This window comes from Nothobranchius furzeri, chromosome 8, assembly GCF_043380555.1.
Source record: "Nothobranchius furzeri strain GRZ-AD chromosome 8, NfurGRZ-RIMD1, whole genome shotgun sequence".
In the NCBI taxonomy this organism is placed as follows: domain Eukaryota; kingdom Metazoa; phylum Chordata; class Actinopteri; order Cyprinodontiformes; family Nothobranchiidae; genus Nothobranchius; species Nothobranchius furzeri.
The window spans coordinates 66,486,160-66,558,248 of NC_091748.1; the positions used below are offsets into that span (position 1 = coordinate 66,486,160).

The following is a 72,089-nucleotide window of genomic DNA, read 5'->3' on the forward strand; positions in this document are numbered from 1 at the left end:
TGAGTGAGTGAGATAATGGATAATGTCACAGATGGTTCGGGTTGAGTTCGGGTGCCAGTTAGTAATATCAGCGCTGATGCAGAGCAAGAGGGACACTGAGGAGTAGCTTCTCCTGCAGCTAAAAAGCTGACCCGGTGCTGAGTCTGGTTCTCATTAGAACATGTCTGATCTGATTTTAACCATCTCTCTTTCTTTACCTTCAAGTTTTAACATAATGTAATTATTTCAGCTTATTGTTACACACGTGTGTTACTGTTCTTTAAAACAACTATAAATATATTTACTGTTTCTTTATATTTCACATAGCCACCCAGCAGCAGTGTGTCTGACACTGGAACCATGATGGCAATTCCACTAGGGCTGCAACTAACGATTATTTTCATAATCGATTAATCTGTCGATTATTTTTTCGATTAATCGATTAATCGGTTTGTTATTGTTTAGCTATTTAACCTATACAAGTGATGGATGCATTTCAGTTAAGAACAAAAAAACATAAGAGAATTGTGCAGTTGACTGCAATCTATTTTATTGCACATGAACACAGTCAGCAGTATAAAATGAGCTAAACAGTGCAAAATATCAGTCCAGAATAATTTTTAGCATTAGCTGGAAGCCTGCTCCTTCCACCATGGATAGTGGCCTCATGTCTTTTACCAGCATGTTTAGAATAGAGTTTGTAAGTGGTATGAATTGCTGGGGGGTGAGTGTCTTCTTCCCCATGTAGTTGTCCATCGTTGCTTGTTTTTTTCTGCATAAGAAACACAAATAGACTGAAATAAGTACACATATAAAATAAAGCAGCACACACACTACAACACTAAATCAATATTATATTATTTGAATTAATTAACAATATACAGTGATCATTTATTTTGAGGGTTACGTTCTACAAAATAGCCCGCAACAGGAGATATTCAGAAAAAAAGTAAAACATTTTTACTATTAAAAAGCTCTAAGTAAGAAGCTCATGAGGTTTTTACTTTGAGTCGGGAGTGTTTAAATTAGCCAGAGAAATGTGAAAAATGTTTATTTTGTGTAATACTGTTTAAGAAACATGATAAAAATGTGTTGTGAGGCGTTTTACAGCGTTAGATAGTAAAACAGCCTTTTAATAGTAAAAAAATGACTTTTTCTGAATTTCTCCTGTATTTAAAAATTGAAAGTGTACAACTATGCCGCGTTATATTCACCTGGACACAGCTTGTCTGTATATTTTTCTCCGCGGAGTTGTCCTTTTTTGAATGAGGAACATAGTTATGGGTTTGTGCCGTTTTTCTCTTAACGAGAACATTCTTATAAACAGACGTGCTAAATTTGGCAAGCGCATGATACACAACACGGAGGAGATTCACGATTGCATCTAGTCAATCAGAAGTAGAACACCGTAGACTGACGCGGCAAAAAAACATGTTTAACATCCAGTATAACGAACTCAGCTAAAACACTAAGTCCAGCTTGTTTATTTTCTGTTACTTACCGGGCTGGCTCTTCCAAATGACGGCTCACTTGACCGCGGTGCTCTTCCTCTGCTGCATCAGCCCCCACATGCTTTCGTCTCAAATGTGCTCCCATACTCGTGAGGTTTTTGTCCGGGGTTTCTCTTCAGTTTTGTCGCTTCTATTTTTCTTCCGTATTTCCTCTTGTTCCGCCATTTTCTCACAGCAAGATGAGCGTCAGTAACGTGATACGTCATGAAAACCGAGGGCACCCATTGGCTCATTTCTTCTTCTACGGCTCCACTGGTAGATCAGTGGCTCATTACTGCCACACACTGGCGGCAAATTTAACAGCTTGTAACCGATGTCAGATTGTGGTAAAAAATAGACTTTATGCGGTAAAATATGATTATTAAACAACTAATCGATGACTAAAAAAGTTGTTAACTATTTTAATAATCGATTATAATCGATTAAATCGATTAGTTGTTTCAGCTCTAAATTCCACCCAGAGCAGCTTCTACACTCCTGAACAGACTCAGGTGTGGTGGAGAGCTTCTGAGCAGCTTCCATCTGAATGACAGTGCGAGGTCTACTGATACAGGTAAAAACATTATAAATAATAATACTGTACTCTGTATTCTGTTTTTTTTCCTTACATCTCAGCGTGGCTGGTCACCACTGGAGAGGAGTATCGTCCCAGACTCACACTAACATCCCATTTTACCTCAGGGCCTCCTGATCTAACAGAAAGACCTGTAGCTCCATCCTCACTCTGCTCTTCACATGTTTCTCATCATCTCTTGAATCTACCTCCCACAACACTGTGATGTTATACATCTTTTTTTCAGGCTAAATGAACCCAAGTTATCTGCTGTCAGACTGATTGTTGCAGCTACAAATGGTCCAGGCTAACATGAAGCCTTGCAGGTGTAGTAAGGGTGAGTTGTTTTTAATCATCATGTAATCTTCATTGCAGCCTTTGAGTTTTAACATCATCTATGTTTTTGTTTCATAGCTTATTGCTACACGTGGGTCGCTACTGCGAGCTTGAAGCTAGATTACATCATGATATCATGAAGGAGACTACTGATTCTGGCCCTGTGACACTTGGTGACGTGTGAGCTGATTCACCTGGTAAATAACTTTGCCTACAATTATTATAATAAATATTGTGTTTGACAAGTTCTTTGTGCTGCCGAATGTCTCTTTTTAATTCCAGTTTTTATATTTTAATGGATATTTATAAATTGCATTAACTAAATTATCACATTGTTGCACGTTTAACTAGCCCAATTGTGATAAATTAAACTAGCACCTCACTGTTAAAGGCTCGTTTTAAATTCAAGCGTGTTTAAATATTTATGGACATGAACAAAAACAGGAAATATATTAATTGAGATTTATTTAATTAATTAACCATGTAGGCGCGGTGACCCTTACCAGCTACCGTATCATCTGCTGAAGTTGCCGGCGGCACATGCGCGCTTTGTTTACAACCAAAACTTTCTTGAAGCTAAAGCTGAAGTAATGGCCAAAGGAGGAGATGGCAGAGTTCAGGACATTTTTTATCCCTCAAAGAAGACAAAGTCGGAAGAACGGGCATCTTTTGGATGTTTGAAGAATGCCGAGGGACAGTTTATAAATAGAAAACGGCTATCCTGTTTGCAGCACGTGCAGGAAAAGTGTGTGAAAGGCAGCAACGCTTCAAATCTCAGGACACATCTGCGTGACCATCACCCACAACTCTACAGTCAATGCAAGGAAAGCTAACGTTAGCGTTTTAGCTAAAATGCGTGATCCGAGGATTTGGGTTGAGGGAGAATGCGACGAGTCGCTATATAAAGCAGCCGCAGCGCCGCTACCTGCATATAAACCGTGTCGCGGACACCACCATGTTAAAATGACGCTATGCATTACGGGGCTCCCAGGGGCAGATAAGAGTTGGTCTCTCTCTGAGAATAATTATGAATTTAACAATGATTACTGCCTGATGACATTTTTCCAAATCTGCAAAGCTCACTGGAAGGACACAAACCGAGGAAAATATTGTCCTGATATAGGGTTTATTACTCAAGTAAGGGTAAAAAAAAGTATCTGATTAGAAGGCTACTTGAGTACTGAGTATCATCTGGTGTAATAGTTTTAAAATGATGGTGTCAAACAGACATAAAATAAGAAGTTATGGGCAAATATTGGTATTTTAAAGACTAAAGGGAAAAAATGTAAACAAATAAACAGCATAATTACAAAATAACACATTTTAGGCAAAATTTAGACACAAACTGAGGACAATATTTCCTGACATACAGGGTTCATTTAATTGTGTGAAAATCTAACATGTTTTTAAAAAAATACCACGATAATACCAAAAACCGTGGTAATTTTGGTCACAATAACCGTGAAGTAAAATTTTCACACCGTGACAACCTTAATACAGACCATTTTAGATTAGGTTACATTTCCTTTATTCCCAGATTATGTAGTTTGTAGCACTCATTATAATGTTGTAGAAAATGTCTGGTCAGTCCACGTGATCGGTATCGGTGATCGGTATCGGTGATCAGCATTCTTTGATATCGGCATCGGTGATCGGCAGCAAAAAACCTGATCGGTGCATCCCTATCTATCATTACCTTAAATCAAACATTATTGTAATTCTGTTCTCCGATTGGTAATAAAAATACAACCAACTACAAATACACAGTATCTGTTACTGATTTTCATGTCTCCAGGACACGTCAAGAAAAAGTCAAGATAGTCACAGACATCCAACTAGAGCTGAAACAACTAATCGATTTAATCGATTATAATCGATTATTAAAATAGTTAACAACTTTTTAGTCATCGATTAGTTGTTTAATAATCATATTTTACCGCATAAAGTCTATTTTTTACCCCAATCTGACATCGCTTACAATCTGTTAAATTTGCCGCCAGTGTGTGGCAGTAATGAGCCACTGATCTACCAGTGGAGCCGTAGGAGAAGAAATGAGCCAATAAGTGCCCTCGGTTTTCATGACGTATCACGTTACTGACGCTCATCTTGCTGTGAGAGATGGCGGAACAACAAGAAATACGGAAGAAAAATAGAAGCGACAAAACAAGAGAAACCCCGGACAAAATCCTCACGAGTATGGGAGCACTTCACTAGATGCCTTGAAAAGACCGGTGACCTGCAAAATATGCAAAAACCATGGCACGACGGAAGCACGACGTCCCTAAGTGAACATTTGAGACGAAAACGTGGGGGCTGATGCAGCAGAGGAATGTCCGGTAAGTAACAGAAAATAAACAAGCTAACGCAGATCACATTTGGGACTTAGTGTTAGCTGAGTTCGTTATAGTGGATGTTAAACATGTTTTTTTGCCGCGTCAGTTTACGGTGTTCTACTTCTGATTGACTAGATGCAATCGTGAATCTCCTCCGTGTTGTGAATCATGCGCTTGCCAAATTTAGCACGTCTGTTTATAAGAATGTTCTCGTTAAGAGAAAAACGGCACAAACACATAACTGTGTTCCTCATTCAATAAAGGACAACTCCGCGGTGAAAAATATACAGACGAGCTGTGTCCAGGTGAATATAACGCGGCATAGTTGTACGTTTTCAATTTTTAAATACAGGAGAAATTCAGAAAGTCATTTTTTAACTATTAAAAGGCTGTTTTACTATCTAACGCTGTAAAACGCCTCACAACACATTTTTGTCTAAATAAATGATCACTGTATATTGTTAATTAATTCAAATAATGTGATATTGATTTAGTGTTGTAGTGTGTGTGCTGCTTTATTTTATATGTGTACTTAATTCAGTTTATTTGTGTTTCTTATGCAGAAAAAAACAAGCAACGATGGACAACTACATGGGGAACAAGACACTCACCCCCAGCAATGCATACCACTTACAAACTCTATTCCAGATTCTACATTATGTTTTATGGAATTTACCTCTTATATTTTGATGCCAAAAAATTATTCTGGACTGATATTTTGCACTGTTTAGCTCATTTTACACCGCTGACTGTGTTCATGTGCAATAAAATAGATTGCAGTCAACTGCACAATTCTCTTATGTTTTTCTTTTTCTTAACTGAAATGTATTCATCACTTGTATAGGTTAAATAGCTAAACAATAACAAACCGATTAATCGATTAATCGAAAAAATAATCGACAGATTAATCGATTATGAAAATAATCGTTAGTTGCAGCCCTACATCCAACCCTAATGCAAACAAACTAATTAACAAATGAAGTTAAGTCAAGTGACTGAACATGGCCCTCACCACGTTAAGTAAGGAGCAAGGCACTCTGAAAGTTTACTGACTGATTATTATCATACCGTTGCACAAAGTTTAAGATACGTCCTTTATCTTGTTCAGAAGAAATGGCTAAAAATAGATTTATATGCTATGTGTAAAGAAGCTACTCTTGCAAAAAATCTGCTGGGGAAATGAAAGAGGAAGGCAGAGGACTTTAGCGATAAAAAGGAAGTGTGAGACCCGGGGGTTCTGTCTAGGAGTGGGCTGCCTCTAATGACCAATCAACACCCTCTGTGCTGCCATGGCATCTGCTACAACTCCAATGGCTGCCACGTCTGAGTGTGAGCCCACCGTGAACTTGACATAAAACCGTTGTCCAATCAACCTTTAGAGTCAACAATGCTCAGGTCAAAGGAGCACTGGCATTTTTGCAGGATGTCAACACTTTATAAACCTTTTTAAAAGTTATACTACTAAAGGGTTTTGCACAACGAATAAGAAGGGTGGAAAAAGGAAGGAGGGATAGCCAGAGGAAGAAACAACAACAACAACAACAACATGACTGTGCTGCTTACAGCAGAAGAGGGAGCTGGCTGATATTACACTAGCTGGTAGAAGGTGGCACGACGACCCTCTGGGTATCAGAGGAAATGATCCTGGACGATTTTTAATAATAAAGTAAAGATATGCGCACCTTTATTTGTTTATTGACACCTCGAACTGTAAATCTCCAAACTGCACTGAGATGCTGAAACACACAACCTGTCACTTGATAAAAAGGAGACATGTGCACAAAGATTTAGAGCTGATATCACACGTTTTAAGGAGTATCTCACATGACAAAACAAGAACACTCATTATTCATGAAAAACAGCTCATCTGGACAGATAATCTGAAAGTTGTTCAAATACAGAAAAAACTTACGTAGAACTTATAACAAGACTGAAATTAGACCTCCGTCCACAGAAGCATCAGTGTCGACCAGGCTGTAGTCGCTGACAAACATTTAAATACTTAATCATTCTCTTTACTGCAGCATAAATGTTGCTGTAAACCTGTTACGCTGATCTATTATGTTTTATTGCTTTGTTAGAGGGAACAATCTGGCTGGAGGGAGCAGGCAAGGACAGGTAGCATCTGTCCCCACCTACTGCCTTGGCAGCATTAGCGTCATCTGCTAGCTTTGGCAGCATCTTGGATGCACATCAATATGGCTTTATGTAGCCAGGGCCGCTAGTAGCTAGCATGCCAGTCACGCTCTCAGGCAACGCTTGCTCACAGCCTGAGCATCCACAAAGCGCTGAGCCAACAGAGCTAAGCAGAACTGAGCGGGGGCTGAACAGGGACGCCAGGTCTCCATGGACCTGCATGGGGGGGGGGGGGGGGGGGGGGGTATCTGTCATCTACTCACAGATCCGTGGATAGAAGTGTGGGGCCCAAGTCCAGGTATGAGCACTACCAGCACTGTAGCTGCAAACTATGTTCTCATTGTTGCTTTATTTCCCCCGAACGCCTGTGTTGTGGAATGCTGATGCTCGTAAAGAAGAAAAATGCTGGCAAATTTTACAAGAGAATCAAAGGAAAACTCCAACTGGAAAGGACTACTAAATGATTTTTTTCCCCTTTGCATACATAAAAATGTTCAAGGCAGTGGATTAACTATACTGCTGATGTTGCGCTGCGTTTGCCAAAAAAAAAAAAAGAAAGAACAGAAAAGTCTGATCTACCCATGGGACTAATGTTTGGGAGCTGGTCCAACACAAACATTTTCAGACCACTGGCAAAGTTAATCGTTGTGAAAAACATGCTTTTAGCTGCGTAGTTACAATTTACAGTATCCTCCTAAACCACAGCAGAACAAGACCAACGTCATTCAGAGACGGAATGATGGGCATCGCTGAGCCTTGTAATTATACACGTCCACTGTGTGAACACACAAGTGAAAGCAATGCACACTTGATACTAAGCTAAAACATTCAATTAACATGTTTGACAACATGATTTCCTCAACTCACTGTTGGGCATCAGAAAGACGGTTTTTTAACAACTTTTTTTTTAACACCTACAAAGGACACCTACATCCCACAAAACTATTAAAGGGGCCATATCATGGAAAATACACTTTTTTTAACTTTTACCAACTGATTTAGCTATTACCTTATGAAAAATGCCCTTAACCCTGTTTTTGGCTGCATTTATGCATTTTCCTGTCTCAGCAGCAAAATTTGAATTTTATTTTGAAAATCCTGAAACGCCTTGATGGACTTCAAATCATGACAGAAAACGCACTTTTATGACCTGGCTTTTACATATTGGCTTGTTTCTTGTTAAAGTATTACTTTTAGTTGTTATTATTCTTTTGTTTTCATTAAGTTTTATTCATTTTTAGAATAGCCATTTTGGCGGTTTTACTTGTTTTATCCTAAGCTGTGTTTTAGATGATTTTTTTTAGTACTTCTTTCGGTAAGGCACTTTGGTCAGCTTTCACACGGTGCTGAAAAGCACTTGATAAATAAAGTGGTATGGTAAACCATCAGGCACTGCTCCTCGACCTGAAGTTGGTCTCTGATCCGAAACCCACCTCCCATGGAAGTAGGTCACCAACGCTCACTTTCTAGTTGAAAGAATAGAGCGCTTGATTTTGCGCTGCAGTTGAGAATGTTTTAGTCTGACCTTCATGTCACAGATGACTGCTTTAAACTTCCACCGGTACCAGAGTGGATGTTCTGACACATTACTTCTGCATTGGGGACAAAACACTGCCATAAAAAATATGCATCCTGTCCACAAAGAGGAACGTAATTGCCATCTAAGGATACGTGTGTTAGGCGACTGATGTTTTGTAAGAGACTTGGTAGCCCAGTGGTTAGAGTGCCAGACAGGCATGCTGTTTTGTGCCGGTTCGAATCCCAGTCGCGGTAGTAACTTTTTTCTTCTTTGTTTTTAGCTACACTTGTCAATAGGGCTGCACAAAATATCGAAAAATTATTGTCATCGGGATAACAGGACGTGTGATGGGCCCATCGCAAAGCACGTCAAAAACGGCGATAAATGTTTGGTTCAAACATTTCCATCCATGTCATACATCAACTTTTTGTAAACCAGCTCTGTTTTTTACGCGGAAGTATTATTTGACCAATCAAATGTAGCCCTTCTGATATGCGGCCAATCAGACGGGTCCGTCTACGTAATACGCCCGCCCCCTACGTAGACCCTTTTGGAAAGCAACACCCGAACTGAGTTGGTGGTGCTGTTCCCTTGTTTGTCATGCTGGCTCAGAGCAACAAACGCACTTTGTGCTGAGGTTTCTGGAATCGGCGCTGCTTTCAAACGTGAACGTGAGTCCGCTCGGTGTCGTTAAGCAGCTGATAATAACCGGGCTGACTCCGACACGTGCCGGTGAACCAACCCGCCTTCATGTCGCTAGTGTTCCACCGGGTGGTGATGTTAGCCCCAGGCTCCGGTTAGCTTCCAGCTAAAAGGCTACAGCACTCTCCTCCCAGTCCCACCCTGCTAAAGAGGGCCTGGAAAAGTTCCCCCACACATCAAAGAGATTTTTCATTTATGAGCTTTTATAACCTCGTTAATCAGGATAGTTGATTTGCTGCTGCACATAAACTGTCAGTCAGAAGCTCTGCTAGCCGGTTATCTTAAGAGGAGCTAGTTCAATTTGTTAGCTTGTTATCAGAATCATATTTGCAGTTTCATCATCTTGAGCTGCTTTTTAAGATCTAGGTAAACTTGTTCAATTTGGGGTTAAAAACAAACGTTTTTACATGTTTTCCATGTAGTTTTTTTTTTGCCAGTTCCTCTTCTGAAAGGTAGACAATTGTTTTTCTCTTTCCCTCAGAAAATCTTTAATTTTCTCCTAGTTTGGCCCAGCACAGTTCACTTTCCAGTTGCAGCAACAGCCTTATATCATAACCACATAAGTGGAGAAAATGCTCAGTAGCAATGAGAGATTTTGCTGTTGCATTTAAGTGATGTTAACAATTATTTAACATTTAGACTTATTTTCAGATTTTTTATTTATTCAAAAAACCCTGGTAAGAGATGTTTTTCTGTATTTGGAGCGTCAGAAAAGGTTTTATGGTGGTGGTGATGTTTTAAAGTCCCTGAGAAACTGCATGCATGCAGTTAGCTGTTGTGCTGCTAATACAGTAGTAGGTGCAGCTGCATATTTTTGCAATAAAAATGTTATGTTGTAATGGAATTCATGCATTAGTTTTTGTTTGCTTTGAACCCAGAGCAGACGTCACATGCCAGACGACATCAACACTGCATACTTTAGTATTTGTTCATTTATCGTGAGTAATATCGATATCGCAATATTAAGCACTGTTATCGAATATCGCAGGTTTCCCTAATATCGTGCAACCCTACTTGTCAATATTATGTTTTAACTCTTTATTGGTAAACTGTTTCAAATAAAATGACTAATCCTTTTTATTTTTTATTTTTTTTTGGCTTTCTTTGTTTATTTAGCCAGTGGGAGTCCATGTGAGGTGAGCAGAGTAAATCAACTAAAATGCAGCTTAGAAATGACCACATTCCAAGATCTTTAGAGACACAAAATATTTTGCAGAAAATAATCAATACATAAAAAAAATGAATAAATTAAATCTGCTTCAGCTGGCTAAATAAATGACTGCCAAAACCAGGAGTCAAACCTGCATCAGCTAATGGCAAAACAAGATGAAAGGCAGTCGCCTTAACCACTGGACAACCAAGGCCAATACAACAGCAGACTTGCCAAAGATGCTCTTGTAGGTGTGTTCTGTCAGAGCTGGCGTGGGTGGAGCTTCGCTGAAACAAACCGTTTCATTTCCGGATATAAATTCATGCTGAAGACAATAACTGGCATTTAAGATAAATGGCCTCCCAATAGTGCCATTGGTGACATCATATGCTGTTCCTACCTTTGCACTCAAGGGTTTATAAAAGCGTGATATGAAACCTTTAAAAAGCTGAATGTTGGGATTACCTAGGTTTGTAGGGGGGTTAGGGTTAAAACCACAAATGATCAGAGAACTGAGCTTTTTATAAAGGTCTTGTGTCATTTAGACATCAAACTTAGAGAATAGTTCCTTATGGTACACAGAAAGTTTGAGCCATAGAGGCGAAGCCTTCAGATGCACAAGATCATACCCCAAAATAAGGTTTGAAGTAATTCTGAAAAATCAATCAATTAAATGTCAAGTTTAAAGCCTGCAAAATCCAGGAAAGGTCTTACAACTCTGAAAAAAAATAAAATAAAACGTCCTGTACCTTAATTCAACAAGGTTGATGTGAAACTATTAATCAAACTAAGATTACTGCAGGCCACTTTGCAAATATGTAGGTGTCGTTTGCTCGGTGACTGAGAAAGGTGTGAAACATACCGGAAATATACAGGCGTGTTGACCATACTGATAAAAGTTGAAGCTATTTATGTTGGAGAATAAACTGTGCAGCGTAACCATATCCAAGCTACCATTTGCACTGTAGTAATGTTGATCGTTAGTGCTGCACATGGATCCAGTTTCGAACCTGCAGGACAAGGATGTGGTGAGGGGCACAACGGTGCAGCGGGCCAGCATCAGCAGAACTCTGCACACAGGCAGCAAACTCAAAGAGAACCTTGCCAGCCTCTCAAGCTTTTAGTTCCCTGAAGGGAGATGATAGAATTACAAGCCTTTCCACCACTTCTCCAAAGGCTCAATTCTTCTACATCACGTTGCTATGACAATTTAATTATAGTCCATCATGGCTGTCCTACTGTTTATTTGCCTCTCTAAGGGAGTGGGACGATAACGTGTGAATATGAAGTGGCACTTTTTGGCTAACAACAAGACTATGTTTGACTGTAGGAGAAACAGTACTAGTGTGTGGTGAGTGACTGTGTGGAGGTTTCACAGCGTGATCAAAGCCTGTCGATTATGAGTCATTATTAACCCTTTCAGCTCCGCGCCGGTTCGAGCTCAGTGCAGGAAAAAGCTACAGGATAAATCCTGTCTCGTGACTTGACGTGTATAAATATTCAATATGCAAACAATCTCTTCGTTGAGGCCTTCTAACATATAAAGGGATCTCTGTCATTATGAGAAGTGTTTCTGTATAAAAGTTATAAATAATCACTGACTTCCTCGCTTTAGATAGCTTCCTGAACAGCCCCTGTTCTGAGGAACAGCACATGCATGCTACAGAGCCGATGAGATAACAGTATGGGTGCAGTCACTACGAAAATGTAGTGCTACCTCATAATCATGACTCCTGAATGTACCAAAAGTGCTAAATATTGCTGTTTCTGCTCATTTTTATACCTTTAATTAACCAAAGAGTGCTCTATAAATAGCTACGATACAAGACTGATGGTTACAGTTAACAAAGTGACAATGAAAGTTTCTAAAAAAAAATAAGTTCACCATAACCACAATGAATCTTAAAAAGCGTCTTCATTGAGAAATCGTGTTATACTTGTTCATTTTAAAACACAAAGAGTGGATGAGAACATTTTCTTCAGCTTCTATTTCCTGCATAAGTTGCAGAGAGGAAGTAGGAAAACGATCGAGTCAGAAACAGAGACAGTTTCTTCTAAGGCACAGCACCTCGGGATTTTTATCTTGAGAGGCACTTTAGGAAAGATTGTTGTCTTTCTTTCTTACAGGGAACGTTTGTATTCATGGACTTGCCTACATTGGCTTGCAACAACAGATGCTGGACTAAATTTGCAGATTAGAGAACTTTTTGGGCATAAACTGTACGTATAATGGACGGCCCCTCCACGCTATTACCGGTAGGCTTCTGAAGAGCTGCATGAAGCCCAATAGGCAGTTCCCATCACTGCCATCTTGGCCGTGTCACACATTCTGTTACTCCCAGAAAATATAAAAATGGATCTGGGAGCAGGGCTGCTGATTGACATCCATCAAACTCTGAGCCGATGTAGCTATGAGCTAACTGGGCTAACCAAAGGTAGCTAAAGTTGACGGGTGCTTTAAGCCAGAAAAGTGCTGTTGAGCAACTTTGCTACCCTCTGATTTCTAGGCTGTGACATTTTGAGCGTGAGGCCAAGGCTGAGACCTTGCCTAGCGGAAGCTTTTCCGCATTTACTTCCTTTTAGGCAGACAGAGGTTTCCTCCTAATCTCGGCTAGTAGAAGCTAACTATTAGCAACAGCAACTCAACAACATGGCAGAACACATTCGGACTTGAATTTGTAGATAAAAAAAACTTTATCAATCAGGGGCGAATCATGCATATTATAAATATTAATAAGACCCATAAACCTGTCGTTCTCAGCCCACCTGGTCATCTGACAAACTTCTACCCCCTAAATGAGAAGCGCCAGAGCTTTTGTCAGAAACCGATTGACGTAGGTCACTAACGCCCACTTTCTCCTGGTTGGGGGAATAGAGCGCTTGATTTCATGCTGCAGTTGAGAATGTTTTAGTCTGGCCTTCATGTCACAGATGAGTGTGTTAAACCTCCACCAGTACCAGAGTGAATATTCTGACAAATTCCTTCTGCAATGGGGACAAAACACCGCTGATAGTGAGTAAGAGAAAGTGAAACTGATCCGATTTAGGGAGAAGTGACCGATTCCTCATAGGAGTAAATGAAACTGCTTATTTTAAAAAAAGCAGCCAGCCACAACCTTCAGGCCCTCCTGACAGAAACCTAAAGTAGAGATTAGCAGTTTCCTCAACAGGTTTATTTTCAACAATCCGAACAGCGTGAAGAGAAAACATTCTGGTCAAATAACAATAATATGTGCATTCAGTTCAAACTGAAGTGAGCAAATGTTGCACCGCAGCTTTGCTCAAGGGAACTGGAGACCGGATATGAGTCTGACCCCAGATCAGACGTGAAGGAAGTCAGTTATTACTGTGCAATTCAGCAGTTTATGAGTTTGGTTGAAAAGCCAATATGAGAACTACATCCAAGGACAACTTTCAGCCTTCACTCGTCAGCTCAGCAGCTGCAAGGGCGAACCCTCCAATAACACCTCTTCAAACTCAGCCGTGAGCGGGCAAAGCAAGACACACGCACAACGTTTTTACATGATATAGACTTGTGAATAACACTGGATATTGACGGGAATGTTAGGGTTACTTCATTTCCTGTATTTATAAAATGATTAAGGATGGTGTTGCTCTTCGGTGGACACTTCATTTCTCACAAAAGTTACGACCAACTGGAAGGTACGACAAACAGGTTTCTCACTCAAACCTGACATTTTTAAAAATACAACACATTTCATGGATTTTAGAAAAAAATGTCCCCAAGGAAAAATGTACGATCAGGTAAATCAAATAAATGTGCGTAAGAGAAAAGGAAAATTTGAAATGGATTTTTATTTTTCTCAGAACTCAAGTGTCAGCCTTCTGTTGCAGACAAAGCAAACTCTGAACCTCACACACACACACTCTAATACAACCGCCGTAATGACTACTGGTTCAGTCATGCAGTGAATGCAAGTGCATTCAGCAACCACACAGCTCCCTGGCTGCACAGTTAACAATTATAGTATTTACAGGCTGGGTAGAAACAATCATTTTTGCAACAATGGGAGCAAAGAAATTCACCACTCGTCAGCTCAAGTAAACAGCTTTATCAAACTGAATACTGGAAACAAAGTGCTTGGTTTTAACAGTTGTATCTATTACATGTATTAAATTGAAATATTATAAAATGGTGCAAAAGTCCAGACAGCTCTTTTAAACTGAGAGACCATCTAAAGGCTCAGGAATCCTCTGCAGGTGTTCTGCATTCATTAGATGATTAGAGTGTCTAGAATATTGAACCTTTTCACAATATTTTCATTGTCTGAGATTTTGAATGTGTTGTTTTCTTAAGCTGTAAGCCATAATCATCATAATATAACAAATAAAGACTGAAATATCTGGCTTTGCATGTAATGAGTCTGTCTCATATATTAGTTTCACATTTTAAGCTGAATTACTGACACAAATGAACTTTTGCACCATATTCGGAGTATTTTTAGAGTTTCACCTGTATATGGCCCACAAACATAACCCTCCCACTGTCCTAATGGGTGTGACCCTGTGAGGAAAGCTGACCATTGAGCAGGGTTGATGGTTTATCCCTTGAGGTCCACGTGGCAGGGGTGAGGAGTGAGCACCACCTCACCCCTGCCACGTGGACCTCAAGGGATAAACCATCAACCCTGCTCAATGGTCAACTTTCCTCGCGGGGTCACACCCATTAGGACAGTGGGAGGGTTATGAACATTTTGTGTCATGCACAAGGTGATTTTTGTGTTTAACTGGCCCATAGCCAAATCACAACACATTTGAATTTACAGCAAACAAGTTTCAGAAGTTGCAAACTCATTTCTCAGAAACGGGCTCACATGATGAACCAGTTTTTACAAACGCTGGTTGTTATCTTAAAGTGTATCGACTTAGCAAAAATCTCACAATAACCTAAAACAACTGGTCCCATTTCTAAAGACTTCATTCATCTACCATCTGCTTTATAATCTTGTGGAAGATGAAAAGTCAGAATTAGTGGAAACAACCCCAGGAACAACCCTGTGACCCTGCTGAGGAGAAACGGTTCAGAGAATGAGTTTTGACTGAGCTGTTAGGTGGAATTCATGTCCAAGTGTTTTAAGGGTCATACGTCTCACGTCTCATCCCCTTTTGAATGGTGTTACGTCACCAAATTGAATTATTCCTCTGTGGAATGTGTTGAAGTACTTCAACATTTTTTAAATTCAAGTGTCAGTCTGAAGGACTGTTGTCTGGATTTGGGGACGCGCTGTTCCAAACTCAGCCTGTCGATTATTTATGTGTTTTCAGAGAACTTAAAGTGAGCCGATTTCCTCATTTGCATAAATGTTTGAAACCCCAAAACAGCATGAATTAGTTATTTACTGTCACGTGATTCTGCACACAGAATGGAAATATTAAAATCACATACCTTCATTTTCAGATGGTGGACACGCCACTTGTACAACCAGATCAAATGTTCTTTCTGGGTTCTCCCTAAATGAAAAAAGATTTTAAAAACAGGATCAAACTCATTTTAGGAAAATTAGCAAATATAAACATGTGTTTATCCACGTGAACAGAGTAGTTCTGTGATCTTCTGACCCACATTAACAGGAAATGTCAATAATGAAAGCAGCAGCTCGATGGAGCAGAGGGGTGACTGGGTTCTCTGATAAAACAGAGGGGATTAGCTCGACCCACAGAATGGTTGTTCACCTATTTTAAAGCGGCTAATTGGTGGTCAGCTAGTGGACAGCCACAGACTGACCCAAATGCGTGCTGAGCCAGCTGGCCTGGCTGTTAAAGCCGCTGCTGGAGATGGCTCAAATTACGCCAAACATTCCTCCGCAACTCACGCGCAGCTCCGAGTTAACGGCGCGTCAGCTGCACGTTAGCCGTTAGCCTGACCGGTAAACGTAGCAAAGCGACTGAATATTTATTTAAAAAAAAAGAAAATAAACTCCAAGGTCTTACTTTATCCTGCTGTCCATGGTTTAGTTACAACATCGCGACAACGCCGTACTGTCTGTCGGCGGCTCTGCTCTGCTGTGAGGTCTGTCCGGGAAATTTTCCACCTCGTCCTCCTTCCTCGGTTTCTCAGCCGAAAACCCTCTTTCTATCTTATCTGATATCGGTCAAAAGCAGCTGCCGCGACCACATGCTTGATGGTGGGAGGAGGTGGGAGTTTGTCTCGTCTTTCCAGCCGTTTATGTGGCCTAAATTCCCTCAATTCAGCACCACCGTGGCTGTTTCCCACAACAAACACCACTCCAGGAAGTGCTGTCAAAGATTTGGTGACGTCAGCGCGTCAGATGAGCACCTTGCTGCCTGCGAGCGTCCGGCTGCTGCAGACCTGATCCATGTGGTTCATTGCTTCCGATTACACACACACACACACACACACACACACACACACACACACACACACACACACTTTAGACCTGGACCGTGTGATTCACGCTGCTTCTGATTAAAAGGGGCTTCCTTCTGACGCTGCTGCGTTATTAGCTCAGTTGTGGCGGCTGCAACGGAGGCTGCCAGAGTGCAACAAGGGGATTCCTATTTACCTCAGGTGCTGAATACACATACACACACACACGTCCGTCTTCCTATCATAGTGAGGACCCTCCATTGACTTCCATTCATTTTTGTGACTCCACTATGCATAACCCATACCCTAACTATAATCAATGCTGATTTATCCCTAACCCTAAAACAAAATTCACACCATACCTCTAAAACCAACTGGTAAGTTTCTAAAAAAAATGTCCTCACATTGTAGAGTGCAGTACAGTACAAGAACACACACACACACACACACAAAACCTACATACACTTTTAGTGTATTTCCCAATTAGAAGTGTAAACTGCTAGCCTAGTGAAGTAGACCAAATTCTTGCTTTGCAATAATACATTTATTTAGTCTGGCTTGCCTGGCTAGTAAACTACATCTCAGAAGAAAATGTTCCTTGTACTATTTAAAATAAAATCAATCAAGACAAACAGATGTATTGTAGTTTGTTATTATTCATTTTAGGCATCATGTGTATTCATGCATGAATGAATGAATGAATGGCTTGTAATTAAAACACATTCAAGTAAATTACATGCAGTGCTTTACTCATTCAGAACAATATAAACAGCATAGGGATATGAATATGAGTGGGATGTACACAGAGTCTGTTTGAAAAGATAAAATTCAAATGAATACAGGTGGAAATCTTATTGCACCAACATAGCAGTCATTAAAAAGGTAAACATAGGTTAAAAGGAAGTCATTCAGACTTTTAAAAAAGTAATTTCTAAGTAATACAGAAACATGGACAAAATAAATTGACTGGTTTCCCAAAAAAATGCTCAAATTATATATTCTCCCCTTGAATTTAGGAAGTATCTCTTGAAAATGTTTATTCATTCATTATTCCATAGAATTTCAGTAATTCCAACTAGATTAGTAGTTTATTTGTTAGTATTTTCATGTGCAAAAACTTTCTGAAAATGTCTTCTGTCACTGGTCATGCAGCTGGAATCCATATCTTTTCCTGAAATCCTTACTGGACAAAAGTTGCCTAATTTATCATGAGAGCCTTCAAAATAATTGTGTTTATGTTGCTAAAATGTTTGCTCATCATCTGTGAAGCAGCATTTGCTTATGACCATTGCATCCACTCCTCCTGCATTGCTGTTCATCTTAATTCATCAAAACGATTTCTAAATGTTTTTTTTACAGGAGTCAGATGTTTCACTTTTACCAGATAGTCCTAGTTTTATGACTCTTTTACCACAGACCAAATGTAAAACAAGAAAACTACAATTAAATGACTAATTGCTTTGAATTCCAGCTGAATAAGATCATGTGTGGTCAGAGCAGATTCGTAACACTGCTACAACGCAAAACAGCAAGAAAAATAAAAAGCCACTAGTGTTGTTGGTCCAGCATTGGCTGTGACATTTATTATTGCGGTTTTAATTAAAAGAAAGGTCACACAGTCCACCATCAGTCAAAGGTGCTTTCTGCATTAGTCACTTTTCCGCTCTGTCTGACAGATTCCTGTGTATTATAATGAACTGTTTTCTTCAGGTTCATGAGATGTACCAGTAAATATAGATGTCACCACAAAATGACACCCAATAAAAACAGAACTTTCACTTCGGAACTAAAGCACCTGTGACCTGGGTGGTTTTAGCTTTTAGCCTGCATGCTGTTGTGCGCTAGAGAATGCAGTGCACATCAAAGGGACAACTTAAAGGACGCAGAAGGTCGTTGCAAGGTCAGTTGCAGCTAACAAATAATTCATCAAGATTATTGCGACAAATAAACGTAAACCACAGAGAGCCCAGCGATTACTTTAGCAGCCAGTAGCATTCTAGCAGTAAGCATAATGTTTTTCTGCTGATATAGCTGAGTGGTGAAAATCAGTGAGCAGTGTTTGCTCCTCCCTCCTGCCCCCACCATCGATGTGCCCCCAGCAGCAACAGTGTGACACAGATCCAGCTGTGATGGACAGAAGAAGCGTGAGGAGAGCTGGTGTTATACCAGTTTAAACATAAACCAGACGAGTGCACGTCTCACTTACATCAGTCTGTATTCACATGTGTACAAATACTTTGTTACTTAAAGATTTGCTTTTTGTCGTTGTGTTAAATACATTTTTATCTTGAACCACTCTGGTAATAAATCATTTTGAAAGACATCCGGTGCATCATATCGTACCAGTATTTTGTCCTCTCTCTTCACTGCCTATTTATATCTTGTCTACTTCTATTCATCACATTTTCACTGTTTGCTTTGGAGACTTGAAAAATCACCATTTAAATTCTGTTTATGTCTTATAAATGTATGGACAGCAGTGGCTCGGCAGAGTGGGTTGTAGGTTGTAGGTTTGATCCCAGCAGAAAATACTGCTGTTGTTTTCCTGGGCAAGACACCCAACTCCCCTTCCCTGCTGGTCGTGGTGGTGCCTGTGCTCAGAAGCCTCGCCTCTCTCTGATACTCTGTAGGGGAAAGCACATTGGAGGCATCTGACTCTGAAAGGCAACTTTTGACAGTTAACTTAATTGAATTTCTTTGTATGTTTATGTATACATGTGAGTTTGTGCATGGCTAATGCATTTCTATGGAAAATATATACATATTGATAAATATCTGTATATGTGGATTATTCTGTGGTTTGAAGTTATTTCCCTTTACAATGCAAAATGCTTTTCTTATTAGCCCAGACACGGGCAAGTCCAGCTGGTCAGTTCAGGGAGAGGGCCAAACCAATACAGGCAACCCAAATACAGCACCACCTGAGAGGGAAACAGCTGTAAAGCACCAAGAATGTGACAGTGAAATAACAGATGCTGCGCAGTGGTGCAGTGGTTAGAGCTGCTGCCTTGCAGCAAGAAGGTCCTGGGTTCGCTTCCTGGCCTGGGATCTTTCTGCCTGGAGTTTGCATGTTCTCCCTGTGCATGCGTGGGTTCTCTCCGGGTACTCCGGCTTCCTCCCACAGTCCAAAAACATGACTGTTAGGTTGATTGGTCCGTCTAAATTGTCCTTAGGTGTGTGTGTGTGTGTGTGTGTGTGTGTGTGTGTGTGTGTGTGTGTGTGTGTGTGTGTGTGTGTGTGTGTGTGTGTGTGTGTGTGTGTGTGTGTGTGCATGATTGCTTGTCCTGTGTGTCTCTGTGTTGCCCTGCGATGGACTGGCTCTCAGTCCAGGGTGTACCCCGCCCGATTGCCCGTTGACCGCTGGAGATAGGCACCAGCCCCCCGCAACCCTGCGTGGACAAGCAGGTTCAGAAGATGGATGGATGGAAATAACAGATTTTTTTTCACAACCTGATCAGAAAAATCTCCTATCGTTTCTAAATTACCATCCTCCGCCAAAAAGTACCAATCCTGTGGTGCAGAAAGTGTTCTGTAGCAGAGATGGTACCAGCAGAAGATGGCTGACGTACTGTCCAGTGCATCATGTGCTGTATTGCTTCATCTGCATGGCATTTGGTAAGAGAACTGATAGTAGTCTGTTCATCAGTGGAATGTCAGAATGGAAGCATATACACCAGCGCACCGAGGAACATGAGAGAAGCAGTGCACACAGAAACTGTGCTGAAGCATACCTCTTGAATATCAGCCGATGTTTCGTGGCAGTCAGATGACCGCACACAGAGAGCAGGTCAAAAAAAGACGACAGGTTTTGGAGCGCATAATAGATGTCATCAAGGTTTTTGGGAAGAGGGGGCTTGCATACAGGAGGTCAGAAAATGAGGCAGCACCCTGGAAGACCACGCAGTTGACCATGGAAATTTCCTTGAACTTATACTTCCACTGGGGAAGTATGATTTCTGTTTAAAAGAGCACCTGGATAGCTGCATTGAGGAGAGCAAAAAGTTACATTTATCTGGAGGCACAAGAGGCAGAGGTTCCCTTGTAACTTTTCTCTCCAAAACCACAGTCAACTCAGTGATGGATGCAATTCACCATCTGATTCAAGAAAACATATCACATGAGATCAAGAAAGCAGGAATGTTTTCAGTTCAGCTGGACACAACACAGGACATCTCTCAGGATCAGTGCTCCATTATTATGAGGTATGTTACTGATGTTGTTAATGAGAGGCTTGTTGCAGTGCTGAAGTGTAGTTCATCTACTGGACAGGCCTTTGTTGACATGCTGTCAGATGTTCTGGAAAAAATGGGCCTGAGCAAGACAATGTGCATTGGAAGTGTGACCGATGGGGCATCAAACATGCAAGGCCAGTATAAAGGATTCTCTTCACTATTGTCTGCACAATCACCAAACCAAATGCATGTCTGTTGCTATGCACATGTGCTAAATCTGGTGCTTGCAAACACAACCCAGGTTGTTATTGAGAGCGGGTCCCTTTTCGCGCTCTTCAAAGGCATTGTTGTATTTATCACAGAGTCATGTCAAAGGATGAATGTGTGGATAGAGACAGGCCAAAACAAAAGACGGAGAATCCTTGCTCCTATTGGTGAGACACGTTGGTGGGCCAAGCACGAGGCCCTGAAGAAGGTGTTTGGCTACTTTGGAAAGCCGGAAAATGGTCTGTATGTCGATGTACTGTTGACATCATCCAGAAACAGGCAACAGTAAAACCCTCCATCTGTGTCCTGGCGAGAGGATATACTGAGTCTTTGCTGAAGTATGAGATGATCTTAATGGCTCAAATCTTCCTCCACATATTTGATCATACCTCTCCATTGTCTAAGTGCCTTCAGACAGCAGGATTGGACGTCCTCTCTGCCTACAGAATGGTAGTATCAACACAGGATACACTGAAAAGCTTGGGAAGAGATTTTGAATCCATCAAAAAAAAAGCAGCAGGCACTTTTGTCAAGTGGAAAAACACAAAAATCCAAGAGAAAGATGACATGGACATTGAAGTGGAGGCCACATTGCCACAAAAAAGGAAGAGGATGAAGGCAGTCTTGCCTGGAGAGATGGCTCAAGATGAAACCCTGGATGATGCAGAAAAATCCTATCAGGTGAATGTGCATAACCAGATCATGGACACCGCAACTGAAGCCATTCATAGACGCTTTTTAATGCATGGGAATCTATATGCCGACTTGGCATGTCTGGATCCCAGACACTTCCCTCGGCTCTGTACCAATGATCTTCCCCAGTCTGCTCTTCAAGATTTGAGCAAGTGCTTGCAAGGATTTGACAGCAGGGCAACTAAGGACAATATACAGGCTGAATTGAAAAGTTTTGCACTGCAGTGGAACAGGTTGAAGGCATCCCCATTGACAGAATACAAGGCAAGAACAGTACAAGATGGATCAGATGGTGAAGAGGACAACACAGAAGAGGTTGAAATAACTCCCATAAACTGTTGCTTCTGCAAAGAATGCCCTCTGTGCTGCTACCAAATACTTCGTCGTTTCAACATGCTAACAGATGCATACCCTGTCCTAGGCCTTGCTTATAAATACCTTCTCACATTATCCCTTACGCAGGTGGCTTGTGAGCGCACATTTTCCATCTTGAAGTTTATTAAAAACAGGCTCAGAAGCACCCTCTCATCCGATAAACTGGAGGCATTTATGTTGATTGCCTCGGAGAAAGACATTCTCATGGCTTTGGACTCTGACTCTGTGATGGATAGACTAGCAGAGAAGAGTGAGCTGCTTAAAAAATCTGCTCCATTGATAAGGTGGGAAATATTTAAAAAAGTTGTCATCACACATTATAGATTTTGTAATTCCTTATTTGTTGTTTTAATGATCCTTTACAGATGTATTGTGCATGGGTATTAATCCTTAATTTTGTGTGAGCATGTACACTAAATCATCACTTATTCTCTATTACAGGCTGTTCTGATTTGAGGAGTCGTTCTCCCTCTGTTCATTGTGTATGGCGCGGTATGGGGGCCAAAATTAAGCCTACTGCCCAGCAGCAGGAGGCTATTCTGAAGCAAACTACCGACCTGATTAACGATAAGCTGGCGCCGGTAACTGAGAGGCTGGCGCTGCTTACTGAGAAATAGCACCTTTACCGGCGTTACTACTAGATACGCTAGGGACTAGCAGCCCTCGGCTGGTGACTGGTTCAAACACTCCCTCTGCTGTCTATTAGGATGGATAGGCTAGCGTTAGCCTGGACGGGCTGGTGTTAGCATTGGAGAGGCTAGCCATTAGCATGCCTTGGCTGGCCACTAGCTGGATTTCTTACCCCCTCGATGGACCTTTAGCATGGATAGGCTGGCGTTAGCTTCGGAGAGGCTAGCCATTAGCATGTCTCAGAGAGTCACTTTACATTCTTTATTTGTTAACTATCACAGAATATGACTATCCTTTGTAGTATACAGAGAGGAGACGCTGACAAATTTGCCAACTTCTATGTGTCCGCGGATAACGTCGTAGTGGGCTGGTCTGAAGAGAAAATTCCAGGGCCAAATTTTGGTCCCAGTCCACCCCTGGCTGGAGAAGGCTTTGTGCAGTGGTCAGACTCTACCATCATCAGTGCAAGATCTTGACGAAGCATGCAACACTGGATGAAAACACATCTGGTGACACTGTAGAAAGTTATTGAAGAAGCGCCACAATTAATGTGTGTTGCAATCAAAGCTAAGGACGGTTCTGCGTGAATTAGAGTTTGTGACCTTCTTTTGGCCAGGCTGTGTACATCACAGTGCATTTCATGATAGTTGAACCCATGTACCAAATCATGTTTAATTGCATAACATTAAATGTTTTGTACAATACCATGTTGACTGCATCAAAATATATAACAGCAACTCGTATAAATTTGTAATGCATTGCATCATGTTGTGTTGTTATTTATCATACAGTAAATAAATTGTATTGTACTGTTTCATTTTGTTTTATGTTGCAAAAATAACATTTGTTTGTATACATCACTCAGAATTTTGTCTGTAAACCACAAAAAGTCACTGATGTAAATTTGTTCAGAAAATTAGTGCAAAACTAAATAAAAAATAATTGATGTCAGGAAGACAGCAAAATTCATCATTAACAATTTAGTAGCAGCTTTTCTGTTGTTCTTTCTATTTAATACTTGCAACAGCAACATTTGTCCTTATTGTAAATTGAAACCAGCAGCACTCTTCTCCATAGAGTCCGTTTGGATCTGAGCCAGATTTCTTCAGGCTCACTGGAAGGTAATGAAGTGGCAGCAGACTGGGGCACTCTGCTTCAGGCATCCATATGAGATTGTAACGGTGGGTCTGTTTGGTTGTCATTTGGACAAGAAAAGAATGATTAAATGCGCACAAACATAAAAAACCATATAAGCTGCTCATGTTTTTCTGTAATTATGAGAAAGCAAACCGAGAAACTGTATGTTTAGGAAATAAATTGTCCTGTTTAGACTAATTCTCAGGATAACCAAAAATGAAACACGATGAGTTGAATTGTCCAAGAAAAACCAAAACAGTGTATTAAAAACTAATAACAATCGCCTCTCAAATGAAAATGCACCACAACGGATCTAATGCAACTTAAAGATGACGTCCTGTAGTAGAATTGCATCGTCAAAGTGTTCTAAACCAATTTTGCATAATTTAGGTTGATTTTGAGAGAAAAAAATATTTATGAGAGCTGCAGAACTCCAAGATAGAATGTTCAAGAATTCTGCTTTTAAGGAAAAATAACCAGCCTTAAAAAACATGCAAGCAAATCCATTTTTAATAGGCTTTATGCTAATATGGATGCAATTTTTGTCCCCGTGATGTGTAATTTGTCTGAGGGTGAATTGACCGCACAATGTCAGTCAAAAGACACTTGTCAGGTCTCATTAGCCCCAGTTGTGAGTAGAAATGCAATCAGTGGTGGCTTACAGCAGCAGATAACCTTGGAAGGACTCATTAATGTCCACTTCATCAACCTTGCAGGGCCTGGTCCAAGACAACGCGCTGCTTTGATATTATGGGAAGACAACGCCTTTGTGCAGCTGGAAGGAGCTAGAGACGGCTTTTTGGGAAGTCTGAGTTAACCTCGACGCACAAACAGAGCGACAGGGTTGACAAAATGTTCAAAACAGGGATGTTAAAGGTGCAAAGAAGACTCTGTCTGCAGATTCCTGGTTTTGCTCAGGGGCGGCGTTAGGCCCGGCTACTTGGGCTGAAGCCCCGGATGTTTTATGAAAAGCCCCGGATCTAAATCGCGGAAGTAACATGCAGTACCAAAGTCCAACAGAGAGGGAGCAGCTGGCAGTAGTTTTTAATACAGCCTGCCTGAGCCTCCACCACTGAAGAAGAAGCCCTTCAGCAGCCGGCTTCTTCTACACTCTGCCTGAAATGCATGAGTGAAGATGGACATAAGGACGTTTTTTAGACCAAAAGTACAACGACAGAACCCCAGCTTTGATGAGACTGGTGTTGACTCAGGTTTGTGAGTCTTATTTGAAAATATTTGTTGTGCTGCTGGTTTGCCTAAAGTTAGCTTATCAGGTAAAGTTGATGGAGAAAGAAAGGGAATATTTACTATCATCTCACACTAAACACTAACAGGAACAATACTCTGCCCTGAAAATGTTCAATATGTAGCTTCAGATTAAAAATTATGTGGTACAAGACATATATGATGTTGACTAGTGCGTGTCGTGTGTGTGTGTGTGTGTGTGTGTGTGTGTGTGTGTGTGTGTGTGTGTGCGCGCGCGCGCGTGTGTGTTAGGCCCCGGATCTTCTTCAGTCCCAAATCCGCCCCTGGTTTTGCTGCTTCTTTTTAGAAAGTAGTTCAGTGGCGGTTCTACATCGAATTACTCCCCGGGCGAGGCCCCCTTTGAGCGCCCCCCCCCCAACCGCCCCCCCCCCCCCACCACCACCACCACCACCACCACCACCACACCACCCCACCTGCATGAACACACGCATGTTTTCTACAAACAGGCATGTTTTATTAGAACGACTATTGAACATTCATTTTTCTAAGTTGCACATATTTACATTAATTACTATGAAGTTGTCAGAATATAAAGCAATATACATTATTTACAGTATCAAAATATATAGAATCAAATATACAAAAACAAACAATAACTAAATATTAAGAATGTATGAACATAATAGATAATAAATATTGTAAATAGCAAAAATATTTCACACATAACAAACTAAAGATAATCACTACAGCATTGCACTTAGAAAACACAAACTAAAATTAAAACCTAACCTTGATGCAATGTCATCAATAATGTCATCACATGAAATCTGCTCCCCTACTGAGTGATTGATACTAATCAGAGCCAGGTTAGTGAGCCGCCCCTGAAACATAGGTGACCTCAGTTATGACTTGATCAAGTTTTGAAAAGCTCCTCTCAGCTTGAGCCACAGTGACTGGCAGAGCAGTCCAAAAGTTGGGGTAGATCTCCAATAGATCTTTATCATGATCCATAATATTTTAGAATTGCCTCTGAAATTGTAATTTAAACTGACATAAAAAATTGTAGACTACCAAAAATGCCAAACTTTTACAGAACAAATCATGTGAAAATAATCAGTGCAGCCATCTGCAATAAATAAACAGTTAGTGGTGACTAGGGAGTTTCCTTCTGCTTGTAGAGTTGTTTTATTTATTATTATGTGAACATGATCAACATGTGTTTGTTGTTGTTCAGGCAGGCCACAGGCTGCAGTGAGCATTTAACAAATCCTAGTTTGAATCAGTAAAAAACGATTCAAGGACTTTTTTCGAACCATTTGAATATTCGTTTCAATATTTCAGCCCTATTAGCTCTGTTAGCAATTAGTTGACCGCATTTAACCGTTAAAATCCCAGTTAACTGGTTCAAAAAATTGAAAACATGCATCATGAGAGCTACATACCTTTATCTTTTTTTTCCCCCTGAATCGAACACCTGGTGGTTTTAGCCTTTTTATGTTCATCTCTTCTGTTTGGCTCTTAACTCAGTAAGTTTCCTTTAGTCAGGACTAAACAATTTGACCTTGATGGGGGGGTGACCACAAAATCGTTTTGTTTTTCCTTTTTTTATTCGACCATTTCACACAATTCAGAGAAACCTGAAAGAATGATAGGCCTGTGTTTATGATATTATGAATGAAATATGGAAGAACGTTAAGATGTGATTGACTTTAGCCATGTTAATACAGTTGATTCAGCCCCTGCACGCTCATTTCATTTGGGAAAGACGCAGAGGTGAATTCCCCCGCCGCACCCCTCCCCTTCCTGTTCTTCATAGACACACGGTGCACGTGAACGTTCTCAGTCAGCAGGAGCGCCTGCAGCTGCAGGGGGCGCCAACTTGCTGTTTCCAATCCAGACACTGTCATATGACAGATAATAGAAAACCTCGGTGCGGCGCAGATTTCCTTTTTTTTTTTTTTTTTTACTCAGCGCTTGTGCGCCCCTTTTGTGTCATGAAAAAATGCCGCCCCGGGCAACTGCCCTGTCTGCCCGTGCCTAAAACCGCTACTGAAGTAGTTTAATTGAAAACTGTTCATTGCATGAGCTAAAGTAGATGCGAAGCAATTCTCTGAATATCTCTTTGCCATCAGTCAATTTTAATATAGAACATGTAAGCTTTTGAGAAAATCTGGGTTAATTAAACCTAATTAAACTCCAAATGCACCATATGAAGGTTAAATTATAACCCTCTTAACTTTAATAAGTGCATTATATTAATAAGTAACAATGCAACACTTATTACTGTTTCATTATGTTTTTCTCTTTGCAGCAGTGATCCATGAGAGTAGCAGCTGCGGAACAGCAGAGGCGCTGTGCAGATCAGTCAGGAGGTGGTCACGTGACAGATGATCAGGAAGTAGGAAACTTCACTACTGAGCAGCAAAAACCGGGAGGAGGCACCCGGTTACCATGCAGCTCAGACTCAGAGTTTATTACAGGAATCAGCTGAGGAGCAGCAGAGCATGTTTCATAAAGCATTTCTGAGAAAATTCACGCCCCTCCGTCGCGTTCAGGTTAGTAAACGAGTCGTAACGATGTCGGTACCGAGTCTGTCGGGCGAGAGCGAGTCGGAGCTGCATGGTTCTGCAAGTTCCTGCGACCTCGTGGCGAAACTCCAGGAGAAGATCACAGAAGAAGAGATGATCATCCACAGAAAGCATGAGGAGGCGTGTCAGGTAATATCCTATACGCGTCACATTCACGTTTTATTATAATTAGTTCCTTTAATCACCTGAGTCGATGGGATTTAACACAGTCAAGTGTTTACATGTTTTATTAGCTATAACTTCTGTTCAAAATTAGTGAAAACAACTGAAATTTTATCAGCATTAAGTTTTATTCAACAGTAATAATAAGTTTGGTGATGGTTCAAGGAAATTAATAATTACCTGACCACACCCAAACTATAACCCACCTCATTTAAAACTATAGAAGAACTTAAGAATACAATATAATTATGATGTTACTCACCAATAGTCTGTCCACAGTTATTAAACTAAACACATGACGTCAGTTCAGTTTGAGTCTTGTGTTAATTGAGCACCAAACACAACAAGAGTCGTCTCAAGGCGCTTCACAAAGTAAACTTTCCAATTGAAACTACCTATCAGTGCATTGAGTTCAGTTCATTATGTCAGTTAGTAAAAAGTTTCCTATGTAAGGAAGCCCAACAGATTGCATTGAGTCACTGACTTGTTGAGTCAGACTTTACAGCAGTCCTCATACTAAGCAAGCATGTAGCGACAGTGGAGAGGAAACCTGCATCAGAGCCTGGATCAGTATGAGCAGCCGTCCACCATGACTCACTGGGGGTTTGTGGAGACGGAGCACACACGCACGCACACTAGGGCTGCCACGATTAGTCAACTCGTCACGACAACGTCGACAAATAAAATAGTCGACTATTAATTTAATAGTCAACGCGTCGTTTATTTGATGAACCTTTGTTTTTTATCTGGCCTGCTGCAGCACGTTCGGCAGTTGCTTCCTGCCTTTCTCCTCAGCCGCCGCTTTAGCTCCGAGGCGCACGTGCACTAGTGGCCACCCAGATCAGCATTCGTCACTGGAGAAAGAAAACATGGCGAGTCGGTAATGTAGTTCAGAAGTTTGGGAGCATTATACAAAGACAAAAGAAAGGCACGTAGTGTTCAAACTCTGCAAAGTGAAACTCTCCTTTCATGGGAGCACATCGGTGGTGCACGAGCATCTTAAAACAGCGGTACTCAATAGGCGGCCTGCGGGCCCCCTCTTTGTGGCCCCCGGACCCCGCTCACAGAAGTAAACCATGGTGCGTCCTCCCATTTCCTGAGTTAAGATTGGAAGATGAAGCGCTTCATTCAACCTTGACACCATGCCTCTTGCGAGCACAAGTCATTTTTGGTTTTAGGTGCCTACCTCCATTCGACTTTAGCATTTGCATTAACAGGCTATAAAGATAATTAAAAGTTGTTTGATCAGCTATCATCTTGTCTTCATTATTAGATGGCACATAACTGATCAGACTTCAGACTAGAAGCTAATGATGGGTATATTAGTGCATCCTGGTGCAATAAGCTAAACTTTTATGAATGACACGATTAGTCGACTAATCGTCAGCAAAACAAAATTAGTCGATTATTAAAATAGTCATTTACGGCAGCCGTAACGCACACACACACAAACACACGCACGCACACTCACACACACACACAAACGCACGCGCACACACACCATTTTGTGTTAAATGGCTGCATACATTGTAGGTATTCTATTTATACTATAAATACCAACACGAGACCTGAAACTTTTACTAATAAAGTATTTTTTTACCTTTTCCACAGTACAGTTTGTTGAGAGTAACACGTTTCACTTGACGTTTGAAATAAAGATAACAACTCATGAAGTGCTGCATAGAAACAATGAAACTGGGAACTATAATAAAAGGTCAGTTGCAGCATTTGATGTTATTTTCATGATAGGACCAAAAACCACATTTCTGCTGAGCCTGTGTGAGAATTCTTTATTTTTTTATAAAACCGTATCCAACTCAGAAATAATAAAGCATATATCTACTTAATCTACATATATCTACATAATAAATGGTTTAAATGGCCTGTATTTGTATAGCGCCTTTTTAGGGTTCTTTAACCCCCCAAGGCACTTTACAACACAATCAGCCATTCACACGCTAGTGGTGATGAGCTACAATGTAGCCACAGCTGTCCTGGGGCACACTGATAGAGGCGAGGCCTGCCAGATGCTGACACCACCGGTCCCTCCGACCACCACCAGCAGGCAAGGCAGTTTAAGTGTCTTGCCCAAGGACACAACAGCAGCATTCTCTGGTCAGAGCCGGGATCGAACCTGCAACCTTCTGATCACTGGACAACGAGCTCTACCTCCTGTCCCAGATATAGTTCAGTTTGTTGGGTATTTAATTCCGACTGAATGAATTTATTCAAAGATTTATTTTACCTTTGTTAGAAGCTTTAGTGAAAACCAAACTTTTGTTTCTTAAAATCAGCATAAGAGTATATTTTTGTAAAATGAGCTATTCAAAATTCTCACAATATTCTGTTAAATGCAAGAAAAGTACTGTTGATGTCCCATCAGCTATTTAGTTAAACCGTTCCATGGATTAATGTGGATTTTATTCTACTATTAAACTGAACTTATTATCTCAATTTTGCATAGTTGATGGATAGAAAACTAGAGACAGAGAGAGAGAGAGAGAGACAGATATGTCTATACAGAAAACAGTGAAAATGACTTTAGGTGAACATAAAGATGGACAAAATTCATTTCTGTGTTATTTTTGTTAAACTGAGTCACTGCAGAAGGACCAAGGAGCCGCATGTGGCTCTAAAGCTGCAGGTTTCAGCCAAAAACAGCATCTCAGAGTTTTATTAGATCCTGCTCTTTGTTGGCCACATTATAATGATATGCAGGTTGTGTTCACCCTGCAGCCCGGGTGAACACCTTTGTCCCGTAGCTCAGGTGTTCTCTGAGCGTTTTCTGCAGAGTGATAAGGTTCATTGTCCTGCTGGGAGTAGCCACTGGTGAATGTTATTACCGTGGGAGGGCGGGTCTGTGTCTGGTCTACAACAATGCTTAGGTGGGTGGTATACATCAAAGGAACATCCTCATTAGTGCCACGACCAGAACACGTTTTCCCCGAAGATCGCTACGTTACAGGAACACAATCAATGTGACTCCAGCTGCCCTCTGAGTTCCCCAATCCAGATCATATCTGAATTATTAAAAAATATGTTTGTTGAAGAAGTTACAAAATATGTCTGTTCCCAACATTTAACATCTTTTATTGCATTGTTTTCTTGTGTCATTTTTATATTTTTGCACGTTGTTTACAAGGAGTTTGCTGCTATTTATCTTTAGAAAAAGTACAACTTTAGTGAAAGTGTTTTATTGTTGTTGCTGATTCCCGGCTGGTTTGTGTGATAATTTCCTGTTATTTTTTACTCGTGTCCATCATATTCACCAGCTCTTATGTCTCCTCCATCACACAGAGCCGGTGAGCCGTGTGCTGATGACAGTGGTGAAAAGGTGTCGCCTGCGTGCCTTTAGGCTAATCTGTTGTAAATATTGCGCTCCTGAGTGAGGATGAAGTTGAGGCGCGTTGGCCTCGACCTGAGGAGAGTGGTAGGGCCTGGCTGGGTGGTAAAAGCGCGATCCGGAGGGGGCCCGGCACTGCCAGCTTCACTATGTGGCCCTGCAATGCCATGTGAAATGACAGGCCGTGTCACTGAAAGACCCCGGGGCCTTTTGGCTTTGTGAGCTGTCAAAGCTCACCAACTAGTGCAGTCTCAGGCTGAAACAGACTGAGAGATGACGTTTTCTAACTTCCTAAAGGAGGAGCTCAGTGTGTTTACAGGAGCTGTTTGTGTATGTGTGTGTGTGTGTGTGTGTGTGTGTGTGTGTGTGTGTGTGTGTGTGTGTGTGTGTGTGTGTGTGTGTGTGTGTGTGTGTGTGTGTGTGTGTGTGTGTGTGGTTCAAGATGAACAATTAATCTGAAAACAAGGCCTTCAAAAATGATTACTGAGCTGCTACACTTGATTAATCATTGCAGATTCTCACCTACTAAAAGAATTAATTAAGCCACATCATGAGAATTCGACTGTCTCGCATCTGTTTTTGTGAATGGAGGTCATTTATTCCCTCTTTACCTTGACCCGAAGCAATCTGTCTGCACGCTCGTAGTCATATCCACCATTGGTGCTTACACGCTGTATTTGTGACTAAATGTACCGTATATGGGTGTGTTTGCGGGGGTCACACACCAGCATGCGTGTTTGTTTGTCGCACTAATTAAATAATCATTTCTCCCATCATGCCCAGGCGAAGGAGCAGATGTACGTCGACCCTTCCAGTGGGTATAAGGTGTTCACAGAGTATGCCCACCTCCAGAGAGGGAAATGCTGCGGCAGCGCGTGCAGACACGTGAGCTCCTTTGTCTCTTCTTTTTGTTACCAGCTCGTGTCACCCTTTGTGTCACCATTTTTCCCGTGCACGTTCTGTCTCCTTCATCCCACCTGAGCTGTTTGTTCTGAAGGGATTCTGCTGTGTTTTGTTGAGTTTTGTTCTGTTCTTTCAGCCTTTTTGTGATTGTTGAGCTCAGTTGAGAAGAGCATTTAATAAATGGTGCTTTATGCTGAAAACTTTAGAAAAAAAATCTCCTAAATATTCCTCAAATTTCAAAAGTTATTCCTAAAAAAGCAGAAGTTTTTTGTACAAGATTAAGATGAAGTGATTACAAAGTTACTGAGGGGTCTCTGAACCACAACAGAGTCAGTGTGATGCTGTGGGCTCACTGGGCTTCCAGTGACACTAAGTCATTAGTGTTTATTGATCATGTGACAGACGACAGATGCAGCTGGAGGAGTTCTGAACTGTACTGGGAGGTTCTGTCTGCTCTCATTCATTTAAATGGTGTGAAGAGGATTGGACGGGTCCACCAAGTGCGGATCGTCCACATTTATTCATACAGTACTTTTTACTAAAGAATAGTAAAGCTGCCCCTTCAGGGACCAGAGTTTGCACACTCAAGGTAGGGAGCTGGGAGTCCCGCCTACTCACCTGCACACAATCATGCTTTTTTGAAGGGCAAATCACCCCCTCATACCAGCGTCTCCTTCCACCCACCTTTCTAGTTTCAAAAATGTGCCAAAAGGAGTTGTTGCCTGACAGACTGAGTTTGCAGCACTGTCAGAGAATCAAAGCGCTACACAGACACACAATCCACTACGATGGAGAAATGGCAGCACGCTTCCTAGTCTGGAGGATTTCTCTGCACCTCCTTCACCAGAAGAAAGTGAGGAAATGGATCATGCTTTTTAGGAGGAGGCAAGAGATATTGTATGTAGACACAGCAGCTGAGAGGACCGGGACATCGTATCTCCCGGTCAGTTTCCCCCTCCCAAAATTTACCTTGAAGTTTCAACATTGGAAATATAACTCAAAAAAGTGAGAAATGGAATTTTTGAACATACAGTAGAAAGGTGAGATGCACGTAAATCAACAGAAGTCAACTCCAGGAAAATCTTTGCCTGAGAGTTTGATTTCTTTTTTTTTATATTCAGGATAATATCCCATTAGCTCTTATAGAAGGGGCGGGGTTTAACACTCATACTGCAATCAGCCACTAGAGGGAGCTTATTTAGATTTGGCTTCAACTTTTGCTTTATATTATTTTATCTAATTATCAGTGTTACAGATAACAATTACTTAAGAAAGTACTGTTTTAAAAGACACCTGTTTTTATTCAAATTTCATGTTTAAAGGTAGAAAAACTGCGACAGAACAGCTGATGAAAGACTAAAAACAGACTCTGGTGATCCCAGAGATTGGTTCTCATTACGTGTTTTCATTCGCACTACTTTAATTTGCTTAATCTGCTGCAAAAATAAGTGTCTGCTCAGACCCAACTGTTGGCATTCACTTCTTTTCTAACTTTCCCTTTACACGAGCCACTCATCTCAAGGTGTAAATCAGTGGTGTGTCAGAATAGTTCAACAAAGAATCACAGTTTCATTTCATTCTTAATTCATTGAGAAATGCCAAAGGAAACATGCTTTGTTGCACATAAAATTGTATTTTTACTCAAAAAGGTGATTAGGAAAGAACTATTGGGTTAAAGCATAGCAAGAAAATGTATCAACTGAAGATTTACTCATCTTTATTGTTAATATCAGGTTTTTAGTGGATTTGACCTGATTTTGTACAATTAAGCCTTTTAGGCCTGAAACTTTTATTTGTTTATTTATTTATTTATTTATTTATTATGTGCCAAATTGCAATTATTTCATCAGTATAAAATGTTAACTCATGCCTGGAAGTAACATTAATGAAATAATTAATTGTTTCAACAATAGAAATAAGATCAAACTTTGCTTTTGAAATTTGTAAAAGGTGCCGGAAGTTTGGAAAATATTTTTGCTCAAGCATGGATCTGTTCTATAATCACGTTAAAGTTTGTTGTTTGGTTCTTTTCTAAACACAGAGTATTGATTTGTTTTTACCTCCGTTAGCTGACAAGTTTGGGCTATAAACCGGGGATCTCAGGGTCGCAGAGAATGTTCATGTTTTTAAGATCAGGCTCAAGACCCACCTTTTTAGTTTAGCTTTTAACTGATTAGTATTTATTGCATTGCTTGTTTTACTTATTTATTTATTTGTAATTACTGTTTTGTTACACATTTAATTCAATTCAATTCAAGTTTATTTATATAGCGCCAAATCACGACAAGAGTCGTCTCAAGGCACTTCACATAATAAACATTCCAATTCACAGTTCATTAAGCCAATCAGAAATAATGTTTCCTATATAAGGAACCCAGCAAATTGCATCAAGTCACTGACTAGTGTCAGTGACTTTACAGCAATCCTCATACTAAGCAAGCATGCAGCGACAGTGGAGAGGAAAACTCCCTTTTAACAGGAAGAAACCTCCAGAGAATCCTGGCTCAGTATAAGCAGCCATCCTCCACGACTCACTGGGGATCGAGAAGACAGAGCAGGCACACACACACGCACGCTCGCACACACACACACACACACACACACACACACACACACACACACACACACACACACACACACACACACACACACACACACAATAATGTGTCTATAGTTTTATTTATGTTGTTTTATTTGTTTAATCACATTTTATTGGATATTTTACACCATACATTTTAGATAATTTCCATATTAGTTCTTGTTATTTTACATGTTACGTATTTTAATCCTTCCAGTGTTTCCTCTGTGGAGCCCTCTGCCTCGGGACCGGTGGTTGGTGGCGGCGGCTAGGGCGCTCCTAGGGTAGTGCCCAGGTAGTGGTGGGGGTTGTTGCCACCCTCCCTCCCAGGGCGCCCTGGATTGGTGTCTTGGCTGCTGCCGTCGATCTGCTGCTGTCGAGGCAGATGGCTCCCTTGATGGCGTGTCTTTCATTACATGTCCAATCTGAGCTCAGCCTAGTGTTTACTGTGGTCTTTTAATGTCTTATGTGGACGAGTGTTTGTGTGTGTGTGCGTGTGTGTGTGCCTGGGAATGGTGTGTGGATTGGGGGTGAAACTATCACAATTGTTTTAAGTGTGGGAAAGGGAGGGAATGTGGGTTATATGGGTCATTTTAATCTGTTAAGCACTTTGTGTTGCATCCTATGTGTAACGGAATTGAAGTGATGTAACTATCTAAAGTTGTATTTTAATACACTGTTAGTAGTTCTTTTTTTATAAACAGAAGAATAGGCTGTTTTTATCATCAGGGAGTTTAATTAAACACTCTGTATTGACTTTGAGACAAGAAAAGAGAGAGAGATGGGATCGTTTGAGAATCTTTAATTTCTGAATTATAAATTCTAAACAATCTACCAGGACTAACTCTGTGATGAATGAAAATGGATTCGGATGTTGTGTTGGTGCGTGTGTGTGTGTGTGTGTGTGTCTGGTTCAGATTCTCTAGGCTGACGTCATTGAATCTGGTCGTCTTTGTTATGACTAGATATCACGAGGCTTATAAAGTGATGACATGAGCCGCTATTTTGCCGTGTACGTACCCAGTGGGGGTCTCCCAGGTAGATCAGGAAATGCCAGGTCTGGAGACCTCGGATGTACGATGGAGCTGTCGGTGCAGCGATCACAACGTTTCAAAGCCCGTCTGGAGGGTCGACCCCGGTACCGTTCGTCGGCGTCAGCAGGTGCCCTTATTTTGAAAGGACGTCGTCTGGTTGTTAAACGACGAAAATATCCCGTTTCACAGTTCTTAGTTTAAAGAAGAAAACACATCTGGCCAGGCTGTGCTTTTCTTTAGGATGATGGTGAATAGAACTGAAGTCAAAGTGGAACTGACTTAAAATGGCGTTGCCTTGTTTTATATCTCTGAATTGTTGATAAGTTGGAGTAAAGCGGATTGGACACTTGAAGTCAACACCAGATTCTCCTGCGGCAGCCGAAAGCTCTGATTGGTTGGAACAATGTGTCTCTGTCTCGTTTCTATGGAGATGAGGATCAGTCTGTCTGTGTAATAGTCCTGTTTTCATTAAACATAACTCATGACATATTTATTTCACAGATCATTCACTTGATTTTTATTGATCAACATCTGTTTTGCTTAATAATTTTAATCACAAATAAAGTACTTTGATTAAGTAAAGCTTCTTCTTCTCCTTCGGACTCTTCTCCTGGAATGTAAACAGTCTGAGGAACACCCGACCTTGGTTTTTCTACACGGTGTTATTGTGCACAGGGGGCAGCTGTATGGAGTTGAAAACCATGAACTTCATAACCTTACATTTGCATGAAAAGTGTTATATAAATAAAGTTTGATTTGATTTGATTTAAACAGATAAGTAAGTGACGCCACTGCTTAAAGAAGTCCTCACTTACATATTTTATACATTTGCAGTGGTCTCTAGTAGGAATGAATACCTTGTAAGTTGTACTCTGCAGGAAAAAAGCTCTGATGAGCGTGTTTCAGTCAGACGGCAGGATTTGGAGTCTTATTTGATATTTAGACATCTCACCTCTGATTGGCTAACAGCAACACTACTCTACCACTCACTCTGTTTGCTCTTCAACGCTGATGTTTTACCTCCACAATTAGCAAAAGCCTGGAGGAGTTCTGCTGTGTGGTGGAGTTGCTAATGCTAATGGCTAGCTTCTACTAGTTTAGACTTCCTGTGCAGTTTCCTGGATGCTAAACCAACAACATCCTTCACCGTCGCGAGTCAAACTAGGTGAGTCCATGACTATTAAGTGACAGTGTGACGCAGATCTGTCAGGCTTCTCAAATCCTAGAGTTTCACCGTCTATTTTCTTTCAGAAGCTATTGCAGGAGATAGATGTAGGGTGTCATTCTCATGTTCGGCCTGCATGAAAAACTCAGAGTGACTGATCATTTTCAAAAATAATAATTAAAAATGGTTTCTCAGTGGACCTGTTTTAATCGAATAGGCTGTTTTAAGCTGAACACCAGTAACAGAAAACCACTGCCAATAACAGGCACCAAGGATCTGCCAATGAGACTGCAAATATGAGGACTTTATGCACTGGGAGACCCGATTACTGAGTACATACAGCTGAGATAATCTCATATAATCTCAGATGGTTCCCAGATGAGAGGATCAGGAAAACTGGAGGAAGCACTGGCCAAGGAGCACTAAAACCCACAGCTGCTATGGCGTCGTCCCTTTGCGCGTTTCATTACTCTCATCTTACATCAAATTATTTTTGCTCATGTCTCGTTATCTGTGTGAGTAAAGTGATAAAGCGCTGCTCCACTCGAAGCAAACGAACATCATTCATTAACTTCATTCTCTCCTCCAGTGTCCATATGGCCACGTCAACGTGAAGGACCCTGCGATGAAGAAGCGCTTCAACTCCCTGTTTTACGTGTAGCCCCGGAGCCCACAAAGGTAAAATGTTAAATGCCTGTTTGGAATGGAGCCCAGCGCTCCTGGCTCGTCTCCTGCCTGTCGTTATTTTGTCTACTTGAGTCATTTTTTTTGCTGTGTAATAAATGATGAAATATGGGTAGCGTCTGTGCAACGCCTACCTCTCATGAATCACAACCATTCTCAGGAATGTTTTTTATTGTCATGAAACATGGATTGGGAAGAAAGGATTTGTTCACTCGACTCTTATATAAAACAGTCTCTTATCGCACTTCTTGGTTTGCTATATTTTCTGCACAATTTTCCTTTCTTTTCAAATGTCCACTGAAACGCCTGAAGCTCCGTTTTTCACGTCTCTTCAAGAGTATTAAATATTTTGTAGTATTCCACTCTTCAGATGCATTTACAAGGGTTGTGGGAGTATGGAGATGAAAACTGAGTGCATTTTAGATCTTCGCCCTCGAGATAAAGGGCACATAAGCGAAAGTAACTGAGGATAGTCAGATGGAGTCTTGTGCTCTTTTGCTTTGCATGTCTCGCTATTTTTTCTCTCCCAAACGTACGGCTGCATGAATATTAGCATCATTTGCACTCCACAAGTGCCTGACTGAAGTGTCTACCTCTGACTGATACGCTGTGTTGTTAAAAATAGAAGGAGGGGCAAGGGTCAGCCCTCGCACTTGGCTGCGCTGCTTTTACACCACTTGATGGAATCAGGCTGTTAGCAAACACGCCGTGGACATCAACAGCCGCCCTCCCCACCGGACCTGCAGCTCAGCCCCCTGGCAACACTTGGCTACGGTGCAGCTCCTCGCAGCCGCTCCCCTGAGCTGCAGCCTAATGAACTCCTGGGCCTTCTTATCCCAGGACTGCAATAGATCCGCACATGTTCTCCAGCATGCTCAGACTCACACATGCATAGTACAGGCTCGCTCCATCGGAGCGCCCTGTGGCTCCTAATAGGCCAATATAGAAGAAAGGTTGCGCTTAACGCCACACGTTGTAGCCCACAGTAATAGCACTAGGTAAGGTCAAGTGCTCATGCAGCACTACCTGTGCGTGCAGGAGACGTTAGGGAAAGATGTGCCTGCTTGATTTGGGAGTGCATGTGGGAAGGCAGCGCGATGCCTTCAGGCACTCTCTCTGAAGCTGCCACACACACTCTCCTGTCTCCGCCTGATTGGGCAAACAGCATCGTGATGAGAGGATGTGTCTGCCGCCGACTCCTGTCGCAGCCGCCCACTGGCGCGGCCACAATTTTCCTCGGCAGGTGGGTCCCAAAGGCAAAGTGCTTAGTGATCGGAGCAAAGCCCTGTGAGCGGCTACAAGGAGATTCATGATCCCAACAGTGCTGGGGAGGACAGGTTCTGGGGACGCTTCGTCAGGCGGGATGAGAGGCGAATTTATTTGGTGTTATTCTAAAACGAGGCAGCGAAGCGTGCGGCAGCAACATTTCTACAGCGGGACGGTGAAGGTGTCACACTCATCAAGTACCTGGGCCTGTTTGCCTGCCGCGGCTCCGCAGGTTTTTGCCTAGGGACTTGTCTGTCACATTAAAGTAGACGCGTTGCCATTCAGGGCCTCAGCGGTCCCGCAGCCTGACCATGAAATAGGCCAACTTGCATGTCTGCCTCTTTCCTCCGCGTCTTCCTGATCCAGGGATGGCACAGTTTGAATTTTCCCCCCCATCATCTTCTAACTTAGCAGTTGGTGACTGAGACACAAGCAGCAGGAGTTCCCCTTTGCAGATACCTGGGGGAATCTTCTTAATTTATTCCTAACATTAACTCCAGCGAGGACATGGAAACTGCCCGATGCATCTGATGAGTCAACTCTGCTCATTTCTAATCAATTAAAACTCATTTTTGATACTTTGTGGCCCATATTTGTCCCACTAATACCTCTACACGAATCAGTAGGTTTGCTACTTTCAGCTATTAAAGATAAACTCTTAATCTTTAAGTGGAAGCAAATGTAAGCACACTTGCACACATGCAGGCTCTAGTTTTCCCAGATGTGCGCCGATAAGCTGCAACTGCCAGTTAGACACGTGAGGTGTTTATTTCAGGCATTTTGGACTGAACAGCTCTGACCCTCAGCCAGAGCATATGCTGCACTGGAGCAGAGTGGCAGCTATACAGCGCGTGCCTTTTTCTACAGGATGCTGCCGCTGTAGCCGCGGAGAAAGAGAGAGCTGTCCAGATTGGATCTGTGACCAGACAGGCTCTAGTCGCAACCAGTTGACAGGCCAAGCAACCCCCACCGTCTCACACACAGCCACAGCAAGCCCGCGGCCAAAGGCCCCAACCACAGTCAGTTAAAATGTCTCCATCACTGTTGGCCAGACCAGCCAGGAACTGACACAGGGCTTGGCAGGAAGAAGAAAAAAAAAAGAAAACTTGAGTGTCAGCCTTATGATGGCTGAAAGGAACATCAGTCTCAGCAACTGGCCGGGCTCTGTGCGCACGCACGCGCGGCTGCGTGTGCGCTCGTCTTGATATTGAAGCAGCATTTGAGCAACCCCTACATCAACGTCTGGTCCTTCTACACAGACAATGTCAGCTCGCCTCAGGGCAGCAGCCTCCACAGTGGTCATATGGACAACCGCATCCCTGTGGTAGAATTAGTGATAAAAAACACACATGGCCTCTGAGTGACAGTCAGCGCACCAGATTCCTTTGGACAGACAGGGCTGCAAATAGCACAGAGGAGTGCTTTCTCCCTCAGAACGCAACTGGTGGTCAGGCTCATGCCAGGCCGAGTGGCGGTCGCCAGATGAGCCCAGATGAAAGTCAAAGACACCTAAGAGCCCAAGGAGGTTCTTCGGCCTGTTTCTTACCCCCTCGTTTCCACATCCTAGCAGTCATATCTGTGATTTGTTGTCACACTTACCCAGACAACATGGTTGCTTTCTTTAGCCGTTCCAGCTTTAGCTTTCTTTAGCCCTTAATAAAATCACGCATTTCCACCGACACGCCGCCCAGACCTGTGAGGTTGTATTATGACAGAGGACATCCATCTATCATGTCTCCATGTCCCTTTTTAGTGTGGCCAGATGTGGACTAATACGCGCACCGTCCCCCAGGGGGGCAGCGCGTCCCCAGAGGAGTCAGAGCGGAGCGGCTGTGTTTGTGTGATGGTGACGGCGTGCTGTTGGAGCAGCTCTGGAGGCAGGGAGGGGAGGCAGGCAGCAGTTGGTGTGCAGAGAGCAGAGGCTCAGGCTGGCTAGTTAAGAGCTTCTCTCTCCTATCCTCCATCTGCCAGGGACTGGGGTTGTGATTTGAGCTCCAGCAGAGCAGAGCAGGGAGGAGATCGGAGGGAGGGAGGGGAAAAGGATGGAGAGATGGGGTGGGGGTGGGAGGGGGACATAGACAGAAGAGAAAGTAGAGGAAGCGGGGAGTTTGAGTGAACGAGAGTCCGGATCGAGATGGGAATGACAGGTTGGATGTATTCCTGAGCATATTCATACCTGAATGTTTTATGAAATTGTTTTAAAAATTAAGTATAAAGTAAGAATGTAGATTGTTCGGGGCATAGGAGGACATTCTGATCACATCTGGATTATGTTTATTTTTAAATATTAATAAAAAATATCTGAGTTGTGTTTGTAAATAGGATGTCTCTCCATCCTCCCACCCTCATTGCAATACATGTGACTATAAGGCTTTACAGTGCTTCACTCCTCCCTCCTTCTCCCCCCCCCCCTTTCATTCTGTCAGTGTTTAGCCTGTGGTTCCCTGCACCGCGGCGGATCCTGGGAGAGCCCTCCTCCTTCCTCTCTCCAGCTCCTCGCCTCCACGTCCACTCCTGTTCTGGCCACGCTCTGGGAGTGACTGAGAGTTCCCTCTGTGTCATTTGAGGTGACCCAGAAATGAGAACTCCAGATGAAGCCTGGATGTGGGGCAATCCAGCCCGAGGAGCCATGCAGGCATCCAGGAGGACAGGAGGGCAGGCGGGCAGTCGTCCTGGCTGGCGCCATGCTGGAGCTCACAAACACAGCATTCCTTTCCGGGTATCAGGCGTGGAGAACGCCTGGTGTTGTGGTTCACTGTGAAACGGATCTCAGCGTTGCTGCATTATTGATGAGATACACTGTGATGTCAACCCAGGCTGAAGGAGCAAAGCAAAATGACTGTTAGCACTATGGCACATGATCATTTATGAAGGCAGCACAGAGGAGTCGTTAATTGTCACCCTTTTGCTCCCAGCTCAAGAGCTCACAAACACCGTTTTCTCTTCTCTTGTTGTCAGCTGAAATCTGCTCATCTACAGGCTCTTTCATTTGTTTATTAATGTTGCAGCCTGCACTTTATTCTGTTTCATTCATTCTTCTGTTTTAGCCTTCGTGAAGCTCTAATAAAATAAATACAGAAACAGGTTTTCATTTAATTAGGCTCCTTTTGAAAACAAAGATTTGTCATATTTAATAAACCTTGAATGAAAAAGATTTTTGTTTTTTTTATTCCTTTTTCTACAAAACTAAATTAGTATTTGAAGCATCAGTTCTGAATGGCATCCAAATGAAGCACATTAGAAAAAGACTATTTATTTTTACATTTTTTTATTCTGATTCGTTTCTTCGTATGTGGATTTTTTTTTTTTACATCAGAACAATTTTCGGAGATCAACCACTGTTTTCTTTTTTGCACCACGTGCTCCATGTGCGAAAAATCCATGAATTAAAGCGCACTTACAGGAGACCCTCTCAGTTTGGTGCTTGTCTATGTTTTCAGGGTGTGTGGCTGTGTTTGATTGATCTAGTTTGACTGTTCACCTATAAAAAATTTTAAAAAACTGAGTTCAATGACATTTTTACCTCAGTCTTCCTCGTTTCTCTTGAAAATGAAATCGGTGATTTTGTGTCTTTAATTAAATAAAATACGATTTTGCCCGTTTTTTGGTGCTTAAGTACAAAAATGATCATATTTATGCATTAGTCCTGCAGTTAAATAAGAAGAGTGCATCTTTATAATCCCTAAAAGTATCTTGATTATATTTAAGAGTAAACAACAGCGTGAAGACATATCCTCCTTTTTGATTTATTTTTATTTTTCTGAGCACATCCCAGCTCCTAACCCTTCCGAGTAGGCCATTGGCTCGTGACTTCCCCGTTTTCCTGTTTGCTGTGCTGTGTTGAGGGCTGCCTGCATGAGGGAGAGGAATATTTAAATGTCTTGTGTTTTAATTGACGCTCGAACGGGAGCTGTGCGCTCAGACACGAGGAACAGCCCCCCCCCCCCCCCCCCATCTACCGGCAGCAGCCTCTCCTCTGTGCGTGCAGTCCGCAGCTCCTCCGCCTGCGCGCCGCACAGGGATCTCACGCGCTGCTCAGCCTCAGGTAAGACCTTTCCTATCACTATTCAGACTCGGGGCAAAAATAACACACGGCAGGATTTGGGGTTTTGGCGCAGTTGAAAAAAAAAAAAGAAAAAACGAGAAGAGGAGCGCGGGAGGAGAAGCTGGCGACACTTTTGATGTCCGGTCAAACAGGAGTGATGGAAGTTGAGGCCGTCTGAAGATGCGCAATCGATGGATTAAAATTAATATTGGATGGAAATTTTTAAAACAAATGAGTCGGACCTTTAAAAATGTTTCATGTATTTTACCCTGTGTTTTGCTGGCGTTTTAACTTATGCGTCTGCTTCACGTGAGAATAAAAATGATGCTTTTGTGGCAACATTATTCAGCTGCATCACTTATGTACCTAAATAATTGATTTTTCGTTAATTCAATCGTTTAACGCAGTTTTATTTGCATTTTCTAACTTAGCTTCTCGTTTTAACCACATGATTTACTTCGACATCTACTAAAAATATTCTATTTACATGAATCATGAATTTTAGACAATTTAATTAGCTAAATCAAAAACAATTTTTATTTTGCACCAGAAATAAAAACATTTTCCTGTTTAAAAATATCGATTTGATATTATTTAACTTTCCTTCAAACTAAACGTTCCACATTTTATTGTTTTTGATCATAAATGCGCTGGTTTTTGTTGTCCCTAGAATAAAAGTCCACCAACGCAGTAAAAGTAGTGATTCAACACCAGTTTTAAAGGAGGTCACGAGCACACGGCAGTGGCAGGTATAATATGTTAATTACATAAAGAAAGAAACAAAACTAAATGAAGAGCGCGTGATAGTTCCCTTGGTGCCAAAATGCCTCCTCAGTCAAACGCAGCGTTGGAGGCGAACGGTCACAAACGCGTTTTTATTAAGCAGGACAATAAATGGAAATAAAAACAAACACTGAAAAAGACGCAGGTGCCTCAAAATAATCCGTGAGGATGTTCCGCTCGATCTTCTTGTGGTGTCTTTGTCCAGGCAAAACGTTTTGTCCTTTTTTTGAGTCCACTTTCGCCGCTTTGTGGCTGCTGCTGAGACACCGACAGGGAGCAAATTACCGGCGTGCTTTATTTTTTATTTATTTATTTATTTATTTGGGGGGGAGAACAGCTGCAGCTCCCTCCGTCCAGGAGGGTTCAAGCTCCGACTTATAGCGCTGCTGTCAAGGGGCCTCCAATTAAAGCCAACACAACTTCCCAGTGTGTGTGTGTGTGTGTGTGTGTGTGTGTGTGTGTGTGTGTGTGTGTGTGTGTGTGTGTGTGTGTGTGTGTGTGTGTGTGTGTGTGTGTGTGTGTGTGTGTGTGTGTGTGTGTGGAGGGGGGAGGGGTTGAGGTGGTGGCCCACATGATAATGCTCTTCAGATGAAGCCTCCACACCTGGATCCCCCGAAGCTTCTTGCTAAAATCAAACCAAATGAATTTTGACCATAAACATGATTAATTCTTCTATCTTCGCTGCTGAAGCTCGTGTTGCGTTTGGAGCTGCCTCGTTTTTGCCAGTTTTCTCCACATCTGGCCTCTAATAGTGGTCGGTCTGAAACCACTTCCTTTTATTGTCATTGTCATAGTTTTATTTGGCGTTTTTACGTTTTTAACACGTGACACTTAACTTCACTGCAGCTTCTTCTGCATGTCCTGTACACTCTGTAGCGTTTAGTGAGATAAGGTCAGACGTTTCTAATAATAATGATTCCTCTGGGGCAGACTAGCTGGGAGATCCTATTTGAAAAATGCCGTTTTTACTTGAAAATTTCTGTTCTAGAAACAGGAAATCAACATGTCGTTTGTCAGATTGAGATTCTTGTAGGTAAGCACTGACTCCTTCATTAGCTGAAAGAAGAAACTAATTCCTGTTCAAACATTTCTACAAATAAACATTATAGGGTTTTTTTTAGATTCAAATAGGTTTATTCGGTCAATTATTTTACACATATTATTTTCCTGTAATTTTGTTTTAAAAAGAAGAAATAAACACGTGACATTAATTTTAAAATGAAATTCTAGTTTGTTTGTGTTTAAAAATAAATCCTTGTTTAATGTAAACGGTCCCCTCCTCCTAGCCTGTCACTGATCACTGCCACGCCCCCAACACACACTTTGATTCAGACCAACTTAAACTGAGAATTCAGAATTTTTCTAAATAAAAGCCACAGCTGCAGATGATTTTCAGATCGTTTAATCACGCCCCACGACAAAAACAACTAACTATTACATCAGAAGTAAAAGATTATTATTTGAGTGTATGCAAATTTGCAGCTTCTTTAAAGATGGAGAACAAAAGCAACGTGTTTCATACAGAAGTGGTCCTTCTCATGCCGGCATCGAGTTTATTTCATAAATTATTGTATTTTTATTTAAGAGTGACAGCTCTTTGTTGGTGAATAGTAAATCAGCGGTGATGGTGGGAGAGGGAGGTAGAGAGACAGCCAGTCAGTGAGAGGTGAGAGAGGGGGGAGTGAGGGAGAGGAACTCCTCCTACCAAATTGTTCAGACTGGGCCGGCTCTGCTCTCTTCACAAATAGGACACGGTTCTGAAATCCAGGCAGTCCCAACCTGACCTCCAAGCACCGAGGAACCCCCCTCTCCCTGTCTGGGAAACAAGGGAGAGAGAGAGAGAAGAGAGAGTGAGTAAGAGAGAAAGAGAGAGAGAACAACAACAAAAAAAGAAGAAACACAAAAACTTTGTGTCATTATTTTTGGAGAGCGCTCGCACTGACGCACCCTCCCCTCACCCCTCTCCATCCTACAGTCACACCGTTTTTGTCGCATCATTTGGACTATTTACTTTTGATTTTTGATTTTTTTTTTCTTCTTTTCTTTTTGCCCTCCCTGGAGGAGAGACAATCCCGGGCAGCAGGAAGGAGTTGGTGCAGCACCACCACCTCTCCTCCTGTCCCACCCATGCTGTAGTCTGCGTGGAGGAGGTGGTCTGACTCTCCTGCTTCTGTTCCTGTGCGCCTCTTGTTGCCAGAGCCCACTCGGATGCGCTGAGAGCTGCGCCGCACGTATATGGAAGTGGTGAGCTGCAAGACTGAGGCAGGCAGTTGCACGTTGTGTCCAGGACCGGGAGCCATGCTTTTCCACGGGATCTCCGGGGATCACATCCAAGGAATCATGGAGGAGATGGAGAGGAGGTCGAAAACGGAGTCGCGCCTGGCGAAGGGCATGCAGCTGAACGGGAGAGAGTCGGTAAGATCCGCGGAGATTTGGGTCAAAAGCCTGTTTTAATCCTCGCTGTCTTCGGTTCTGTCGCCGAGCTGTTATCCCTAAGGAGGAAAATATTAACTGAAAAGATTTTTTTTGTAAAGTACATTTCATTGTATTGTTTAGGCTTTTAAAAATAATTTCCTCCCGAAAATTACAGAAAAAATGTAGAATTTGTTCCAAATGTCAGATCTTAACATAATGCAAATATAACTTTTTTCTGTATTAAAACAAAAAAAAAATGTGATTATTCTTATTCTTGTTATTCTTATGATTGTTATTATTCTTATAATTATTCTTATTATTCTTATAATTATTCTTATTATTCTTATGATTATTCTTATTATTATTCACATTCTTCTTCTGATTATTATTATTATTCATAATTCTTAAACTGCACATAAAATTTGTGTTTTTCAAAATATCTTTAAATTATTTCTATTCCTTAATTCAGCGACCACACCTAAGAGACTAATCCAATTATTTAGAATTCATGTCATTTTTAATATAGTACTTTTAATCACACATTAGAGGAAAGTAGCTATCCCTTCACCCTACTTTCTGTTCCCTCTCTGACCCAGACCATGCCCTCCATGAGCCCGGAGAAGCCCGCCCTGTGTGCCGGCTGTGGGGGGAAGATTTCGGACAGATATTACCTCCTGGCCGTGGACAAACAGTGGCACCTACGGTGCCTGAAATGCTGTGAATGTAAACTAGCGCTGGAGTCGGAGCTAACGTGTTTTGCTAAGGATGGAAGTATTTATTGCAAGGAAGATTACTACAGGTAAGAACATTTATGGTTATTATATCTGTCTGGCTGTAACTGTTGTAAGATTAATAATCATCTTAAATACGAATTTTGGTCATAATTTCTCCAGATCTGATGAAACAGACGTTTATTTTATTTATTTGTGTTTTTGCTAACCCAGGGGAGCTGTAGAGGTTTTTCCGTTAGTGACAGAGAAAGGATTGTTTTTGTCTGAAGTTGAATCATCGACATAAATATAGTGGAATGCTGAGTTCATGCGTCACGTCCGTCCTGCCTTTTTACCTGTCTTGGGTTTAAATGTCTAGACGTAATACGTTTTTAAATGCTGTAAATGTAGCATTTTACATTTTTCTGTTTTTACACGAACGTAAACTCCTACCTGAGTACTACCAATGATGGTACTTCTTATGTTAAAGTCCAACATCTCCAAACTTTTACTTTGTTCTTTCAGTTAAAATATAATTGTAATGTTTTTGTGGATTCATGTTCAGCTGCATCTTCATTGCTTATTTGGGAAAACAGATATTTTTGTTTAGCAGGCCAGATGTGGCCCAGTCGTGCACCCAGACCTGAGTCACGTGCGCACACCTTTCGCTAGATCCCTCTGCGCCATGACGCATGTTGTGTTTTGGTAAACACCCAGTCTGTTGTGTGTTATTGATCTATGAGGATTATTGACAATGTGTCTGTTCCAGAAGGTTCTCCGTGCAGAGGTGCGCGCGCTGCCACCTCGGGATTTCGGCCTCAGAGATGGTGATGCGAGCGCGCGACTCCGTGTACCATCTGAGCTGCTTCACGTGCACCACCTGCAACAAGACCCTGACGACTGGCGACCACTTCGGCATGAAGGACAGCCTGGTGTATTGTCGGCTCCACTTCGAGACGCTGGTGCAGGGCCCGGACTACCACCCGCAACTCAACTTCGCCGAGCTCGCCGCCAAGGGCGGCGGCCTCGCGCTGCCGTACTTCAACGGAGCCGGCACGGCACAGAAGGGAAGGCCGCGCAAGCGAAAGAGCCCGGCCATGGGGATGGATATACCCAGCTACAACACAGGTGAGGCGGCTGGCTGCCCAGATGGAGACCTCACACCAAGCTGAGAGGCAGATTAATATTATAGGAAATCATTTATTATAATAACGCGGGCTCGTGTGAAGGTCTACAGCAATTAACTACTTGACCTTTAAAGTGTTTGGACTAGCAGCTGAGCTCAGTAAGCCCTGAGTGGACTACACTGAAGATAAAACACTGGCAATCCTGTTAATAATAATAATAATAATAATAATAATAATAATAATAATAATATTGATAATATTAATAATAATAAGCATTATTCCCATGATGAAAACATCTGCATCATTGTGTGTTGTGGATTCCACATGTCCTCCAACTCTGCTAACTGAGTCACGTTCATTTAGTAAACTTTATTTGCATAAATAAATAAATAAATAAATAAATAATTAAATAAATAATTAAACAAATAAATAAATAAATAAATAAATAAATAATAGCATTTTCCAATTTTAGACAAACGTTTCCTCCGTTACGCAATAAATGATCATTGTTTAATAAAAAGCTACGGAAGTAAAAAAAAACAAGCCCCCAGCTCTGTGTCGCTGCCCGTGTTGGGGCCCAGGCCACCAGGTGTACAACTCACCTGTATGCTGTGCGTGTTTGGTGAAGCACCGTTGCCGCCTCCGGCTAACTGATCTGCACCTTTCTGTCCACGCGCCTTTTACGCACCGTTTCCATGAAGCCCAGAGTGAGAGATTTGGATCGAAAACTTGACCTCACCCTCAACCTGCTCATCGACATTTACAATCCAGATGATTCTGGGTCAAAAATGACTTTACGGGATGTTTCTTTTATGTATTTTTAATTTATTTTTGAAAACTGGAGCGTAAAAGAAATCCCATTTTCATGCGTTTTTATTGTGGACCTAAAATAACCATTTAAGTTAAATGTGTTTTGTTCCCTAACACTTTGAATTGTAGAGAATTGCCACCCGACCCCCAACTCTCCCTGCAGCGTCCTCGTTTTGTTGTCGCTTTCTGCGAATTAGAGCGTGGTTCAGAAAGTTTGTCATTGTGCGCCAAGTTTCCTGCGTTCCCGATGAATGGAGAGGAATAGGGGTAATCTGCGCGTTAATTGTTCTTTGTTAATTGAAGGTGACGTTGGAATCCCTGGCCTCCTGCGCAGCGGTCAGCGCGGTTCTCAGGGACAGGGCAGCTCCACGCAGAGCAGGGGCCTGCAGCAGGGACACACACACACACACACACACACACACACACACACACACACACACACACACACACACACACACACACACACACACATACACACACACACACACACACACACACACACATACACACACACACACACACATACACACACACACACACACACACACACACACACACACACACACACACACACACACACACACATGGAGAGAGAGAGAGAGAGAGAGGGAGAGGCCAGGGGCTGAAAACACAAAACGGCACAGTCTGCGCTTAAAAGAGTTTCGGTTTGTTATTTAGAGACACAACTGAGACGGATTATGCGAATTCTAAACTTCCTACTGTTGCTTTTACAGGAAAACTATTGTAATCAGTCATCAAAAGGTTAAAATAAAATACACTCACAACACACACACACACACACACACACACACACACACACACACACACACACACACACACACACACACACACACACACACACACACACACACACACACACACACACACTTAAATGATGTTAGCTCATTATTAGGCACACCAGACACGATGAGGGTCCCAAAGGGGATATTACAGTTTTCATCTGGGACTCTTTATTAGATAAGAATAGAATAGAAAATAATAGAAAAGAATAGAATAGAATAGAATAGAATAGAACGGCTTTCAATAGTAATTTTACAAATTTTAACAAAAAAAAATTAAACATGGCAAAAAAGAAGCAATCAAAACATTTCTTTGTTGTTTCCACTCTAAATCATCTCTCTCTCTCTCTCTCTCTCTCTCTCTCTCTCTCTCTCTCTCTCTCTCTCTCTCTCTCTCTCTCTTTTCCGTAACGAACAGACTCGCTGTAGGTTTCCTGTAATTGCTCTACACAGCTCATGTTAACACATCACTGTCAGACGGGGAGATTCATTTTCATGACAAGTGGGAAGAGGTCTATTTTCAATGTGAACAGAACATCCGAGCTTGTTTCCAGTTGAGGAAGGTCTGCTGTGGACCCCAGAGCTGCTGTTTAATGTGGATATGGAGACCCCTAGTGGTGGGATCTGAGTCAAACATGAGCCGACACAGCGCAGGGGCAGGGAAACAATGGATGATAGGATCATTTATGTGAAAAACACCACTTTATGCTCACTTTTTATACTATAAAATGTAACATTCCATCGTATATGAAACCCTCACCTGTCTGGTCCAATAATCAAGATGCAGCTGTGTGTTTTTTAATTTTATTAACCACTAAAAAGAGCCCAAAAAAGCATGCAGCGTAAACCTCTTCTGCACTATTTGCAGAATAAAACCACTACAATAAATAAAGTAACTTTCAAAGATAAATATGTTAAAAAAAACCACACAATTAAATCTAAACATCTGAAACGTCTTTTTGAGCTCTATTAAAACCTCCAAAACGATGTTCCTCTGTCGCACCAAACATCCAGCTTCAGCCCAACATGACCAAAAGTGTGTGTTATGCTCCAAAGTCTCACTGAGATGAATGTTTCTGCATCTGTGTGCTGTTTAGCCAGGAATGCTTTCGCTTTGGTGAATCCCTTTTAAGCATCTTATGCTCAAAGCTGCTGACAAATGAGGCCCATTAGGTCTATTAGTCCTCTGAAACACACTCAGATATGATTTAGCCTGGTCCAAGTGTATGCTTTTGGGTTTTAAACGTACAGCTACGTCTCCTAGGTGTGCTGTGATGCACTGGAGCCTCATTTGTTTCATTTTGGCCTGTTGAATTTATTTTCTGGTTGTCATGGTTGCACAGTTTCACTGTATTATTTACAATTTACAAAATGTATTATATTTCTTATTAGAATTTGAATTACAGCACACTCATTTTACCGGGCGCCTCTACTTATTTATGTGTGGGTTTTTTTTGTAGAAACGTAATGAAGACAGTAAAAGATGACTCCGTGTAGGGATACTGATCTAGCGTTTTGCACTTTCCCCCTCCCTCTCTGCAGGCTGCAACGAGAACGACACTGACCACTTGGATCGAGACCAGCAGGCCTACCCTCCAACACAGAAAACCAAACGAATGCGGACCTCCTTTAAGCACCATCAGCTGCGGACAATGAAATCCTACTTTGCCATCAACCACAACCCGGACGCCAAGGACTTAAAGCAGCTGGCCCAGAAAACGGGCCTCACTAAGAGAGTTCTACAGGTAAGCTCAAGCTCGTCTCTCCTTCCACACGTGTGTCCACATCCCACTCCTCCTCCACGTCCCCCTCATTTCCCACCATCAGTGTCACCTTTTATTTTCTTGGTCCATGTAGTCATTAGATGTATATCCAGGGGCCTTGTTTATTTCAAATATAAAAGTATTTTCACAAATCGAAGCTAAACGCTGTTGTGTGATTAATGCTATTCAGCTCTCCCATTAAAAAAACAAGTAAAGAATGAAATTTTGGTTTTCTTTTCTATTCAAATCTATATTCTAAGCTCAATTTATTGTCTGAAATTGATCTAATTATAGAGTTTTATGCATTAAAGAGAAGGGAAACCATAGTAACAGCTGTAATAAGTTGACATGTAATCTACTGTGCAAAAGACACAAACACAAGAAGTAAAAGCCACACTGGGATTGGTTTGCAGGTTTGGTTCCAAAACGCAAGAGCCAAATTCAGAAGGAACGTTTTGCGACAGGAGAATGGAGGTGTTGATAAGGCTGATGGCACCTCACTCCCTCCGCCCTCATCCGACAGTGGGGCCCTGACCCCCCCCTCCAGCGCAGCCACACTAACAGACCTGACAAACCCCTCTATCACTGTAGTGACCTCCGTCACCTCTAGTTTGGACAGCCATGATTCGGGGAGCCCTTCACAAACTACCTTGACAAACCTTTTCTAACAAGCTCTCAGATTGTCGTTTGAACTGAAATATTTTTGTTTTGTTTTTCTGATTTTTCTTTTTAGTTTTTTTCTCAATTTACATTTTATTTTTTTAAATGACACCTTTAAAAACCAACCAGAGACTTGGGGGGAAAGAGAAGGTGCTGTACTTCAGTACAAGAACAACAAGAGCACCAACAGCAGCAACCACTTTAAAACACAAGGAATTCACTAGAACCAGTAGCATTTCGAAACTGCGTTGCATATGCAGAGACCTATTTTGGATTCTTGGACATTCTTGGAGTTAAAGGAATTAGGATATTGTCTCGGATGTCTCGACTCAACTGGGGAAAAATTAGTTTAAAGATTGTCTAGAAAACGATTTGACTGATTTGACTTTATTTGTACATTTGTATTGAAATATCCTTAACTGATGGAAAATTGGTAAAAATTAAAACAGTTACACCAGAAGTATGTATATGTATGCACTGTGTTCGCACTACCTGATTTAAAGTTATTTTCTGTTCTGTTTTGGAATAATTGGAAAACAAACACGTAGAATGTTCTGTATATGGGTAACTCCAGAAAACAGGCTTTGATTATTTCTGAATGTTTCATGAAATCAGACATTCTCACATATCTAATGGTTGAGCACCTGTTAGGCCATTTCAGATAGAACATGTGAACACACACACACACACACACACACACACACACACACACACACACACACACACACACACACACACACACACACACACACACACACATGCAGACATGCACGCACACACACACACTCACGTGCACACACGCACACACACACACACATGCACACACACATGCATGCCCACACGGACACACACACACACACACACACACACACACACACACACACACACACACACACACACACACACACACACACACACACAGAAACACACACACACACACACACACACACACACACACACACACACACACACACACACACACACACACACACACACTCACACACACACACACACACACACACACACACACACACACACACACACACACACACACACACACACACACACACACACACACACACACTCATACACAGAAACACACACACACACACACACACACACACACACACACACACACACACACACACATTTTGCTCTGATTCACATCTTAACTGTAATGCAGACAAAGAAGCAAATCTCACAATCTGTGCAGAGGTTCAGCCGGTTCTCACTGACTGAAATCGTTTGATTATTACAAATTCAGATCGACGAGCAGTTCATGGGCACTGTTGTAATCAGTTGTTGCCATAACAGCACTTTTTAAAAAAAATGATTTTTATTTGTAGATCTCATGGCAGAGTAGTCCAACAAACTAAACCTAGGAAACACTTTCATAGATCCACAACTGCACAGTGACAATATACTGCCCATCGAAAAGTGCATTATTGTTCTTATCATGTTGCTCAGGGTAAAGACAAGATCTTAAAAAGGGAAAAAAGAAGTAGAAAAGAAGTGGTTGCAGTGCTGCAGACTAGCTGACACAAACAGTCCAATGACCTCAGATGGGTGGAGTCATAACCATCGTCCATGTCTTCTCCTGTTTGGCCATATTTACACATTCTTGACCGACACTAAACAGACCAAAAAAGAAAACAACAACAAATTATTCTTCAGAGACCGAGCGAGCAAATCTCGAGTTGATAACATTTTCATTGTGAGTGTCACGATTTGTTCTTTTGTAGAACAAGGTGGTACTCTTGATCTACGTGATGAAGTAGATGCCTAACTCAGTTTTTACTATGTGCCTTATGCGATAACTTGGGAGAAAGTTTGTGAAATTCAGGATCTATGTGTTCTTTGTTAACTGATTCACATCCTTTTGGCGCCTCACTAGTTTTGTACTGTTTTGCATCTGATTTCCGAAGATCTTTTTATGGTGTATCCTGTTAAAAAACAAGGGGAGTGGGGGGGAGGGCAGCGATGTCATAGAAAGCATTTGTGCACTCTTTCAGATATAGTTGGGTAATCCAAGAACCTTATATATTGATCTTCGTGTTAATAGTTGAGTACAGTAAGTGTTCTATCAAGATTGTCCATGTTTCCCTGTTTCTTGATAAAGATGGTGTATAGAAACTATTTCCCCTTAAATATTTATGGACCAAACGGTTGTTATATATCTGATTAAATTTGTGTGAATAAAAAATACTTTGCTTTAAACGGGTTTTTATTTTTCATTACGCTTGCCATTTTTTTGTGTTCCTCCTTGAATGCAAATTTGTTTACCACATCAGCAAATGAGAGAGCATTCAGTTATCAATGACAAGTCTTCATTTTTGCCTCCATTTTTGATTTCTATTTTCTAATTTATGATGTTTATGGTTTTTTAACGTAATGCCCCATGGATTTGCATCTAAACCCTGCAGTCAAAAACATGAAATTGCTTTTTAATGCATGAACATGGCTTAAAATTTTCAATCAAAGGAATGCTGCAAAGCACATATATATATATATATTTATATGAATATATATATTTATGCATAACGTATTGGTACGTCTAAATATGAAGTAAGAATAAATGCAGACCCCGTAAAGCCAGGTTGCTCTGTAGTTAATATATTCTTACTCTATCGTTTCTTTCAGGGAGAACAAATCTTGGGGCATTACAGCCATACATCCCGACGTTTGAAAATTCCCTAAAGTATTAAGCGAAGGGGAAAACTTTGATGGGAATTCCTCACCATTGAAGACAAAGACAATGTTAGGATAAGATGATAGCATTATTGAGAAAAAATAAACAACGTTAAACCTGTTTCAGTTGCTAATGTACAACAGGTGATCTTTTTTTTTTCTTTTTAGAACAAAAGTTTGTCCGAAATGTTTGAATCCATCACTGAAGGAGAGCCACAATGTGTGATATTTAAGCTACCATTGTGAAAATAAAGCTGTATAGTCGTAGTAACTGGACAGAAATATAAGAAAATGTCCTGTAACATAGTTTTAAAACCTCATGGAAAGGTAGGACGTGACTGAAGGAGAGTCAGCGTCCGACAGAGTCAAACTGAGACCATGTGGATGTTTTTGGTATGAAAACACACACACACACACACACACACACACACACACACACACACACACACACACACACACACACACACACACATGCACGCACACACACGCTGCTGCCCCCTGCACCCAATCCAAGAACCAGCTTGCTAAATAGAAGTTTTCTTTTGTCACGAGTGTCGTTCGCTAAAACACATGGCCTCCTTGAATCTCGGCAGCAGGATGCCCAGCACACACGACTAGTGTATGAAGAGGGCTGCGGAGCTGGAGCTTGGCCATCTGGCTGTGCCGAGGGAAGGAAGTAAAGAAAAAAAAAAGGGAAGACAAAGCGGATAAAGAAGAGATTCTCATTTTGCATGCGCCTCATCATCTTGTTAACATTTGCCTTGAGATGTATATGATTTCCTTTGATTCCCTGTATGATTTACTGTCTGCTGCCAAATAAAGCACAGAAATTAGATCCCTCACTCAGAAGCTGACAAATGCCGGTGTGAGGACGTAGATCACGCTGCTTCAGGATTATTTGTTCTTGACATCCTGCTGACTGTAAAGGGTAACGCTCATTTTTTGTGGATATTTGTGAAAACAGTAAATCTCTAGTGAGTCTCGAAACATTATCCGGGTAGATTCGACGCCTAAGACGCCTGTTCCCGTATTTGACATTTAGCCTATTTCTTTTCAGCGCCACTTTCAAACTTTTTCAGTCCAAAAAGTAATTTAGGATAGTCATGTGACTGGAAATGTAATTGTTTTTGTAATAAAGGTTAAAAATGATCCACTGACTGCTTTGATTTGAGTATATGTGGGATGATGGAGGCACATGGATGTAAAAACGAGCTTGATTTGCATGTAAGCTATGGCAGAACGAGAGAAAAGGGGGAAAAAGTGAGGAGGAGAAACTGGAGCCACACAGGGACCAGTAAACAGGTTGGTGTTGAATTCCAACATTGTGGGAAACAGCAAACACTTCAGTCAGTCCAAGAGAAAACCTCAGTCGCTGGGGGGCTTTGCTCGTTGTGGCAGCAGGCCTGTGTTCTTCGGGTCTGATGGGAGGAAGGTGGGCAGGTTGACACCACAGAGCTACAGGAAGCCCAGACAGAGCAGAAACACAAACAAACACAGCCCAGCTCCGATTTGGAGCTGCTGGGTGAAAAATCTGGACAACATCATGGATCCTCGCTGACAAGAATTTCAAGCTTCTGAGCTGCTGGCGGCTGGAACGTGCGTCTTATCTGCAACGTTTCTGTGTGCACATCTATGAATGTGTTTTTGTTTCAAATATATATAAAAAAGGAAAGACAAAAATGATTTGTGCAACGCATACGTGTTGGTCCATCAACTTAAATAACCAAATCATTGCAAATGGTTGACTGACACGAGATGCAATGAATCAAGCTAAATGTGAGACAAGCGTAAAATTATGTTTGCAGCAACAGGTAAGAAAGGAGGCCTTCTGCCAGCTGACGCCCTCCTCCTCCTCTCTCATGTCTTCCTCCTGCGACAGTAAATGACAGCTGCATACGCTGACTAAAACAAAACTAACAGCGCAGCATATTTTCTGTCACACGAGGAGGTTTTTCATAACACCTGGGTCACTCTGCATCAGCGCAAAACAAATAAAGAAGAACACTTATTCAGTGTGAGCTAGTGATCGAATCAGATGCATTATCATATGGATCTGGAGTGGGTTTAACTGGGTTTCAGCTCATTTTAGAAGCACAAACATGCAAACCTTAACATTTCAAATGGGTTGATGGGAATGGACAAAATGAACGTGCAAAAGAGTCAAAGAAAACTGGTTCAAGCTGCAAAGATGTGATTTTAGGAGGAAAAATAGTTTTTTAAGGCGTGGTTCACTCATTTAATCACTACATTTCAGTGGTCTCTAGTGGGAATGAATGCCTTGTAAGTCGTACTCTGGGTACAAAAAGCCCTGGTGCACCCATTTCAGGGTCTAGAAGCTGACCAGATCAGAGGAGAGCTTCAGGATTTAGAGTCTTACTTCCTGATGTTTGGACATCTCACCTCTGATTGGCAAACAGCAATGTAACTTTACCACTATCTCCATTTGCTTTGCAACACTGATCTTCACAAATAACACAAGCCTGAAGGAGCTCTGCTGTGTGGTGGAGTTGCTAACGCTAATGGTTAGCGTCTGTTAGCCGAAACATTCTCTGCTGTTTTCCGGACGCTAAACTAACAACAATCTTCCCCATCACGAGTCAAGATGGGTGAGTCCATGAATATTAAGTGACAGTGTGAGGTCACACTGTCAGGCTTTTTAAATCCAAGTGTTTCACCATCTATTTTCTATCAGAAGATAATGCAGGAGACAGGTGTAGGAGACATATTCATGTTGCCTGGATGAAAAACTCAGATTGACCAATTATAATCTGAAATAATCATTAAAAATGTTTATTTTTCAGGAAACCACACTTTAAAGTGTGATTTAAATGAGTTAATTTAGACTTAAACAGCCAAACTATGTTTGTAGCTCAGGTGGATTTTGCAACTGTTTCAAATGAGAGTTTATAGCTATGGCGACTTTTTTGTGTTTGACATAAACATGCAACAAAATGGTCAAGAAAGAACAAGAGATGCATCCCAAAAATGTTTTTATGCTGAAAATGGCATTAGGGTGAACTGAGTCCAAAGAAACAACAAGGTGGAATTGTAAAAGCAGAAGTTAACAACATTTTTGAAGAAAACGTGAATTTTCTGGGTGTACAGACAGAAAGTGTGTTTTCTCTTTGCAAGCACAAACAATTTTTTAGAGGTCACACACACACACACACACACACACACACACACACACACACACACACACACACACACACACACACACGCGCGCGCGTGCGCGCGACAGGCGACAGGGTCAGGACAAAGTATGGAATAATCACTGAGGCATGGGGCACATCCGTGGTTTACATGTTGCTCTGATAGTGTCGTTTCCATTGTCACCGGTTGGGAGGGAGTGTGTGTGATGCTCTGGCAGTTCCGCCTCGCTTCACTCCTTTCACTGCTAGGCGCCTATTTAACCTCAACTCACACACCAACTCAAATGCACACACTCACACACACACACAGGCAGATGTCAGAGGGGTGACGATGTGAATGAGACACAGCTTGACTGCTTGCTGTGTGTGTGTGTGTGTGTGTGTGTGTGTGTGTGTGTGTGACTGAAGCCTGCCCCTCTGCTTGATGCAAAGCAGGTGGAGAGATCTGCTGTGCTGGGTGTTTGCCAAGAGGAGGAATATGCCAACAAATACATTACATTTTTACACATGCAGATACACGTAACACACACACACACACACACACACACACACACACACACGCACGCACGCACGCACGCACGCACACACACACACACACAAACACGCACGCACACGCACACGCACGCACACACAGACGAAACACAAATCTGATGAGGTGATCCAGACAGAAATAATATGCCAGTTTTGTCCTTCACATTATCACAGACTGTCTCTCCTGTGCCTCGTTTGTGGAGAGCTCTCCACATGCCATAAATCCTTTATTTCTCTGTTGTGCTGTTATTCTATATTTACATCCATTTGTTATTTGACAGCTCACATCTTAGAAAACCTTGAGAATACTGCGATCAAGGCTGATAACTACAGGTTGCATTTGCACTTTGAAGACAAAACAACCTTAATTAGTGAATAAAATGGAAATGCAAGCATCATGTGCAGGCTGCTTCCAAGTTGGGCTGAGCATATGCAGAGTGAGACAACATTTCACACATATTTCCATCTGTAACCCCCCCCCCCCCCCCCCCCCCCTATTCCTGTGATGGCTTTGCTGCGAGAGCTACATAAACAGGAAGCTCGTCTGAACTGATCCAGCGCGTTTCAGCCTGTGACAGGTCATCTTTGTACCGGTGGAGTGTAACCTCTCAGTTCCTGTTTAAACCTTCAGGATGCACGCTGCATCTCTACCCTCCATCTGCTGGTCTCTATGAAGTCTGCACCTGATCACAGAAGCTTTGACTGCAGCTTCTGTCTCTACCACACCGCAGACATACCTAACCCCTCAGCCAGATCATTAACACACTAAAAAATAAAATGACACGTGTGAAAACATCAACATCTTTTTGCTTCTTAAGCGTTCAAATTTTGCTTTCAGTCTCTGAGTGAAGAAATTCTGTATTTTTTACCAGTAAAAAAAACAAAGTAAGGAAAAAATGAGCAAGAACTATTTCTATGTCGGCAACATACTTACTTTAAAAATATTTATATTTTCACAGGTGTAAGTAAATTATATATAAATATGCTTTAATATAAAAGTGTAGGTATTTTTAGGGCCTAAAGGCACAAAATCAAGTGTAAAACATCAGAGTTAAATATGACGTATGCAGTCAAATACCTAAAACGTCTCTGTGAAGTCGTTGATTCAACCACTGGTGTTTCCCCTGAAGGAAGAACCGTTCCCATCCTGGTTACCTGCAAGCGACACCAGAAAGTTAGCAAAGGAACAGAGTGAAATGGATGACAATACACTTCACGCTAAGAAAAAAAATCTACCCAAATCAAATAAAATTCCTCTCTGTTAAATAAAGAATCTCTGCAAAAAGAACACAAAAAGTTGGCTTTAAGCACCAGATCAGTGCAGAAATTCAGAACAATGGAATTTCAACACGACTGTTAAACAGTTTTCCACCAAACAGGCGTGGAGATGTGTGTGCTGAACTGGAGGATTTGTGGGTGCAGCTCCCTTTGCAGACTGATGCATTACTTTTCATCCATCCAATCTAATTATTCCCTCAGAAACCTGGAATTTGAAGATACAAAAGACCGTCCCTATCTGTCACCGAGCGGCATTGATCTTATTGAAAGCAAATGTGGGTGCAGAGGAAACTCAATATAACTCATGCCATTAAATTCCACACAGCATTATTCACATAGAGAATTGACAGATTTCTGTGAGACGTTTCTTTTAATCTTCAACTGTTGTTGGAGAAAAAGGAGGGGGGAGAAAATCCCACACTCCAGGCATCTCTCCCTCTCCTGTATTTGCAGTGAGGTTAACAAAAACGGCGATTGAAGCAGGGAGAAGAAAAAAAACAACCAACTTGTTGATTATTAACAGCAGTGAATGGGAAGAAGAAAGATGTTTCCTGTGTTTAAATTGTCAGCCTGAAATCAGCCTCGAAGTTTTTATCAAAGCGATGACCGGTTTTAGCAGCCTGGCCTGCCAGACTCCTCCTCTAATTCTGCACAGAGGAAGGGTCTGGGAACTCTCCTGTTCCAATAACCCCACCCCCTGAGAATTCTAACCGAGCCAATCAGCGCTGAGTAGCGTCCGTCACACACCACAACGCCGAGTTTGTCATAAACACAGCAACTGAAACGGCGTTCGCTGCGACTCTTTCCTCTGTTCTAAATGACTTGGACACGTCTTACAAGAAGAAGCGCTAAAAGCCTTTCTTCTAAAGAAAGATGTTTGCGCTGTCGCCAGACGCCAATTTTGACTACAGCTAAAAAACTACAGCGTCGCAGACGTCACACACAGCAACGCTCAGATTCTCATAAACGAAGACAGCGGCGGAGTTCGCGGCGGCTCTTTCCTCTGTTCTAAATGACCTGAATGTCTTTAAAACCACAACAAGTAGAAGCGCTAAAAGCCTTCCTTGAAAAAAAAATAAAAAAAGATGCTTGCGCCGTTGCCAGACACCATTTTTGACTACAGCTAAAAAAAACTACAACATCAAGTCGGCATTTCTGTCTTTTTCCTGATCGGTTATTTATGAGCGGCCTAGTCCCGCCCCTCACGTGCCTCTCTGCCTGTGAGTAACCAGACTCTTTCTCTGTGCAGAATTAAACAGACGAGACTGGCAGGCCTGGCTGCGGTTTTAGCAGCTCTGGGTGTCCATGGGAACGTATACAGCAGCACCAGCGCTTCTGTCACAGTGGGTCCTGATTTTCTCAATGAGAAACCATGGGTGTGATACCTGCAATACAAAGTGGGATGACTTTGTTGTGGAAGCGAACAAATATGTGATGTGCGGGTCAGGAGAAAGGACAGACCAGTGTGTCTTGTCTCAGGTCCAGCACTTGTCCTCAGTATATTTTCATATTTTGAGCAATAATATGTTAATTTTTGGGATAGAAGGATCTTATCATGAACTAACTAACGCCTTTAATGTACACATTCTTATTAAACATCTTATAGCTTCACTTTTCCTGCTTGTCTGTTAGAACTTTAAACATGTTAAGATGCTATTTTTGTTGCATTTTTGAACAATTTAAACTATGTTCACTTATATATATGTCATATATATATATATATGTCAGTTCAGGGCCTGTTCCTGTGCAGCCATGATGAGTGCCTCTGTGCTGTCCTTCAGACCAGCTCTTTCTAGCCATTGGTAGGATTTCTTGATATCAGCCACTTCAGTTATCTGTCGGTGGTTCATCCCATGTAGAAGTTTGTCCTCCTACAAGGGTATTAGCAGCGCTCCTCCTCTGTTCGCCATTGTCTGAGACATTCACTGAGCACATCTGTTGGGGCCTTGTCCTTGATGGATCTTGGATGTTTCATCCTGGACAGTGACTCTTACACTGACCAGTCCTCAGCCTCCTTCCTTATGGCTAGTGTACAGTCTAAGGGTTCTGGGTTTGGGATGGAACCCTTCATCCATGATTAGGAGCGTCCGTGTCTTAACACCTGTGGTCTCTACTTCCTCTGTTGGCCAGCTTGTTATTCCTGCAGGATATCTGATTATTGGCAGGGCGTAGCTGTTAATTGTCCAGATCTTGTTGTTGCCATTGAGCTGACTTCTTTGGACTTACTTGTTGGTCCTTGGCTGTGGCTCCTTTCCCTGTGGCTTCACCAAGGTTGACATTTGCTTGTGGGATACTGATGTACTTGTAGCTGTCCTCAGTGTCTGCTGTTCTTCCTTCTGGGAGTGAATCCACTTCTGTGTGGACTACCTTCACTTTCTTTGTCACCATCCGACCACACTTCTCATGTCCGAATGAAATTCTGATATCAGTGCTGCAGATCCCGGTGGTGTGGATCAGTGAGTCGATGTCTCGCTCGCTCTTGGGGTACATCTTTCTGTCATCCATGTAGAGGAGGTGGCTGATTGTGGTTCCATTCTTGAGTCGGTATCCATAACCAGTCTTGTTGATTATTTGGCTGAAGGGGTTCAGACCTTTGCAGACAGGGCGTCTCCTTGGCATATGTCAGGATCTGCTCCTTCTCCCACTGCTGTGTCGTCCTGTCTCCTCTCGTTAAGTGTTTATTGAACTCATCTTCCTCTTGTCGTCCTACCCACCTGATTCCTGATCATCCTCATGTATTTTAAAACCTCTGTTAGTGCTTGTCTTTGTCAGATCCTCGTCTTGTCTTCCTGCTGTATCATTCCACCTACCATTATTCATATCAAATAGTTCTTTTGCCTGGCAGTCTGTCTCCTGAGGTAGTCCTTCAAGACTGTTGGAAAACCATTCCAGGCGACTACCTCTTGAAGCACATCGAGAGAACGGCAAGGGTGTGCAAAGCAGTAATCAGAGCAAAGGGTGGCTATTTAGAAGAAAATAGAATATAAAACAATAAAACAGTACTGGCCTGTACTGTGTGTGTGTGTGTGTGTGTGTGTGTGTGTGTGTGTGTATATATATATGTTTATTTATGGAACAATAATCTGGAAATAATATAATGATCAAGTGAAACAGTCAGGTACGCACAGTTTTATTTCTCCTGACTCGATTTGAAGGTTTCATCCAGTAAAACGTTGCTGTCGTTGCCCATCACAGCTACATTTTTGAGGCGTCGTACCGTCACGTTTGTCTTCACCACAGAAAGATGATTTGCATAAAAGTTAGTTGGAACTGACAAACCTTGTTGACACAATTATTACTCACTTCTCTGTTGCCACATCCGATCATCATCAGAGCCAACAGGCTGGAGTCTGCCAGCATCATCAGGTGATTGAGATGAACACTGGCTGGCTCCGAGAAGTTGATAATCAAGGAATGTGTCATGAACCGCATGAACTAATGTTTGCATCAGTCTCTGTGGTGAAGGATTTCTGCCAGTAGGTCTCCCTTTGATTTTCTGTTAATGGGATGAGGATTATTCATGACAGGCTCTGGCTAAATTAAATGATTTACTTTGTTCTGTTGTTTGGATAAAAACAGGTGCAGCCAGATGCGGGATATTTGGTCTGGAAAGATAACATAATTTGGCTCTGTAAACAGAATAAAAACTGATAATAACATCAATTTATAAGGGAAAATTAAAATTGGAGCTCAGACTGAAACTCAGCACAGAGAAAAAAAATAACAGTTTTATATATATATATATATATATATATATTTGCAATTTAGCCATAGAAAACAGATATATTTTTATGGACTGTCTGTTCAGGAGTCACGCATCGATTTTGGCTGTTACAATGGTGAAGTGCAGAAACGATTGCTCAGTAACATGATTAATTTGCTGGGCTGTAGTTCCTCCATTGTATGTCTTCTCCATAAATCCTGAGCTTTATTTTCAGTCTGTTCCTCCGTGTTTTGTTTCTTTATAGTGACCAGACAGAAAACCAGTTTTCATGGATCAATTGAAAAGGTCTTTACTGTTCTTATAGTTAATTTTTGTTAATCAACTGATAGTACATTTAATAACCAATGGATAATCATCACGTGGCAAGGCCCCAGGGGTGGATGAGATCTGCCCGGAGCTCTTTAGGGCTTTTGATGTTATAGGGCTGTGTTGGCTGACACGGCTCTGTAATATCGGGTGGATCCGGGGCAGTTCCACTGGGTTGGCAGATCTGGGTGATGGTCCCCCTGTTTAAAATATGGGACCACGGGTTCTGTTGGAGGAAGCATTTGAAGCTGCTTCTGACAGGAGACTCTGCCAGATGTTCCCAGCAGACCCTCACAATACATTTGGGCCTGCCAGGTTTGACCGGCTTCCTGCCCCACCATCAAAACCAACTTACCACCAGTTGACAGCTCCAGATTTTCTTACCAGTTCATAAAATAAAAAAAAATAAATAAATAAAAAAAATTAAAAAAAAAATTAAAAGTTTTGGTCAATTGTTGTAGAAAAAAAAAGATTCTCACTAAATTGTAAGTGATACATTTAATATCTGATGGGAATTTTTAGTTACTGGCCAGACCATGTGCTGTTAATACAGTGTTTTAATTCTTCCACATCAAAAGAAAAATGAAAGTAGCATGTTTTGAAGTGAAAGTTTGTGTGAAGATAAATGCAGGAAAACACTATAACTTAGCATTTAGCCTGCAGTTTTCTACTGAATGATGACATAAGTCACCCTAGGTGTCCCAAACAAAGGGACTTTCTGATTGGCCTCAAAATAAGTGTTCAAAGTTAAGAACAACTGATGTTTGTTTAACATTTAGGTTGGAGTCAGGTGCATTTAGTTTTACACATTTTATTGGTTAGTTCATTTTAATTAGATATTAATAGATTTTTTAGCTCCTGAGACATTCAGAGTTAAAGTTTAAGTGTTATTCACAATTGAAGAGATATCTGCAGTCGCAGCCAAGATTTAACACAGAGGAATTGACCAAACTATTCAGTCCGGTGAGAGTTTCCTGTTTTAGCCCTGAAGCTGGCCCCCTCCACTGGATTAAAGATCAGATGAGACATTTGTCATCAGACCACTTTAACAATCATCTTGCCGTTGGGTTTTCCACGGAGAACAAAAAAAAAAAAAGTTTGCTCCTTTTTTCTTTCACCGAGCATATTTGAAGGAAGATGCTTCCTGAGGCTTTTTTAGCTACACTGAACTGTGTTTCATGATGTGAAAGACCTTGACCAAGCATCGTACAGAAACGGCTGTAGAGCATCACCGTGTCGGCTAGATTAATATTCATACGATGTTAATATTTATACTTTGTAGTTATTTGCTACATTTGAAGCAAACATGTCAATGAATACATGTAAAAATTAAAAGATGTACATAAAAAAGACAGAAGATGGAAGCTAAGTGGATCAGAAGATTTTTAAATTGAGTCTTCCTTTCAGTACTCTGGTTCAAGTTTAGAGTCAGGTCGTTGGCAATGAGTGTGGGTTGTCTCCGCAGCTTTCTACGCTGCTCTCAAACTGCCAGCCTGTCAATATTTTTCATATCTCCTTCTGCTTTATTATATGAAGGGTCACTGATGTTTCAAGTATTTAAATATCCTCAGAGGAAGCCTCGTAGCTCCTTATGTCACGTGAATGTTGTTAATTTCAGTGGCAATGATGCTTTTTATCATTAGGCTCTGTAGTGCCTTGGGGGAAAACAGACTACAAAGACAGGAAAAGGCAAAAAAATCTGACCTAGGAACTGTTTTAAAGTTTGTGAATTTCTTTCAAGGCCTTTGGGTCAGATTGTATCATGACCACACTGCATCAGTGGTTCATTCCACAGCGAAGGGTGTAGGAGAAAATAGGTTTTACTCATGCTTCTTCTTTATTTATTTGTTTACAACATTGGCCTTGTTTTTGGCTCCTAAATCCTGTTTGGTATGAAAAACACTCGACATGCAGTGAAGCTACGGACCTATTAAAGCAATAGAGTAATTAAAACAACATAAAAAGGACATTTTCTAACTTGGAGATGAGGACCTTTAGGCAGTTAAAAGGAAAAATGAAATAAAGATGAAGAAATAAACTGAAACATTATAGCTTTCTTTTACTATAAATCACAAAGTTACTCCAGTGGAAGGTGATTAACCTTTTTTCATATGTAAAAAGGACTCTTTCAGGGCTTTATAGGACACTTCTCTCTGTAATAAGACAACTACACACTGTGATACTGGTAAAGGATTAGGCATGTGGTAAATATTCTAAGGTAAGTTTGTATAATTGTGCCTATACTTTTTTCAAAAAGTGCCAGTTTCATGTAAAATGACATCTTTTAGTGACCCACGGCAGAAGCTTACTTACCTTCACAGTCATGAATGTAGGTAGACAAACACAAATGAAAACCTTTGTTTGTGTTTGATCATGACATCTAAGATGTGGCCTGGATTATCCGGCGGACACCATTGAGCGTTATCCTTGGCAGATCCAGCAGTGATTGCTTGAATAATGTCATAGTGAACACAAACATTACTTTAACAGGAAGTGATTGATCAGGCCAAAAAGTCAGGAAGCATCAAACTTTGTGGTATTGACCTTATTAGTGGTCACCTGCAGCTTGCAGCAAAGGGAAATGTTCATGGCTCAAAAAATAAATAGAACACAAAAATGAGACATCTTAGATTGGAGTGAATGAAATATAATACTTTGTTCTTTACAGTAGTTGAATGTGATGACAACAAAATCATCAATGGAAATCAAATGTGTCAACCCATGGAGGTCTGGATTTGTAGTCACACTCAAAATTAAAACTGAAACACACTACAGGCTGATCCAACTTTGATATGATGTCCTTGAAACAAGTCCAAATGACGCTCAGTAGTGTGTGTGGCCTCCACGTGCCTGTACGATCTACAACACCTGGGCATGCACATGATGAGGTGGTGGATGGTCTCCTGAGGGATCTTCTCCTAGACATGGACTAAAGCATCCTGGACACTCTGTGGTGCAACGTGGCATTAGTGGATGAAGTGAGACATGATGTTCCGAATGATTGTGTTGTAAAGCGCTTTGGGGTGTTCCTGGACTCTAGAAGGTGCTGATTCAAATACAGGCCATTTTTTAGCTACACTTGCCAGTAGGGTTGTCACGGTAACCGGTATAGCGGTAAACCCCGGTAAAAAAGTTGACAATAAAAATAACCGTCCAGTTTTTAAAAAACTAAATTATCTCGGTGGGTTTACCGTGGCCGCGGTTTCAGCGCGGTGACCCTTACCAGCCACCGTCGCTTCAGCTGAAGTTCCCGCGGCGCGCACACGCACTTTTTAGTTTGCAACGACACCAAAACTTTGAAGCTGAAATAATGGCCGAAGGAGGATACGGCAGCGCCCAGGACATCCATCAGCCCTCAAAGAAGACTAAATCGGAAGTATGGGCATATTTTGGATTTCTGAAAAATGCTGAGGGACAGTTAATAGAAGACTGCTATCCCGTTTGCAGAACGTGCAGGAAACAAGTGTCTGCAAAAGGCAGCAACACTTCGAATCTAATGGCACATCTGCGTGACCATCACCCACGTCTCTACAGCCAGTGCAAGGTAAGATAACATTAGCATTTTAGCTTAAATGCATGACGTGAGGACTTTTGGTTGAGGGAGAATGCAACGAGTCACTATATGCTGCAGCCGCAGCGTCCTCTGCCAGCATTTAAACCGTGTCACGGACACCCTGTTGCTGGATGAAGCATCTTATTTGTTGATGATGAAGAGAAATATACAATTAGTTCCTTGTCATTGATTTGTTTACTTATTCAATGCCATTTATACTTGAACATTTGGATTTGATTACATAGTGTAGTAGTTATTTTAGTAATTTGTTTAAAGTGGCTATTTATTTTAAATACATATTTTTTAAGGTTGACTTGTACAGCGCTCAAGTCAAGTGTGGACTGGAGTTTTAGATTTTCATTTTGATAATGAAGAAAACAAGTATATGAGAAAACAAGTGGTGTTTCTTTGATTTGTTTACATATTGTTTATGTTTTGAATGTTTGGATTTGTATAATTTAAACCTGCACTGACTACTGTAACATGTTCCAGAAAAAGAAGCTATTTGTTCCTTTACTTGTGAAAAGTTGCACTTTTGCTAAGGCTTGTGTTATTTTAGGTTTAATAAACACTGTTAAACCTTTTCTAAACTATTTCAGTTTGTGTAGAACAGGACTATCAATGCTTTCTGAACATATGCAACACCGTTTAAAAAATACCGCGATAATACCGAAAACCGTGATAATTTTGGTCACAATAACCGTGAGGTTAAATTTTCATACCGTGACAACCCCACTTGCCAGTATTATGTTTTCAACCCTTTTTTGGTAAACAGGTAAAGGTGTATGAAAGAAGACAACTTGTGATGCTGCTGATGCTTGGCTGTTCATCCTAATCTGAAACAGCACATTGAAGCTCTAGTCGTGTTTTACCTTACAAATAAAATCAAAACCGGGATAATACAGGCTTTTATCTAATACTTCAGTGAATAGTGACAGGGCTGGGGAATAAGTACTACTCTGTATGTTGCCATTAAGATAAAACACGAAACCCTTTTTGACAAACAGCATAACTGAGCTGTAATGGAAACCAGCTCTCATTCAGAAGTCTTATTTATTTTTTGGCTATCACTCTGGAAGTTCTTTCCTTTACCATCGCTTTTGATTATCCACATGCAAAAATACGAATGCCTCAGGTTACTCTTCACTTTCACAGAATAATTACAAGATGGTATATGCCACTGCAAACACTACATCAGTGAAAGTGACAGTACACATTTGTCATGAGATGAGACAAAAGCAAACCAATTTTGCACTCATGAGCAGTTAAGAAAAGAGGAAGGCTTTTTTTTAGTGTGTTGCTAGCTGCCTGTGCTATGGGCATTTGTTCCAACCTCACCACAAATAAATCTTAATGTCGCACATGAGATTTTTTGCCAAGGAGAGCACATTTGTGTGAGAGCATCTTGTTTTGACATATTGTGTTTTACCGTCGCCCCTTTTTAATGTAAAGTTCTAGGGACGTTTTAGACTCCTTTGAAATAAAAGGTTGTTGTTGTTTGGCTGTTTATGAATAGAAAATAAAATAGAGACAATAAATTATCCTTTTTGATTTACAGAGATTAGTGTTTTCACTGCGTAATTGCACTGAAAGCCCACTTTTCAAACTCATTGTAAAGATGAAATATATCGGTATTGTTACGAAGCATTCATTATCTTGAAAAATGGTGACAGGCATGCCTTGTGTTTAGCTTTGTCACATGTGAGCAGCACAGTTTGTTATGAAAATGGTGGTAAAGTCAACTCTCACAATATGAATATTAGATTTGTTTTGGTATATGAATCACTTCAAACATATTTTGATGGATGGCATAAAAACACGATGATGAAATCCGTATTCTTTCATTTTTGATCTTTTCTTTTCCTCCGCACCTCATTTGTAAAACATGGAAAACATCTTTCGTGTGTTGCCCCCTTCCTCCGTGCTTGTACCCTGACTCACAGCACTTTTCTGTGGTCTCCCTTGTCTCTAGGTTTGGCCAAGGGCTTTGAGGCTGTGGTCGAGGCTTGGGGGCGTAAAGAAGCAAGAAGAGTCATAACAAGACGCTCCCGTCATCTAACGCTGCCCAGCTTGCCCTCGAGCCCCCTTGTCTCACTTTGTCTCCATTTCCATACCACACATCTCTGTCTCCCCCTCCCTCCCGTTACTGCTTTTCATCTCTGACTCCGTACTGTTGTTGCTTACCAGTACCCCCGCCCCTTTCCCATACTTCTTCCTTCAGTCAGTCTTCAGCTTCTTCTTGTGACTCAAATTCGGTTCCCCCCATTCTTGGCTTGCCTCTACTGGGGGTCATGCCTACCTGGGGCCTCCCCTCAGCCTCCTCCCTCCTGCCCATCCTGGCCCAGTGTCAGGGAGGCAGGCAGCCCGACTCCCCCGAGCAGCAGGGGTTAGGCCTGTATGGCGCTGCCGGCTGGCTGTCAGAAGTCCTGCCAAGCCGAAGATGATAGACCTTTGCCAGTTTGGTATTGGGGCTCTAAATAAAAATGTTTTATGTTTAATGGAAGCTGAGACCTGAACCAGGTGATGGGGATGTCTTTTGAGTACAGTCTGTGTTTATTTTTAATGGATGGTATTTATAATATAGTAAAGTGTAACCTGTAGTGTGTTCCTAAGTGTTTCACCACTGGTTTGTCTTTGAAGAAGGAGCCTTGTTGCTTGAGGATGGAAGTAGGTTCACCTGATTCTGGATTGGCTCGGAAAACCGGACTGATTTGGTGGGGCTGTGTTTACAGAGGTAAGAATCTGATGCTGTAGTTCTGTGAATTCCTGGCTTGGTTCCTAAACAGTTCTGGTTTGACAGTTTAATGGTGAATATTTAACATTGTGCCACACTGCTAAACAGGAGTCAGCAAGAAGCTTAGCAGCAAAAGCTCGCATGACGCTGGGCCTTGGATTGTGAAGACCACCTAAAAACAACGCACAAGCAGGAAGCACATCTTGAAGTTCTGATTTTCCAAACAGGCAGATGGCATGGGCTGGTGGTGTCACACTGTAAAAAAAACACCAGGATCCCCTGATGAAAGAAGCTCCGTCTGCTTTGAACAGCGAGTCTGTCATGGGTGGTGTCTGCTGTGTGGCTTCAGGTCAAACTGTGATACGCAACTCCTGGAATTTGCGCTTTTCAAGTTTTTCATGTTCAAATCGTCTGAGGGAAAAACAGAGGGAGGGAGGGGGGAGGGGGGACAGGAAGTCTCATAAATATTAATATTCCAGTGTGTGCAAGTGGCAGGGAAGACCTCTCTGGTTTAGTTTCTTTCAACCCCTGTTGGGTGCTTCTCTCACTTTCCTTGCATCTGCATTTCTCTGCTATTTCAGTAACTGATGTGTTCATTTTCTGAATATGATCCTAAAATGAATAATAGATTTTCAGTTTTAAATAATACTTTTTTATTTTCTATATCATAAATTTTCCAAAGCGGCTTCACGCATGAGACATTTTTACTTAATTTCTTGCAATCCTATTTTTTCTATAAGCAATAGGTTAGATGTATTTTTGAATCTGCATAACTTTGATACAAATTCAATATTTCATATTTTTTGTCCTTTGGCATTCATTGGCTGCATCAGTCCAATCAGACAAAACGTGACTTAGGCTGATGAGGTATGTAACGCAACAGGAAAATGTGCTCCTGGTTTATTTCAAAGGTGTGATTGACTGAAACATTTTTAAACAATTATTTCTGATTATAATCGGTCATTGGGTGTTTTTCATGCCGAGCATGAAAAACACTCTCCTAAACCTATCACCTGCATTAGCTTCTGATAGAAAATAAATGGTGAAATACTAGGATTTGAAAATCCCCACTTATCTGTGTCACACTGTGAATTTGCATTCATGGCCTCGCCCATCTTGGCTCGCTCATGCCCACAGGAAGTCTTTTTAAAGTTTTTTTTTTGCAGCGAGGAGAGAGAGCGGAGAGTGTCTTGGTGATAGTGGGTGTTTGTCAATGTCAAGGTGTCTGGCAGACCAGGTGCCTTGCTTACGAGGACATTGTCCTTCCTTGGTCAAGGAAAACTGACATCACATGTTGATGTGCTTAGCAGACGCTTTTACCCAACGCGACTTACAATCATTTTTTAACCTATAGGGCATGTTGTGATCTGTGGGGGAAACCGGAGTACCCGGAGAAAACCCACGCATGCATGGGGAGAACACGCAACTCCACGCAGAAAGGCGAGCTTTTGAACCTGCGACCTTCGTGCTGCGAGGCAACAGTGCTAACCACTGCGCCACCATGCAGTCATGTCACATGACTGCGGCATGTGGCATGTGAGGTAACGTTGTATTTTAAACATATAAGTTTCAATATAAATATATTACGAGCCTTTTACTTTTTTAATTGTGTGTATATTGGTTACATTAAATGTGTCTGTGAGTTACTACCTGCTAGCCACCGAAGCTGCGACTACTAAACAACCAATCAGAAAGTGAGGTGTGCGCATGTCACTAATGAATGAGTAATCCTGCTGTTTTCAGCCCACCTCTGCACCAGCAAATTTCTGCATCTCAGAACAGGAGCATCATAGCTTTTTTTAAAATGACTCATAAGGCATTGATTTACTCTAGAGAACCCTGTAAATGTATTGAATAAACAGGTATACCAGTCCTTTAGTGGACTGTTTTTAGTTTAAGCAGATGGATTGGTCTCAATCAAAAACTGGAGGTAAATCTGTAGTTGAGTAAAAGCCTTGTTATCTTATGATTGTTGCATTTGTGCTATAACAGACTCTCCTTGATACAGGCTTAACTTTAACTATAGGACCCTACTGGGCAAATGGTGATAAAAATAAAAAGAGAAAGCATTTAGGATGTTTTGATCTGTTTCTGACCCGTTAAACCTCACATGACCTTGAGATCTTTAAACGAGGTTGATTGGGTGAGATTCACAGATGTTTGGTGAATGTAGGGCAGAGTCCAGCCTGTGCGTTCGGGATGGTGGAACAGGTCTGACATCTCTTCTGAACTGAAAAAA

General features: G+C 41.6%; 3 protein-coding genes and 1 long non-coding RNA gene across 16 annotated transcripts in view; 2 read left to right on the forward strand and 2 right to left on the reverse strand.

The window, feature by feature from the left end:
- Positions 1-16,546, reverse strand: part of dennd1b (DENN/MADD domain containing 1B) — a 127,532-nt gene extending 110,986 nt beyond the window's left edge. For 2 of the 11 annotated variants that reach the window (XM_015970892.3, XM_070554241.1), the window contains exons 1-2: positions 16,172-16,541; positions 15,627-15,691 (exon numbers count right to left, since the gene is read on the reverse strand). In XM_015970892.3, the coding sequence (XP_015826378.3) occupies positions 15,627-15,691; positions 16,172-16,188 (82 nt within the window). In that variant the 5' untranslated portion in view covers positions 16,189-16,541. Of the gene's footprint in view, positions 1-15,626; positions 15,692-16,171 lie in introns of those variants that run through there. The other 9 variants (XM_070554240.1, XM_070554239.1, XM_015970894.3 and 6 more) reach the window with 5 other exon arrangements.
- Positions 505-4,538, reverse strand: LOC139071570 (uncharacterized). The gene is made up of 2 exons (XR_011521414.1): positions 1,481-4,538; positions 505-751 (listed from the first exon to the last, which is right to left on the reverse strand). It is a non-coding gene; the product is annotated as an uncharacterized lncRNA (long non-coding RNA).
- A 10,878-nt stretch (positions 16,547-27,424) lies between the features above and the next one.
- On the forward strand, positions 27,425-41,397 carry c8h1orf53 (chromosome 8 C1orf53 homolog). Its single transcript, XM_015970896.3, has 4 exons — positions 27,425-27,765; positions 31,925-32,026; positions 37,411-37,499; positions 41,198-41,397. The coding sequence occupies exons 1-3, from the start codon at positions 27,553-27,555 to the stop codon at positions 37,480-37,482; spliced, it is 387 nt and encodes a 128-aa protein (XP_015826382.3). The 5' UTR covers positions 27,425-27,552; the 3' UTR covers positions 37,483-37,499; positions 41,198-41,397.
- A 1,315-nt stretch (positions 41,398-42,712) lies between these two features.
- Positions 42,713-55,721, forward strand: lhx9 (LIM homeobox 9). Of its 3 annotated transcripts, XM_015970897.3 has the most exons (6): positions 42,713-42,816; positions 45,797-46,014; positions 46,611-46,813; positions 47,494-47,852; positions 51,004-51,206; positions 51,638-54,101. In XM_015970897.3, exons 2-6 carry the CDS (start codon positions 45,835-45,837, stop codon positions 51,890-51,892), a joined length of 1,200 nt encoding a protein of 399 aa, XP_015826383.1. In that variant the 5' UTR covers positions 42,713-42,816; positions 45,797-45,834; the 3' UTR covers positions 51,893-54,101. The 3 variants fall into 3 exon arrangements, with proteins under 3 accessions (XP_015826383.1, XP_015826385.1, XP_015826386.1); XM_015970899.3 differs by lacking the exon at positions 42,713-42,816 and having other exon boundaries at positions 44,107-46,014; positions 47,497-47,852; XM_015970900.3 differs by lacking the exons at positions 42,713-42,816; positions 51,638-54,101 and adding an exon at positions 54,525-55,721 and having other exon boundaries at positions 44,124-46,014.
- Positions 55,722-72,089: the final 16,368 nt, after the last annotated feature.

What these genes read in the sequence shown, in the direction of transcription:
- c8h1orf53 (XM_015970896.3), top strand. Translation starts at nt 27,553, where the DNA reads ATGTTTCATAAAGCATTTCTGAGAAAATTCACGCCCCTCCGTCGCGTT. An exon ending in AGCATGAGGAGGCGTGTCAG is followed by an intron (nt 27,766 to 31,924) that starts GTAATATCCTAT and finishes CATCATGCCCAG; the next exon opens with GCGAAGGAGCAGATGTACGT. An exon ending in GCGGCAGCGCGTGCAGACAC is followed by an intron (nt 32,027 to 37,410) that starts GTGAGCTCCTTT and finishes TCTCTCCTCCAG; the next exon opens with TGTCCATATGGCCACGTCAA.
- lhx9 (XM_015970897.3), top strand. Translation starts at nt 45,835, where the DNA reads ATGGAAGTGGTGAGCTGCAAGACTGAGGCAGGCAGTTGCACGTTGTGT. An exon ending in AGCTGAACGGGAGAGAGTCG is followed by an intron (nt 46,015 to 46,610) that starts GTAAGATCCGCG and finishes TCTCTGACCCAG; the next exon opens with ACCATGCCCTCCATGAGCCC. An exon ending in TCACTAAGAGAGTTCTACAG is followed by an intron (nt 51,207 to 51,637) that starts GTAAGCTCAAGC and finishes ATTGGTTTGCAG; the next exon opens with GTTTGGTTCCAAAACGCAAG.